Source organism: Pelophylax lessonae (assembly GCF_965119305.1).
Source record: "Pelophylax lessonae genome assembly, chromosome: 9".
Lineage (NCBI taxonomy): Eukaryota > Metazoa > Chordata > Amphibia > Anura > Ranidae > Pelophylax > Pelophylax lessonae.
In genome coordinates this window covers 1286816-1337839 of record NC_138776.1, presented here as the reverse complement: position 1 = coordinate 1337839, position 51024 = coordinate 1286816, and the positions used below count along the sequence as shown (strand labels likewise).

Below are 51024 nucleotides of genomic sequence, written 5' to 3'. Positions count from 1 at the left end.
TTGCAAGTCATGGGAGTTGCACGGGCGTCCCGCGATTTGCCGTGATTCGGGATCACCGCGATTCTGCCCGCGGTCTGGGACGCCAATATGTGAACGGAGCCTTATGTTTATAAAATCTTCCCCAGCGCAGAATTATTTTTATTTTTATATTTTGTAAACAGAAAAACCTTTTCTGAGTGTATAGAGAGGTATTGTATGATTACATGGCAGGAGGCGGGGGCAGGGGGAGGGGGAGGGGGGGGCGGGGGGGTAACTAAGTGACGGACTGTAAACACCAGAGAGGGACCAGTACTGGATTAACCAGTTTCGTTTCTTATTTCCTGCTTCCCCCACCAACCCCGTCAGACACAGAAGAGGAAAGAGACAGCAGGCCAGGCCAGGAGATCGGAGGGGATAAGAGAGAGCAAACCGACAGAAGAGAGTGCTGAGCGGAGGGGAGGAAAGAGATAAGAGAGAGCAAACCGACAGAAGAGAGAACTGAGCGGAGGGGAGGAAAGAGACAACCAGATACAGGACGGTGCCAGAGAGCAAACAGAAGAGAGGGCGGACAGAAAGGAAACCGCCAGCAGGTAGCAGAGAGGAACAAACAGAGGAGGAAAGAGACAGCCAGCCAACCGGGGAGAGAGAGAGACAAAAGACAGCAAACCCGGAGAGGTGACTGAGAGGGGGAAATAAAGAGAAGAGAGCGACAAACAAAGAGCGCACAAAAAAGTAAAAAGTAAAGAAAAGACAAAGAGACGCAGAGACGGCAACTGTGCAAGAGAGGAAGACCAATCAGAGACTACACCGCGCATGAGACAGACACCTTGTACAGGAAAAAGAGACAGCTGGGTGCCAAGAAATAGAGCAAACCGCCAGCAAGAGACATCTGGACTAAGACAGCAGAGGACAGACATACGGAACTGACAGCAGAGGACAGACAAGCAGAGCAGACAGCAGAGGACAGACATACAGAACTGACAGCAGAGGAGAGACAAGCAGAGCAGACAGACGACAAAAATTAAGAACAAGGGAGAAGGTGCAACTCCCCGACATTGACAACAAGATACAATGTAGATGTGTATGACAGACTGTAGGTGAGAGGAGGTAAGAAAAGTAAAAAGTCCTATAATAAAAACAATACTACATCTGCCACAAAAAGACTAACAAGGGATAAAGCACAGGACAGGACGAAACAGGCCAGGACAAGACAGGCCAGGACAGGACAGGACAGGACGAAACAGGCCAGGACAAGACAGGACAGGACAAGACAGGACAGGACGAAACAGGCCAGGACAAGACAGGACAGGACGAAACAGGCCAGGACAAGACAGGACAGGACGAAACAGGCCAGGACAAGACAGGACAGGACGAAACAGGCCAGGACAAGACAGGACAGGACGAAACAGGCCAGGACAAGACAGGACAGGCCAGGACAAGACAGGACAGGACAAAACAGGCCAGGACACGACAGGACAGGCCAGGACAGGACAGAATAGGTCAAGACTAAACGAGCTCCTGCTGGAAATCCCTGAGAGCCAACAGAGAGAAGAACACCAAGAGACTCATCATGTCTTCGGAAACCTCATCAGCTGCTGACAGCAAAGACCCCCAAATACCTCCACACCCCATGTACACCAAGGAGCCCCGAGCATCCTTTACTCCTCAAAGCATCGACCCTGAAACAAAGAAAAGCACCCCCACCGAGGAGTACTTCATATTCAGGGTAAGGGTGCTGAAAGATGCCCTCTTTAGGGCTGTTTTTGCCATAATGGCTCATTTCTGGGTCTGGGATTTGGGCGGAAAGGGGCGGAGGGGGCACCAAGCCCCAATATGTTGCAGTAATGTTTTTTTCTAATTTCATTTAACTCTTCCATCCATCTTTGAAGATTTGTGGCTAAATTCAGTAAGTAGATTATGGGGGAGCAGGAAATATTGGGAGTCCAGGAATCATGAGGTCATCTCTAGGGATGATTGAACTTTTCAAAAGTTCGGTTCGACCAGAACACCCGAACTTCCCGAAAGTTCGGCCTGGATTTCAGAACCCCATTGAAATCGATGGGACCTGAACTTCGGTAATCAAAAAACACAATTTTGAAGCCCTAAAACCCAATAAATGCCCCTAAAAAGTGCCTAGGGTTCTGGGTCATGCCCCAGGGACTATTAATCACACAAAAAAAAGTTCTTAAAAATTGTCATTTTTGATAGAGAGCCAATTATTGAAAAAATTATTGAAAAAAAAAATGAGATTTCTTTGGATTTAGTGTCTGGGGGGTCTAAAAAGTGTCCCTGTGAAGTTTCAGCTCTGTAGCATGTCCAGAACCAGAAAAAAAAAAAGTTAGTTTGCATTAGAATTAATATAGAACAGGGATATGGCTCCGCTATTTTCACACCTTGCCGGTTTAGTAGCAGGCATTTTTTTGGGGAATTTTTTGGGGTTCTTTGGAGACAGACATAACATCAGAACTTCTGTGTAGGGGTATATATACACACACACATGTATGTATATATACACATACACATATATAGGTGTGAAAGTAGCAGAACACTATGCTTGCGCTAATGAAATAATTAACACCCATATGGCTTCTCTGCTATAACACCTATATATGTGTATGTCTATAAATACATATAAGTGTGTGTGTATATATACCCCTATACAGAAGTTCAGATGTTATGCCTGCCTCCAAAGACCCCCAAAAAATGCCCAGAAAAACGCCTGCGCCAAAAAAAAATGCCCAGGTGTGTTGTTGCAGGCGGTTTTTTTTTGGGCATTTTTTGGGGGTCTTTGGAGGCAGGCATAACATCTGAACTTCTGTATAGGGGTATATATACACACACACTTATATGTATTTATACACATACACATATATAGGTGTTATAGCAGAGAAGCCATATGGGTGTTAATTATTTCATTAGCGCAAGCATAGTGTTCTGCTACTTTCACACCTATATATGTGTATGTGTATATATACCCCTACACAGAAGTTCTGATGTCATGCCTGTGTAACGCTCCTGCGTTTTCTGTATAATGTGGATTTGCAGCTGCAGAAATATTCCACTTCAGTAGTCATGTAGAGAAACGCTGAGATACCAATCCCAACTCCCAAGACTCATCATATGTGGATAGTCTCAATTCAGCATACAAATACACACACTCAATAAGATGTTCCTGGAGTGATCTATGTATATAGTAGTATAGTGGTGATAGGCTGAAGAGACAGGTTGAGTAGAGATGATAGGTGACAGACACTTGAGAGGAATGTTCTTGAGAATGAGATAGTAGCAGATGGGATGCAGATAGGTTAGCAATCATGTATGGTAGCAGATGATAGGATAGCAGATGAACATACAGGAGAGACTAACCCAGTGAAAGAGCAGATGATAGTAGGCTCAAGAGCTAGCAATCTAGATAGTGCAGATGTAGTAACAGTCCTTAGTATGCAGAGCTAGATAGTGTAAGCTTTAGTATGAAGGTTATGGAGGATTCCCCTGTGGGGTACTTATCACTAGTAGCAAGTAGCAGAGGAGAGGTTCGGTAAGAGCGGATGATCCGGTAGCAGGATACAGGGATCAGCAGCGTGGTTCCGATAGCGAGGTATGCTTGCAAGCATGCGAGCTTCAAGGCAGGTTATGCGGTGTTGAACGAACAATGTGAGTGAGACCGCCGGCGGTTGAAATAGCCGCTCCAGCGGCGCTCAGTGATGACAGCATCGGTCTTAAAGGTGTATGTGCACCTTACCAAAAGAGAATGGTGGGGCGCATACACTTAAGGAAAAGTGGAATTAGGGTACCAAAGGTACCAGAACATTACAGTACCCCCCCCCCTTAAGGCCGGCTCCTGAAGGCCTCTGGAGCTGGTTTTTCTGGGTATTTCGCGTGAAAATTGCGAATTAATCTAGGGGCATGTATGTCAGAGGTGTTTAGCCAGGTGTCGTCTTGGTGCCCATAGTTCTTCCATCGGACTAAATATTGAAGTCTTCTTCTGTGGATACGAGAATCCAGAATCTCTTTTATCTCATATTCTTCTCCACCTTCAACTTGTACAGGAGGAGGAGGTGGGATAGTAGGCCTTATGCCTTGCTCAGGAACATGGGGCTTCAGTAGCGACACATGGAAAATGGGATGTATTTTGAGGTCTATTGGCAATGTAAGCTGTACTGCAGCTTTTCCAATAAGTTTCCTGATTGGGAAAGGTCCCAAGAACAGAGGCCCAAGCTTTTTGCTAGGGATCTTCAATCTTAAGTTTTTTGTTGAGAGCCAAACGAGGTCCCCAATAGCATACTGAGGAGAAGGTCTTCTGCGAAGATCATAGTACTTCTTTTGTTGACTGTGAGCGTGTGCAATGGTAGTATTAAGTAAACCCAGAGAGTCCTTTATTTGGGTAAGATAGTCTGAAGCTACTGGGTTATTTGAAGGAAGGATGCGGGGTGGAAGAATAGAGGGATGAAACCCATAGTTCAAGTAGAACGGACTCTGCTTGGTCGTACTGTGGGTTGCGTTGTTGTAGGCAAATTCTGCCAGAGGGAGAAGATCCACCCAATCATCCTGTTGGTAAGAAGTGTAACAACGTAAATATTGCTCGATGCACTGGTTGACTCTTTCAGTCTGTCCGTTGGTCTGCGGATGGTAAGGAGAAGTGAGCTTCCGCTCAATCCGTAGTATGTGACATAGTTCTTGCCAGAACTTGGAGATAAATTGCGATCCACGGTCAGACAGAAGAGTTTTCGGGATACCATGTAACTTAAAGACATGTTTCATCAGGAGTTCTGCCGTTTGTTTGGACGAAGGTAGTCTGCGAATAGCAATGAAATGTGCCATCTTTGTCAGATGGTCCACTGACACTAAGATGGTATTAAATCCTTTGGAAGGAGGCAATTCCACTATAAAGTCCAAGGACACAACTTCCCATGGAGTTTGGGGTATTGGTAGACTGCATAGTAGACCGGATGGTCTCGTAGTGTCAATTTTGGACCTGGCACAGACATTGCATGAAGAGACGAATTTTTGTATAGATGTTTTCATGTCAGGCCACCAGAATTGCCGGGAAATCAAATTAAGAGTCTTTGTCATACCCATATGTCCTGCCATAGGCACATCATGAGATAATTCCAAGATCTTGGTACGTAGGGTAGGTGGTATGTAAAGTTTGTCGTTGTAGTAGAGGAAGCCTTCTGCATCAGTATTTAGTTGTGGTGGGGGTGAATCCAAACTTATACCATGCAAAACCTCTTCCTTCAAGGAACGGACAACTCCAATAATGCGTTTGTGAGGAATTATAGGAACGGAAGGGATTTCGAAGTAGTTTTCTTCAGTTAGTCGTGATAGTGCATCCGCCTTTTTGTTCTTATCTGCAGGTGTGTAGGTCACTAGGAAGTTAAACCTTAGAAAGAATAGTGACCATCGTACCTGCCGGTGAGAGAGAGTTTTGTTAGTCTGAAGATATTGAAGATTTTTATGGTCCGTGTATATAAGTATTGGTAGTTGGGTGCCTTCGAGTAAATGTCGCCAATTCTCCAGAGCCAATTTTATAGCAAGCAGTTCCTTTTCACCCACGGGGTAATTTATCTCTGGACTGCTCAGGGATTTAGAAAAAAAAGCGACTGGATGAAGTGGTGAAGTGTGAGTTGGTCGTTGGGAGAGTATTGCTCCTACTGCCATGTTTGACGCATCTACTTCCAGAATGTATTGGAGGGATGGGTCTGGATGGCGTAATATGGGAGCAGAAGTAAACCTTGTCTTTAACAGGTGAAAAGCTTTATTTGCTTCATCTGACCATTTGAATGGTTTTTTAATGCTAGTGAGCTGTGTGAGGGGTCTCACAATGGCAGAGAAGTTCTTGATGAACTTCCTATAGAAATTTGAAAATCCAAGGAATCGCTGTAGCGCTTTGCGTGTGGTTGGTGTAGGCCAATCCTGAATGCAGGATATTTTACTCATGTCCATCTCGATTCCTGTTTTGGATATGATGTATCCTAAAAATAGTACTTCTTCTTTATGAAACAAGCATTTTTTCAGTTTCACGTATAGGTTGTGTGCAAGCAATCTCGATAGTACAAGTCTTACATGTCTTATGTGTTCAGACAAGGATCGTGAATATATAAGTATATCGTCCAGATATACCACAACACAGACATCTAGTAAGTCTCTAAAGATATCGTTTATAAATCGTTGAAAGGCTGCAGGGGCGTTGCATAGCCCGAATGGCATTACAAGATATTCGAACAATCCGTATCTGGTTCTGAATGCAGTCTTCCACCCATCTCCATCACGGATTCAAATGAGATTGTATGCTCCTTTCAGGTCCAATTTTGAAAAATAGGTAGCTCCACGCACCTGCTCAATGAGCTCAGGGATAAGCGGTAGAGGATAGCGATCTTTTATTGTAATAGCATTCAATTGCCTATAGTCGATAATAGGCCTGAGACTTGAGTCCTTATTGCGGACAAAAAAGAGTCCTGCTGCTGTGGAAGAAGTGGAAGGTCTAATAAAACCTTTTTCCAAATTCTCATCCAAATATTCTTTGAGAAGGGAAAGTTCATCCTGTGAAAGAGGATAAACATGACCGAACGGCAATTTGCTATTTGGGAGTAGATCAATGCTACAATCATAGTCTCGATGGGGAGGTAGTGCTTGGGCATTTTTCTCAAGAAAAACCTCAGAGAGATCCTGATAACATAGTGGTGCAATCTCATCTGTCACCATAGACAGAATCTTCCCGAAAGACGGGAGGTTACACGTACCCTCGCAATAGCAAGAGAGGAAGGCCAGGGTCCGTTCCTTCCAATCTATGGTTGGTTGATGTGTGTGCAACCAGGGAAGTCCCAACACAATGGGAAAGTGGGGTGAAGGTATTAGATCGAAGGTAGTGGTCTCCATATGAGACCTGTTAGTAGTGACTAGGAGTGCCTGTGTCTGATCAGTGATCGGACCAGAAGATAAAGGAACACCGTTAATAAGACTCACTGAGACAGGTTTAAGTTTAGAAATAATAGGGACTTTATTTAAAGCAGCAAAACGTATGTCAATATAATTTCCACAAGATCCTGTGTCAATCATGGCCTTAGTAGTAATCCTGTTCTGGTCCCACTGTAATGTTAAGCAAACAGAAAGGTAAGGGTTAGTAATTGAAGTTGTCAATCCCCCTAGGAGGACATATGAACACTCACCCTTCTTTTTGTTGACTAGGGGACAGACGTTTATCTTGTGATCCGGGGATGCGCAGTACAAGCAGAGATTACCAGATCGTCTTCTGGCTCTTTCCACAGTTGATAGAGGTGGGCGTATGGTTTCTACCTCCATAGGAACGGGGTCAACGGCCGAAATCCGAGAAGAACTGGATAATGGCATTCCCATTTTTTCAGCCTTTCTTTCTCGTAGTCTTCTATCTATGGTAATACTGAGTTGTATCAATGCATCCAGGGTTTTTGGCAGATCCGCTCGGGCGAGCTCGTCTTTAACGGCCTCTGATAGGCCAAGCCTAAATTGGGTTTTCAGAGATGCATCATTCCACTCTGAATCAAGGGTCCATCTCTTGAATTCTGCGACAAAGTCTTCTACAGGTCTCCTTCCTTGTTTCAAGGATCTTAATTGAAGATCGGCAGTACTCTGCCTATTGGGATCATCATATAGGCTAGTAAGTTCTGCTAGAAATAAGGTGTAGGAGTTGAGAAGCTGGTCGTTTTTCTCAAAGAGAGAGTCTGCCCAGGCCCGAGGATCGCCTGTTAGGTAAGAAATAATAGTACAAACCTTAATGTGATCAGTAAGGTAGGTACGGGGTTTTAGCAAGAAAAGTAACTCACATGCGTTTTTGAATTCGCGAAATTTTTTGCGATCGCCTGTAAATACCAAAGGAGGATTTATTTTGGGTTCAGGGGACTGAGCAGTGGTAAGTTGTGTCAGTCTGGCCATCTGCTGCGTCAGAGCCTGATTGTCTTCTTTTAATTCAGTAAGTGCGTGTATTAACGCAGTTACTTGCTGTTTTAATTGTGTCACCTGAGTGGTTATTTCTGCTGAATCCATTTTGGGTTCGTTCAATCTGTAACGCTCCTGCGTTTTCTGTATAATGTGGATTTGCAGCTGCAGAAATATTCCACTTCAGTAGTCATGTAGAGAAACGCTGAGATACCAATCCCAACTCCCAAGACTCATCATATGTGGATAGTCTCAATTCAGCATACAAATACACACACTCAATAAGATGTTCCTGGAGTGATCTATGTATATAGTAGTATAGTGGTGATAGGCTGAAGAGACAGGTTGAGTAGAGATGATAGGTGACAGACACTTGAGAGGAATGTTCTTGAGAATGGGATAGTAGCAGATGGGATGCAGATAGGTTAGCAATCATGTATGGTAGCAGATGATAGGATAGCAGATGAACATACAGGAGAGACTAACCCAGTGCAAGAGCAGATGATAGTAGGCTCAAGAGCTAGCAATCTAGATAGTGCAGATGTAGTAACAGTCCTTAGTATGCAGAGCTAGATAGTGTAAGCTTTAGTATGAAGGTTATGGAGGATTCCCCTGTGGGGTACTTATCACTAGTAGCAAGTAGCAGAGGAGAGGTTCGGTAAGAGCGGATGATCCGGTAGCAGGATACAGGGATCAGCAGCGTGGTTCCGATAGCGAGGTATGCTTGCAAGCATGCGAGCTTCAAGGCAGGTTATGCGGTGTTGAACGAACAATGTGAGTGAGACCGCCGGCGGTTGAAATAGCCGCTCCAGCGGCGCTCAGTGATGACAGCATCGGTCTTAAAGGTGTATGCGCACCTTACCAAAAGAGAATGGTGGGGCGCATACACTTAAGGAAAAGTGGAATTAGGGTACCAAAGGTACCAGAACATTACAGCCTGACTCCAAACATGTCCTCAAAAACGCCCTATAAACGCCTGCAGCAAAAAGCAGGGTGACAGGCGAGAAGCCACTATCCGGTTCTATAAGTGTTCTAAGAGAAACGATCTTTTCTCTATAGCGGTCACCCTGACATGGAAGGGTTTTGTCACCCTGCCATAGCAGTCAGAGTCAGTTAACCCTACACTACACTACGGTCACCCTGGCACTTAACACTTTCCCTACAGAAACTAGATTATTAAATCTAACTATAGTGGAAAATAGTACCCTAACTACACTAGATATCCCTTTCCTCACACTAATAATTGCTAAATGACACTTTTGAAGCAGAAGTAACAGAACCGCTTCCACTCTCTTCCACAGCCTTGTATTAAAATGGTAGAGATTTGGCGGGGCTATCTTAAATACTGGGGGGCGTATTCACTAATGATTGGCCTAGGGACCCCTAGTCACTCCAATCACATTCCTAGCATTCTCCTGCCCCCTCAATTGGCTTTTACTGATGGTTCTGGTCCAATCACAGGCTTTTAAAGCCCAGTTCCTGTTCCATTGCATTTTGGTCGGTTCTGGTTGCCGAATTTCATACTTTTTCTGCAAAAAGTTCAGAATTCGGCCGAATTTCGAACAGTCAATGTTCGGGTCGAACCGATGGTCGACCCGAACCGTTCGATCATCCCTAGTCATCTCTTCTTGTTCTTGTTTGGTGGTCTGCATGGAAGGAAAGCAGCTGTGGGTATAATGTAGGCCAGGGGTCTCCAAACTTTCCAAACAAAGAGCAACTTCACTGTCACTTCAAATTTTAGGGGAGTCAGACTGTGGTCAACAGGAGTAGAAAATGTCCTGGTGTCAGTGGGAGGAATAGTGTCCCATCATTGGTGTCAGTGGGAGGAATAGTGTCCCATCATTGGTGTCAGTGGGAGGAATAGTGCCCCATCATTGGTGTCAGTGGGAGGAATAGTGTCCCATCATTGGTGTCAGTGGGAGGAATAGTGTCCCATCATTGGTGTCAGTGGGAGGAATAGTGTCCCATCATTGGTGTCAGTGGGAGGAATAGTGTCCCATCATTGGTGTCAGTGGGAGGAATAGTGTCCCATCATTGGTGTCAGTGAGAGGAATAGTGTCCCATCATTGGTGTCAGTGGGAGGAACAGTGCCCCATCATTGGTGTCAGTGGGAGGAACAGTGCCCCATCATTGGTGTCAGTGGGAGGAACAGTGTCCCATCATTGGTGTCAGTGGGAGGAATAGTGTCCCATCATTGGTATCAGTGGAGGAATAGTGCCCCATCATTGGTGTCAGTGGAAGGAATGGTGCCCCATCATTGGTGTCAGTGGGAGGAATAGTGTCCCTTCATTGGTGTCAGTGGGAGGAATAGTGCCCCATCATTGGTGTCAGTGGGAGGAATAGTGCCCCATCATTGGTGTCAGTGGGAGGAATAGTGCCCCATCATTGGTGTCAGTGGGAGGAATAGTGCCCCATCATTGGTGTCAGTGGAAGGAATAGTGTCCCATCATTGGTGTCAGTGGGAGGAATAGTGCCCCATCATTGGTGTCAGTGGGAGGAATAGTGCCCCATCATTGGTGTCCATAGGAGGAATAGTGCCCCATCATTGGTGTCCGTAGGAGGAATAGTGCCCCATCATTGGTGTCAGTGGAAGGAATAGTGCCCCATCATTAGTGTCAGTGGGAGGAATAGTGCCCCATCATTGGTGTCAGTGGAAGGAATGGTGCCCCATCATTAGTGTCAGTGGGAGGAATAGTGCCCCATCATTGGTGTCAGTGGAAGGAATGGTGCCCCATCATTGGTGTCAGTGGAAGTAATAGTGCCCCATCATTAGTGTCAGTGGGAGGAATAGTGCCCCATCATTGGTGTCAGTGGAAGGAATGGTGCCCCATCATTGGTGTCATCACCTGAGCTGACAGCATCTATCTTGAGGGATGAAATGCGGTCTGGCCAATCCCAGCCCAAGTGGGGAGGTTTCCAAGAAGAGTAGCAGATCCCTACTTGTCTGGAATCTCTCCCTGCTGCAAATACTGTCCCTGACAGATAGGTGACCTGTCCCTAAACAATCCACATGCTAAAAGCGTGCCAAACCCAGGAGCCAGGATCTCAAGTAGACTCTGCATGACCCAAGATGGCTGCCAGAGTCACATGGGCTGTCAGCATCCAACTGAATTGCTGCCCCAGTGACCCAGTGAGCCATAGAGGAGCCATGTTCCTCCTGAGCTCCTCTCCCTCTGCACTGCTGCTGCGGTTGAGCGCCACCTGCAGTGGAGAAAATAGACTGCACCCGCCTGCAGGTGGGTATCGGTATCAGTCAGAACCATCCACGCACCCCCATGTGACAACACTGGGTGCCATTCCCCAAGCAGTAACTCTCTCTAGGAGGAAGGTAGGTGCTTCCCTATATATAGAAGTATTGGGTATTTTCCTTGCTTCTACAGGTGTGTAGCAAACACCTGAATGAGCTACTGGTTTTGAACGGTCCCATTTCCCCATCTATTGCACACACAGCCAGGCACACGGAATTTTCTTTTCTCTCTCTCTGGCTCAATAAACAGTCTAGGGGTATCTTTTGTACTTTTTCTGCTGAGTAGAACTTGGATCGGTATGGGGAAGGCATGGGATACCCCAAAGCAGCTGAAGTCACTGAGGAATCTTCTGGCTATACTGGTGGAGAACTTCCACAAAGCCACTACTTGCTAGGAGAAAGTCTGTAGATTAGTCTTTGTGTAGAACTGGTAGTCACATGCAGTCTCTAGGACAGAGGTCAGTACTCACAGGCCTCAGGATCATCAGCTGCCACCTTCTGATATCCACCTTCTTAGTGAAGGAGACACCCATCCAGTCCATACTGGGCATCCTCCAGAATGCTTCTCAAGACCATAATCAAGTAAAACCATATTTTAGGGAATAGCCCTCCCAGCCTAAGCTATAGCTGGGACCTCATTGATCTCCACACAGCATCTCAGTAGATTGCCCAGAGGGGCAGCGCCCCTAAGACAGGAGATTCCTCTGGGAAGGCTCACCCAGGATCCAAGAACCCTCTGCTCTGGTGCTATTTATGGGCTCTCCAACCACCTTCTGGACACACCTCCCAAGAAATGGATGGGTTCCTATAAATATTCAAGCTGCTTTGACATTCTTCCTCCCACTGTATCTCCAGAAACTTCCAGAATGCAGGGGAAAGCAATCAGACCAGCAGCCTGTGTAACATTGAGCAGGCTAGAACAATCAACCCTTCTCCTCTGATTACAGAGGAGCTAAAAGAAATTAACAAAACCACATTAATTAGTGTTGTTTTTATATCTTCCTGGAGTGCAGATTTAGGTGACTTCCATGTCTTGCAGTTTGCACCCTGATTTTCATTCTATGCACAATCCAGCTGATGGAACACCAAATCTCCGATTTCCTGACGTCTCTCCTTCTCTCTTCCAATAGCCTTCAGTTGTCCAGCAAGCAGTGCAGAACCTTAGAGGGTCTCTCTCCGAAGATGAGGATGGGCAACTCCAAAGCTCCTGGATCCTGGCACAGTGAGTATTGAGTCTGGTCTTCTACGAAGAAGTGTCTTTATTACCCAAAATTACATTTGTCCCAAAAATTGATGAAAGGGAACAGCAGGGACATAATGTGCCGCATCGTATGAAAGGTGATCATTCTTTTTGGAGAATATTTTCTTCTATCCTCATTGCCATCTGGATGAAGGAAACAAATGTAGCGCTAATTCTGTAGGAGCTGCTGGAATTTTGCCCAGGTCTTTCCCACTTTTGCCCCAAAGCCAGGCACAAGTACAAAGCCAGGTAGTCTTGGTAGTCTCTATGTCTTCAATGATCAGTCCAGGAGTTGTTGATTTTGTTTTTTTAATTTTGGAGAAGGGGGTATAGTGGGATACTCCAGGAAATAGAACTGCTCACAATTGAGGACATCTAACTGATCTCTTAGTAAAGCTCTGGTGAAGTCCTTGCTGAAAGCAGATAAAAGACTTCGCCTTGGCAACAAAGTATCTTCAGGACTGAGCAAGGACCCTTAGTAGCAGCAATAACTGGGCAAAACTCTCCACAACACCAGCCAGTGTTCCTCAGTCTGGAGCTTGAGCTGCCTATACCACACCAGAAGGTGTTAGGAGCACAAGTCTATAGATCCTTTATGTTGTCGGTACTCACAAATGTCCAGGGACAGCGGGGTTGCCTCCTTCCAACTTCCAAGCGACACTCTCTACCAGAGATACCAGACCAATTCTTCAGTAGACAGTCCCCACAGCCAACTCTATGTAGAACCAGGGTCACTCTCACTGACTTCAGGTCTCCCACCTGAGGCCGCATGGCAGCAGGTCCTGGGAGAGGCAACGTGACCCCTCCCAGACTGTAACTCTCCTCTCCAGGAAAGACCTTCTGCTAAGTGTATCCAAAGAATAAATACCCTCTCCCAGCATCCTTCAGGGCCACCCTCCCTGGGATTGGCTGGAGTGGCATTAATATTCAGGCTGTGTATCACATAGCGTCCACCTATTCATCCAGAACCTTCCTAGGTTACCTGGATACAGAGGAGGCCAGAGGCTGAGCACACTGAGCAGACTACACTAATCAATTACAGCTCCTCTGTTACAGTAAGTACATTTCCCTAATTATTCTCCTGTTAAACAGTGGAACAAAAGGTAATACACAAATCCTACCAATCCTTGCACCTACCTAGGAGGGTGCTACACTAAAGAGTAGAATATAATTCAGGCTTTCACAGTAAAATCTTCATTTCAACCAGCTGGAACTCCTCTTTTCAGTTTGCGGTTGGTTTTGGTAATGGAACACTGGCACCAAACATTTGGTACATTACTTTTTAGGACCAGCAAGGAAAGTTTGGCCGCTGATATTTAGGGCTGTGTTGGTACTTATGGGCCAGTCCTTACAGCAGCTGTTTTAAAGGGGGATTTAAAAATCCCCAGAGCCAGATGCAAAGTTGTTGGCAAAACAGGGACTGCATCCTATCAGGAAGAAAGGAAGGTTAGTTAGTGAATATCACTAATGTTTCTGTGATCTTTCTTTCATTTGATTAGTCTCCTATCTCTCCTCTACAGGATTAGCCACTGGGGCACAGAGCGTGAAGTCCTTGTCTTCCTGTGTGAGCGATCGCTTCTCATCTGTTACTATAACTTCCTAGAGATGGGCAGCTGCCGTTTATTCCGCATCCCCCTGAATTTCATTGACACGGTGATATGGGGACCTCTGGCCTACCCCAAGATGGCGCTTAACAAGTAAGTCTTCTGCAAAACCCAACAATGTAGCTTAAAGTGTAAATCCAAATCCTAATTTTTAGTTTTGGATAGAATAGGGAGGGTTAGACCCCCCGCTACTTTATTTTTTTTCTTTCAGTTCAGTATTGGGGAACTTTCCCTTCCTTCCTACCCCAGAGAAGTTAGTGGAGGCCGGCAGTAGTTAGCTGCATTCAATTGGACTTCTTCAGTTCCAATGGGTGTCAGGAAGAGTGGTTACAAAACTTTCACACCTCCTGTCCTGTTCTTGGACGATGTCAGTATGATTTCCTCAAAAGTTTTATCAACACTTTAAGAAACTTTAATTCAAATCACCATAGAATGTGTTGATGTTTATTGCCCAAGAATAGGAAGGGAGGTGTGAAAACTGAAGTGAATTGAAGCTGAGTTACTTTCAGATAAGTCACGGTGGTCAGTGCTGGGACAAGGTCACCCAGTGCCCAGAGTAAAGGTGCCAAAATGCCCCCCATTATGTGCAAGCTTAGAGGATCCCCCCCCCCCCAGCAGTCATTCCCTTTGCAAAATCACTGCGCAGCTCCAGATCTGTCTGTAGGCATCTACTTTCTCCATGGCAGGTGGTGCTCGACCATTGGAGTCAGAGGGGAAGTCAAGAAGAAAATGGTTTCTCTATGGTTTCCTGGGTCACTGGGGAAGCTATTCGATTGGATGCTGCCACCCCATGTGACTCAGAGCTATCTTGGGTCAGACAGAGACTATTTCAGGCCTTGGTTCCAAGGCTTGATGTGCTTTCTGCACGTCGGTTGTGTAGGGACAGGTCATCCATATGTCAGGGACAGGTCATCCATATGTCAGGGACAGGTCATCCATATGTCAGGGACAGGTCATCCATATGTCAGGGACAGGTCACCCATATGTCAGGGACAGGTCATCCATATGTCAGGGACAGGTCATCCATATGTCAGGGACAGGTCATCCATATGTCAGGGACAGGTCATCCATATGTCAGGGACAGGTCATCCATATGTCAGGGACAGGTCATCCATATGTCAGGGACAGGTCATCCATATGTCAGGGACAGGTCATCCATATGTCAGGGACAGGTCATCCATATGTCAGGGACAGTGATTAGTGGCAGGGAGAGGTTCCAGATGAGTACGGAAAGGATAGGGACACACCATCCTTCCAGGAAGCCTCCCCATTTGGGTACAGGCTGGCCAGGCTTCATTTCACCCCTCAAGGCAGACACTGTTGTCATGCCTGAGTCCTGCTCACTGTTGCATTCAGTCAGTGTTCCTGGGGGGTGATCTCCCACTGGGCTTGTTGTGAATTGCTGAACTTTTACATTGATACACGTTCTGCTCTCTGCAACCAGACTCTGAGTATTCACTGCTGCTGCACCACGCTGCACCTCAGGTTTTGTGTGGACCTGGAAGTGTGCAGTGACACTGTGGGACCTTCCTGCCATGTTCTCTGTAGGGGGGGGGGGGGATTAGCAGGTAAGCAAAGCCAGTACTGTCCCAGCAGGGCTCCTATTTTCAGAAGCAGGCAGCTGTGTGTACAGGAAGGGGGCGCTGGAGGGGGAGAGAACTCCATCCCTGACTCTCTCCTCACCTCTTCTAGCACTCGGCTATGCGGGTGATTTCTCTCCCCCTCCTTTTTCCCACCAGAGCAGCCCCCCCCCCCATATGTCTGTGAACACCGCTGCCATCTTCTGAATACAGGAAAGCTACACTCACAGGACGGAGGACGGAGGACGGAGGAGGGAGGAGAGAGCACAGCCTGCACCACCTCCCGACTCTCTCCTCCTCACTTCGCTTCTTCCGGGGCTGGGCTGACAGGAGTAGTGATGTGGATGTCAGGTAGCTGTTTTGTAGGCAGAATGTAAGCAGAATGAGCTCCCCACATTACACCCCCATCCCTACAGTACCCTTCAGTACAGGAATAGTAGTGAGAGACTCTCTGGGATCACTGGGGGGGGGGGGGGGCTGAGATTGCAGGAATAGTAGTGAGACTCTCTGGGAGCACTGGGGGGGGGGGCTGAGATTACAGGAATAGTAGTGAGACTCTCTGGGAGCACTGGGGGGGGGGGCTGGTATTACAGGAATAGTAGTGAGACTCTCTGGGAGCACTGGGGGGGGGGGGGCTGGTATTACAGGAATAGTAGTGAGACTCTCTGGGAGCACTGGGGGGGGGGGGGGCTGAGATTACAGGAATAGTAGTGAGACTCTCTGGAAGCACTGGGGGGGGGGGGCTGGGATTACAGGAATAGTAGTGAGACTCTCTGGAAGCACTGGGGGGGGGGGGCTGGGATTACAGGAATAGTAGTGAGACTCTCTGGGAGCACTGGGGGGGGGGGCTGGGATTACAGGAATAGTAGTGAGACTCTCTGGGAGCACTGGGGGGGGGGCTGAGATTACAGGAATAGTAGTGAGACTCTCTGGGAGCACTGGGGGGGGGGGGGCTGAGATTACAGGAATAGTAGTGAGACTTTCTGGGAGCACTGGGGGGGGTCTGAGATTACAGGAATAGTAGTGAGACTCTCTGGGAGCACTGGGGGGGGGGGGGCTGAGATTACAGGAATAGTAGTGAGACTCTCTGGGAGCACTGGGGGGGGGGGCTGAGATTACAGGAATAGTAGTGAGACTCTCTGGGAGCACTGGGGGGGGGGGGCTGAGATTACAGGAATAGTAGTGAGACTCTCTGGGAGCACTGGGGGGGGGGGGCTGAGATTACAGGAATAGTAGTGAGACTCTCTGGGAGCACTGGGGGGGGGGGGCTGGGATTACAGGAATAGTAGTGAGACTTTCTGGGAGCACTGGGGGGGGGCTGAGATTACAGGAATAGTAGTGAGACTCTCTGGGAGCACTGGGGGGGGGGGCTGAGATTACAGGAATAGTAGTGAGACTCTCTGGGAGCACTGGGGGGGGGGGGGGCTGATATTGCAGGAACACCGGAGTGGGAGTCTCTTGCAGCACTGGGATGCTGGTATTATGGGAACACACATGAGAGTGATTAGGAGCACCAGGGCACTGGGATCACTGGGAGCACTGGTTGTAGTCACTGGAATCTGGAGGCATTTGGGGGTGCTCAGGGGTCACAGAAGAAGCTGCTGAGGGTCACGGGGGGGGGGGGGGGGGCGCACAGTCTCAGAAGACGCTGGATAGCGCAGATTGCTCAGCACTTTGTGTGTTGTCTGTAACACTGAGCTGCACACGCCTTGGCAGCCAAGCTCTGATTGGTGTTGCACCAGAAGATCCCAGAAGCCGGTGGCCTTTCCCTGGAACAGAGAGGAAGTGAGAGTGACAATAACTCAGCAGGAGGACAACCCCAAGTCTCCATCACCACCACTCCAATATTCCCGAGGTATTGGAACCTTGATGGCCAATCACTGTCTGCAGGATCACTTCACCATATGGCCTATGGACACCTCACCATCACACTGATACAGTACCTTGAAAAAGTATTCACACCCCCTGGAATTTCCCACATTTTCTCATGTTACAACCAAAACCAGAAATGTAAATGTATTTTATTGGGATTTTCTGTGATAGACCGACACAAAGTGGCCATAATTGTGAAGTGGAAGGAAAATGATAAATGATACAAATAAATCTGTGAAAAGTGTGGCTGCATTTGTATTCACCCCCCTTTACTCTGATACCCCTAACTAAAATCTAGAGGAACCAATTGCCTTCAGAAGTCACCCAATTAGTAAATAGAGTCCACCTGTGTGTCATGTAATCTCAGTATAAATACAGCTGTTCTGTGAAGCCCTCAAAGGTTTGTTAAAGAACAAACAGCATCATGAAGGCCAAGGAACCCCCCAGACAGGTCAGGGATAAAGTTGTGGAGAAGTGTAAAGCAGGGTTAGGTTATAAAAAAATCTCCCAAGCTTTGACCGTCTCACGGAGCGCTGATCAATCCATCATGGGAAAATGGAAAGAGTATGACACAACTGCAACCCTACCAAGACATGGCCGTCCACCTAAACTGACCGGCCGGGCCCCTACCAAGACATGGCCGTCCACCTAAACTGACCAGCCGGGCCCCTACCAAGACATGGCCGTCCACCTAAACTGACCGGCCGGGCCCCTACCAAGACATGGCCGTCCACCTAAACTGACTGGCCGGGCCCCTACCAAGACATGGCCGTCCACCTAAACTGACCGGCCGGGCCCTTACCAAGACATGGCCATCCACCTAAACTGACCGGCCGGGCCCCTACCAAGACATGGCCGTCCACCTAAACTGACCGACCGGGCCCCTACCAAGACATGGCCGTCCACCTAAACTGACCGGCTGGGCCCCTACCAAGACATGGCCATCCACCTAAACTGACCAGCCGGGCCCCTACCAACATGGCTGTCCACCTAAACTGACCAGCCGGGCCGCTACCAAGACATGGCCGTCCACCTAAATTGACCAGCCGGGCCCCTACCAAGACATGGCCATCCACCTAAACTGACCAGCCGGGCCCCTACCAACATGGCTGTCCACCTAAACTGACCAGCCGGGCCCCTACCAAGACATGGCCGTCCACCTAAATTGACCAGCCGGGCCCCTACCAAGACATGGCCGTCCACCTAAACTGACCAGCCGGGCCCCTACCAAGACATGGCCGTCCACCTAAATTGACCAGCCGGGCCCCTACCAAGACATGGCCGTCCATCTAAACTGACCAGCCGGGCCCCTATCAAGACATGGCCGTCCACCTAAACTGACCGGCCGGGCAAGGAGAGCATTCATCAGAGAAGCAGCCAAGAGGCTCATGGGAACTCTGGAGGAGCTGCAGAGATCCACAGCTCAGGTGGGAGAATCTGTCCACAGGACAACTATTAGTCGTGCGCTCCACAAATCTCCCTTTATGGAAGAGTGAGAAGAAGAAAGCCATTGGTGGAAGAAAGACATAAGAAGTCCTGATTGCAGTTTGGGAGAAGCCATGTGGGGGAGGAGCAAACATGTGGGGGAGGAGCTCTGCTCAGAGGAGACCAAAATTCAACCAAAACACTGTGTGTGGGGGAAAACTAACACTGCCCATCCCCCTGAACACACCATCCCCACTGTGAAACATGGTGGTGGCAGCATCATGGTGTGGGGATGGTTTTCTTCAGCAGGGACAGGGAAGCTGGTCAGAGTTGATGGGAAGATGGATGGAGACAAATACAGGACAATCTTAGAAGAAAAGACTTGAAAATTGCTATTCTGCAGAGAAGAATGGGCAGAAATGTCCTCTCTAGATGTGCAAAGCTGGTAGAGACATCCCCAAAAAGACTCCCAGCTGTAATTGCAGGGAAAGGCGGAGCTACAAAGTATTGACTCCGGGGGGTGAATACAAATGCAGCCACACTTTTCACAGATTTATTTGTATCATTTATCATTTTCCTTCCACTTCACAATTATGGCCACTTTGTGTCGGTCTATCACATAAAATCCCAATAAAATACATTTACGTTATTGGGTGTAATTTGAGAAAATGTGGGAAATGTTAAGGGGTGTGAATACTTTTTCAAGGCCCTGTATTTGCGCCATATTCATGCCGTACATCCAGCTACCCTCCAATACTCACAGGTTACAGGGGCTATGTATGTAGAGTTGGTGGCTCTGGTAGGAAAGGTTTTGTTGAGATTCCAACAACAAAAACAACATTTCTCTTATTTTTCCAATGATTATTTCCTATGGTAATTGGTTTTCTCCGCTCTCTCCAGGAGGGAGGGCTTCGCTCTCCAGGTGAAATGGGACAAACTCCGAGCTCCTCCATCTTTCCTCTCATGGTGGAATCCCTGGACAGAAGATTTGTCCTACGTTAATCTGATCCAACACCCCGGAGTGGCCACCCAGGAAGACCTGAGAGACATGTGCCAGGTAAAGTGACCGAAGCAAAGCAATAATGTATTACAATTGGAAATAAAGAAAAATAATTTGGGCTTGGAACACGCTACAAATAAATTGGTTAAAATAGAAGGCAGCCGACCATGAAGGTAAGATTACACACCAATAAGATATAAAACAAGGTGGCGCCAATATGATTAAATCAACAACAATGAAAGTCCATAATACGGTTGAAAGGAAGAAACGTCCAGCAACAATGAATAGAGATGGAGAATAATTCATAAATCAACAATAATAAAAGTCCAGGTGGAGGGAAGGTCCAGCATCAGTGAATAGACGAGGTAGAATATAATGCATAGATCACCCCGTGGGTATTCCAAACTGCTTACCGGATAAACATGACCCTCAAATTACAGAGTGGTCATATAAGGCAGTGTTCCCCAACCCCCGGGCCACGGACCGGTCCGTGGATCAAACGGTACCGGGCCGCCCGAGGAACTTTAAATAATTTCACTGTGGCGGCCTGAGGCGCAGAGCATTGCGCTCCCCCAAGCCCACTGTGTGACAATAGCGGATAAAAATTCTCTATTGTCACACTGATCCTCCTCCTGGCCAATCAGGGAGCGGGTCCTCCCGCTTCCTGATTGGCCCGAAAGGCAAACCCACGCCATTGGCCAAGGAGGAGGAAGCCGGGGACAGAACTGAAGAGAAGTGAGGTAAGTGCACGGACAGGTCTCACGGGGGGCACGCTGGCGCTCTACATTGAAAGGGGGCAATGCTGTGGCACTCTGCATTTATTGGGGGCAATGCTGTGGCACTCTGCATTGATTGGGGGCATTGCTGTGGCACTCTGCATTGATTGGGGGCAATGCTGTGGCACTCTGCATTTATTGGGGGCAATGCTGTGGCACTCTGCATTGATTGGGGGCATTGCTGTGGCACTCTGCATTGATTGAGGGCAATGCTGTGGCACTCTGCATTTATTGGGGACAATGCTGTGGCACTCTGCATTTATTGGGGGCATTGCTGTGGCACTCTGCATTTATTGGGGGCAATGCTGTGGCACTCTGCATTTATTGGGGCAATGCTGTGGCACTCTGCATTTATTGGGGGCAATGCTGTGGCACTCTGCATTGATTGGGGGCAATGCTGTGGCACTCTGCATTTATTGGGGGCATTGCTGTGACACTCTGCATTTATTGGGGACAATGCTGTGGCACTCTGCATTTATTGGGGGCATTGCTGTGACACTCTGCATTTATTGGGGGCAATGCTGTGGACACTCTGCATTGATTGGGAGCAATGCTGTGGGCACTCTGCAATGATTGGGGGCAATGCTGTGGCACTCTGCATTGATTGGGGGCAATGCTGTGGGCACTCTGCATTTATTGGGGGCAATGCTGTGGCACTCTGCATTGATTGGGGGCAATGCTGTGGCACTCTGCATTTATTGGGGACAATGCTGTGGCACTCTGCATTTATTGGGGGCAATGCTGTGGCACTCTGCATTTATTGGGGGCAATGCTGTGGCACACTGCATTGATTGGGGGCATTGCTGTGGCACTCTGCATTGATTGGGGGCAATGCTGTGGCACTCTGCATTTATTGGGGACAATGCTGTGGCACTCTGCATTTATTGGGGGCATTGCTGTGGCACTCTGCATTTATTGGGGGCAATGCTGTGGCACTCTGCATTTATTGGGGCAATGCTGTGGCACTCTGCATTTATTGGGGGCAATGCTGTGGCACTCTGCATTGATTGGGGGCAATGCTGTGGCACTCTGCATTTATTGGGGGCATTGCTGTGACACTCTGCATTTATTGGGGACAATGCTGTGGCACTCTGCATTTATTGGGGGCATTGCTGTGACACTCTGCATTTATTGGGGGCAATGCTGTGGACACTCTGCATTGATTGGGAGCAATGCTGTGGGCACTCTGCAATGATTGGGGGCAATGCTGTGGCACTCTGCATTGATTGGGGGCAATGCTGTGGGCACTCTGCATTTATTGGGGGCAATGCTGTGGCACTCTGCATTGATTAGGGGCAATGCTGTGGCACTCTGCATTTATTGGGGACAATGCTGTGGCACTCTGCATTTATTGGGGGCATTGCTGTGACACTCTGCATTTATTGGGGGCAATGCTGTGGACACTCTGCATTGATTGGGAGCAATGCTGTGGGCACTCTGCAATGATTGGGGGCAATGCTGTGGCACTCTGCATTGATTGGGGGCAATGCTGTGGGCACTCTGCATTTATTGGGGGCAATGCTGTGGCACTCTGTAATTTATTGGGGGCAATGCTGTGGCACTCTGCATTTATTGGGGGCAATGCTGTGGCACTCTGCATTTATTGGGGGCAATGCTGTGGCACTCTGCATTTATTGGGGGCATTGCTGTTACACTCTGCATTTATTGGGGGCAATGCTGTGGACACTCTGCATTGATTGGGGGCAATGCTGTGGCACTCTGCATTTATTGGGGGCAATGCTGTTGCACTCTGCATTTATTGGGGACAATGCTGTGGCACTCTGCATTTATTGGGGCATTGCTGTGGCACTCTGCATTTATTGGGGGCAATGCTGTGGACACTCTGCATTGATTGGGGGCAATGATTGGGGGCATTGCTGTGGGCACTCTGCATTGATTGGGGGCAATGCTGTGGGCACTCTGCATTGATTGGGGGCAATGCTGTGGGCACTCTGCATTGATTGGGGGCACGCTGGTCACTCTGCATTGACGTCCCCCTCCCCCCCCCCCTCCCCAGTGGGCGACAGAAAAATTATCAAACGTTGACCGGTCCGCGGTGATGAAAAGGTTGGGGAGCACTGATATAAGGCAATTGTGGCAGATATTCAGCTGTAGTGGCACCAGATTGATGATGAATGGGCGACTTTCAGCATTCGGTGAAGAGTGAATACCTCAGAACAAAAGGAGACTGGAATCAATTTGACGCCTCTGATGACGTCAAATTGATGACGAAACACGTAAGGCGGAACCTTACGTCGGACAGCAGCATGCTTTGTACCGCGGTCTCTTTAAATTTGTTTATATGCCGGCTTTCTATTGATTTTATGTAAGTGTATTTCTCAATAAATGTTATTTGATTTTGGGACGTATTACACCATCCCAGTCTCCCTTTGTTCTGAGATATTCACTCTTCACCAAATGCTGAAAGTCTCCCATTCATCATCAATCTCCAATCATCAATAAGTATTTGATCCCCAAGCAGAACATGACTTAGTAGTTGGTGGAGGAACCCTTGTTGGAAGCACAGAGGTCAGACGTTTCTTGTAGATGGGAGCACAGAGGTCAGACGTTTCTTGTAGATGGAAGCACAGAGGTCAGACGTTTCTTGTAGTTGGAAGCACAGAGGTCAGACGTTTCTTGTAGATGGGAGCACAGAGGTCAGACGTTTCTTGTAGATGGAAGCACAGAGGTCAGACGTTTCTTGTAGTTGGAAGCACAGAGGTCAGACATTTCTTGTAGATGGGAGCACAGAGGTCAGACGTTTCTTGTAGATGGAAGCACAGAGGTCAGACGTTTCTTGTAGTTGGAAGCACAGAGGTCAGACGTTTCTTGTAGATGGAAGCACAGAGGTCAGACGTTTCTTGTAGATGGAAGCACAGAGGTCAGACGTTTCTTGTAGATGGAAGCACAGAGGTCAGACGTTTCTTGTAGTTGGGAAGCACAGAGGTCAGACATTTCTTGTAGATGGGAGCACAGAGGTCAGACGTTTCTTGTAGATGGAAGCACAGAGGTCAGACGTTTCTTGTAGTTGGGAGCACAGAGGTCAGACGTTTCTTGTAGATGGAAGCACAGAGGTCAGACGTTTCTTGTAGTTGGAAGCACAGAGGTCAGACGTTTCTTGTAGATGGAAGCACAGAGGTCAGACGTTTCTTGTAGTTGGGAAGCACAGAGGTCAGACGTTTCCTGTAGTTGGAAGCACAGAGGTCAGACGTTTCTTGTAGATGGAAGCACAGAGGTCAGACGTTTCTTGTAGTTGGGAAGCACAGAGGTCAGACGTTTCTTGTAGATGGAAGCACAGAGGTCAGACGTTTCTTGTAGTTGGAAGCACAGAGGTCAGACGTTTCTTGTAGTTGGGAAGCACAGAGGTCAGACGTTTCTTGTAGTTGGAAGTACAGAGGTCAGACATTTCTTGTAGTTGGAAGCACAGAGGTCAGACGTTTCTTGTAGTTGGAAGCACAGAGGTCAGACGTTTCTTGTAGATGGAAGCACAGAGGTCAGACGTTTCTTGTAGATGGAAGCACAGAGGTCAGACGTTTCTTGTAGTTGGAAGCACAGAGGTCAGACGTTTCTTGTAGTTGGAAGCACAGAGGTCAGACGTTTCTTGTAGTTGGAAGCACAGAGGTCAGACGTTTCTTGTAGTTGGGAAGCACAGAGGTCAGACGTTTCTTGTAGTTGGAAGTACAGAGGTCAGACGTTTCTTGTAGTTGGAAGCACAGAGGTCAGACGTTTCTTGTAGTTGGAAGCACAGAGGTCAGACGTTTCTTGTAGTTGGGAAGCACAGAGGTCAGACGTTTCTTGTAGTTGGAAGTACAGAGGTCAGACGTTTCTTGTAGTTGGAAGCACAGAGGTCAGACGTTTCTTGTAGTTGGAAGCACAGAGGTCAGACGTTTCTTGTAGTTGGAAGCACAGAGGTCAGACGTTTCTTGTAGATGGAAGCACAGAGGTCAGACGTTTCTTGTAGATGGAAGCACAGAGGTCAGACGTTTCTTGTAGTTGGAAGCACAGAGGTCAGACGTTTCTTGTAGTTGGGAAGCACAGAGGTCAGACGTTTCTTGTAGTTGGGAAGCACAGAGGTCAGACGTTTCTTGTAGATGGGAATCACAGAGGTCAGACGTTTCTTGTAGTTGGGAAGCACAGAGGTCAGACGTTTCTTGTAGTTGGAAGCACAGAGGTCAGACGTTTCTTGTAGTTGTGAAGCACAGAGGTCAGACGTTTCTTGTAGATGGAAGCACAGAGGTCAGACGTTTCTTGTAGATGGAAGCACAGAGGTCAGACATTTCTTGTAGATGGGAATCACAGAGGTCAGACGTTTCTTGTAGTTGTGAAGCACAGAGGTCAGACGTTTCTTGTAGATGGAAGCACAGAGGTCAGACGTTTCTTGTAGTTGGAAGCACAGAGGTCAGACGTTTCTTGTAGTTGGGGGTCACAGAGGTCAGACGTTTCTTGTAGTTGGGAAGCACAGAGGTCAGACGTTTCTTGTAGTTGGGAAGCACAGAGGTCAGACGTTTCTTGTAGATGGAAGCACAGAGGTCAGACATTTCTTGTAGATGGAAGCACAGAGGTCAGACGTTTCTTGTAGATGGAAGCACAGAGGTCAGACGTTTCTTGTAGGTGGAAGCACAGAGGTCAGACGTTTCTTGTAGTTGGAAGCACAGAGGTCAGACGTTTCTTGTAGTTGGGAAGCACAGAGGTCAGACGTTTCTTGTAGATGGAAGCACAGAGGTCAGACGTTTCTTGTAGATGGAAGCACAGAGGTCAGACGTTTCTTGTAGTTGGGAAGCACAGAGGTCAGACGTTTCTTGTAGATGGAAGCACAGAGGTCAGACGTTTCTTGTAGATGGAAGCACAGAGATCAGACGTTTCTTGTAGTTGGGAAGCACAGAGGTCAGACGTTTCTTGTAGATGGAAGCACAGAGGTCAGACGTTTCTTGTAGATGGAAGCACAGAGGTCAGACGTTTCTTGTAGATGGAAGCACAGAGGTCAGACATTACTTGTAGATGGAAGCACAGAGGTCAGACGTTTCTTGTAGTTGGAAGCACAGAGGTCAGACGTTTCTTGTATTTGGGAATCACAGAGGTCAGACGTTTCTTGTAGTTGGGAAGCACAGAGGTCAGACGTTTCTTGTAGTTGGGAATCACAGAGGTCAGACGTTTCTTGTAGTTGGGAATCACAGAGGTCAGACGTTTCTTGTAGTTGGGAATCACAGAGGTCAGACGTTTCTTGTAGTTGGGAAGCACAGAGGTCAGACGTTTCTTGTAGTTGGAAGCACAGAGGTCAGACGTTTCTTGTAGTTGTGAAGCACAGAGGTCAGACGTTTCCTGTAGATGGAAGCACAGAGGTCAGACGTTTCTTGTAGTTGGAAACACAGAGGTCAGACGTTTCTTGTAGGTGGAAGCACAGAGGTCAGACATTTCTTGTAGATGGAAGCACAGAGGTCAGACGTTTCTTGTAGATGGAAGCACAGAGGTCAGACGTTTCTTGTAGATGGAAGCACAGAGGTCAGACGTTTCTTGTAGTTGGGAATCACAGAGGTCAGACGTTTCTTGTAGTTGGAAGCACAGAGGTCAGACGTTTCTTGTAGTTGGGAATCACAGAGGTCAGACGTTTCTTGTAGTTGGGAATCACAGAGGTCAGACGTTTCTTGTAGTTGGGAATCACAGAGGTCAGACGTTTCTTGTAGTTGGGAAGCACAGAGGTCAGACGTTTCTTGTAGATGGAAGCACAGAGGTCAGACGTTTCTTGTAGATAGAAGCACAGAGGTCAGACGTTTCTTGTAGTTGGAAGCACAGAGGTCAGACGTTTCTTGTAGATGGAAGCACAGAGGTCAGACGTTTCTTGTAGATGGAAGCACAGAGGTCAGACGTTTCTTGTAGATGGAAGCACAGAGGTCAGACGTTTCTTGTAGGTGGAAGCACAGAGGTCAGACGTTTCTTGTAGTTGGAAGCACAGAGGTCAGACGTTTCTTGTAGTTGGGAAGCACAGAGGTCAGACGTTTCTTGTAGATGGAAGCACAGAGGTCAGACGTTTCTTGTAGATGGAAGCACAGAGGTCAGACATTTCTTGTAGATGGAAGCACAGAGGTCAGACGTTTCTTGTAGATGGAAGCACAGAGGTCAGACGTTTCTTGTAGATGGAAGCACAGAGGTCAGACGTTTCTTGTAGGTGGAAGCACAGAGGTCAGACGTTTCTTGTAGTTGGAAGCACAGAGGTCAGACGTTTCTTGTAGTTGGGAAGCACAGAGGTCAGACGTTTCTTGTAGATGGAAGCACAGAGGTCAGACGTTTCTTGTAGATGGAAGCACAGAGGTCAGACGTTTCTTGTAGTTGGAAGTACAGAGGTCAGACATTTCTTGTAGATGGAAGCACAGAGGTCAGACGTTTCTTGTAGTTGGAAGTACAGAGGTCAGACATTTCTTGTAGATGGAAGCACAGAGGTCAGACGTTTCTTGTAGATGGAAGCACAGAGGTCAGACGTTTCTTGTAGATGGAAGCACAGAGGTCAGACGTTTCTCGTAGTTGGGGGTCACAGAGGTCAGACGTTTCTTGTAGATGGAAGCACAGAGGTCAGACGTTTCTTGTAGTTGGGAAGCACAGAGGTCAGACGTTTCTTGTAGATGGAAGCACAGAGGTCAGACGTTTCTTGTAGATGGAAGCACAGAGGTCAGACGTTTCTTGTAGGTGGAAGCACAGAGGTCAGACATTTCTTGTAGATGGAAGCACAGAGGTCAGACGTTTCTTGTAGATGGAAGCACAGAGGTCAGACGTTTCTTGTAGATGGAAGCACAGAGGTCAGACATTTCTTGTAGATGGAAGCACAGAGGTCAGACGTTTCTTGTAGATGGAAGCACAGAGGTCAGACGTTTCTTGTAGATGGAAGCACAGAGGTCAGACGTTTCTTGTAGATGGAAGCACAGAGGTCAGACGTTTCTTGTAGGTGGAAGCACAGAGGTCAGACGTTTCTTGTAGTTGGGAAGCACAGAGGTCAGACGTTTCTTGTAGGTGGAAGCACAGAGGTCAGACGTTTCTTGTAGTTGGGAAGCACAGAGGTCAGACGTTTCTTGTAGATGGAAGCACAGAGGTCAGACGTTTCTTGTAGATGGAAGCACAGAGGTCAGACGTTTCTTGTAGTTGGAAGCACAGAGGTCAGACGTTTCTTGTAGTTGGAAGCACAGAGGTCAGACATTTCTTGTAGTTGGGAAGCACAGAGGTCAGACGTTTCTTGTAGATGGAAGCACAGAGGTCAGACGTTTCTTGTAGATGGAAGCACAGAGGTCAGACGTTTCTTGTAGATGGAAGCACAGAGGTCAGACGTTTCTTGTAGATGGAAGCACAGAGGTCAGACGTTTCTTGTAGATGGAAGCACAGAGGTCAGACGTTTCTTGTAGATGGAAGCACAGAGGTCAGACGTTTCTTGTAGTTGGAAGCACAGAGGTCAGACGTTTCTTGTAGATGGAAGCACAGAGGTCAGACATTTCTTGTAGATGGGAGCACAGAGGTCAGACGTTTCTTGTAGATGGGAGCACAGAGGTCAGACGTTTCTTGTAGATGGAAGCACAGAGGTCAGACGTTTCTTGTAGATGGAAGCACAGAGGTCAGACGTTTCTTGTAGTTGGAAGCACAGAGGTCAGACGTTTCTTGTAGTTGGAAGCACAGATGTCAGACGTTTCTTGTAGTTGGCCCCCAGGTTTGCACACATCTCAGGAGGGATTTTGGTCCTCTCTTCTTTACAGATCTTCTCTCAATCCTCAGGCTCCATTCACATATCGGTGTATCGGATCGCGGGCAGAATCACCGCCATTCTGCCTGCAATCACGTATCAATGCAAATGGCGGGACGCCCGTGCGATTCCCGTTACTTTTCAATGGCACCCCAAACGCGGAATGATTGTCACCCGACAGTAAAATCGTGCAAACAGAATCGCGGGACGCCTGTCGCCCAAAAAAAGTACAAGAATGCCTTCTGGGTGTCAGATGTCCCGCAAATCTGTTTGCGTGATCTTACCGAGATTCGTCGGGCGACAATTGTGGCAAAATCGCGCCGCATGTGGGGTGCCATTGCAAGTCGCGGGAATCGCAGGGGCATGCCGAGATCTGCAATGATTCAGGATCAGAGGCAGAATCGTGGCGAGTCTGCCTGCAATCCGATACGCCAGTATGTGAACGGAGCCTAAAGGTTTCTTGGCTGTCGCTTGGCAACTCGAAGTTTCAGTTCCCTCCATACATTTTCTATAGGATTAGGATCTGGAGACTGGCTGGGCCACTCCATGACTTTATTGTGCTTCTTCTTGAGCCTCTCCTTTGTTGCCTTGGCGATATGTTTTGGGTCATTGTCATGCTGGAAGACCCATCCATGACCCATCTTCAGTGTTCTGGCTGAGGGAAGAAGGTTCTCATCTAAGATTTTACAATACATGGCCCCGCCCATTGGCCCCTCAATGTGGCAAAGTCAGCCGATACCTTTATCAGAGGAACAGCCCCAAACCATCATGTTTCCTTCTCACCAAGCTTCTTACTGATGGTTTTGTAGCCATTCCAGCCTTGTGCCGGTCTCCAATCTTCTCCCTGACCTCCTCTGACAGCTCTTTGGTCTTCCCATGATTGTGAGCTGTGATTGGAGGAAGGAGATTCTGTGGACAGTATGTGAATGGGGCTTAAAGGTTTTTTTTTTTACATTTCTTCTGTTGCTTCCTGGATTCTGGCCTAGGCCAAATGATGTCATACATCCCAGGAGCCTTCAGGAGGGGAGGAGGGGCTTTCTCAGCTAAGCACATTCTTCTACTTGCATGCCTGAGCTAAGGGCAGATGAATTTCTGGAAGTAATTGTTACATAAATCATCCATCTGCCCCTACTCAAAATTGCCTTGCTAGAAATGTTAGGGGGGAGGGGGTTCAAAGTGGCTTCTCAAGAAATTAAAGAATGGAGCCATGGATTGATGGATTGATGGAGACATGGATGGATGGATAAATGGATGGAGACATGGATGGATGGATGAATGGATGGAGACATGGATGGATGGATGAATGGATGGAGACATGGATGGATGGATGAATGGATGGAGACATGGATGGATGGATGAATGGATGGAGACATGGATGGATGGATGAATGGATGGAGACATGGATGGATGGATGGATAGATGGAGACTTGGATGGATGGATGGATGAATGGATGGAGACATTGATGGATGGATGGAGACTTGGGTGGATGGATAAATGGATGGATACATTGATGGATGGAGACTTGGATGGATGGGTGGATGAATGGATGGAGACATGGATAGATGGATGGATGGATATTTGGGTGGATGGATGAATGGATGGAAACATGGATGGATGGATGGAGACTTGGGTGGATGGAGGATTAGAAGGATGGATGCATGGATGGATGAGTGTATGGAGACTTGGGTGGATGGAAAATTAGAAGGATGCATGGATGAATGAACGGAGACATGGATGGATGGATGAAGACATGCATGGATGGATGGAGGATTACAAGGATGGATAGATGGAGACATGGATGGATGAGTGGATGGAGACTTGGGTGGATGGAGGAGTAGTAGGATGGATGGAGACATGGATGGATGGATGAATGGATGGAGACATGGATGGATGGAGGGTTAGAAGGATGGATGGATGGAGACATGGATGGATGGAGCCTTGGGTGGATGGAGGAGTAGATGGATGGATGGAGACATGGATGGATGGAGCCTTAGGTGGATGGAGGAGTAGAAGGATGGATGGATGGATGGATACATGGATGGATGGAGGATTAGAAGGATGAATGGATGGAGACTTGGGTGGATGGATGAGTGGATGGAGGAGTAGAAGGATGGATGGATGGAGGAGTAGAAGGATGGATGGATGGAGGAGTGGAAGGATGGATGGATGGAGGAGTAGATGGATGGATGGAGGAGTAGAAGGATGGATGGATGGAGGAGTGGAAGGATGGATGGATGGAGGAGTAGAAGGATGGATGGATGGAGGAGTAGATGGATGGATGGATGGATGGAGGAGTAGAAGGATGGATGGATGGAGGAGTAGATGGATGGATGGATGGAGGAGTGGAAGGATGGATGGATGGAGGAGTAGAAGGATGGATGGATGGATGGATGGATGGGGGAGTTTGCTTTGAATATTAATAATGAAATAAATGGTGTTTTCAGGTTGTGGGGCTCAGATAGAGTTGAGATATAAAATGAAGATTTCATTGTTAGATTTGCAGTAACTTCCACAATGTATCTTTCTTATCACCGACTCTTTCCTTGTGTTCTGTTGGCGGTTGTAGATGTATGGCTTCCATCCAGCCGCGGCCATCACTAATCTATATTGATCGGTGGTGTCTGATAAATAATCTGCATTCCTTGTCAGGCATTTGTTACACAATCCCCTTTGTGGTGTTGCACCGCCATCATTCACAGTTGGATATCGATCAGTTTACTGAGTCCGCTCCGCGTAACAAATTAGCTTCATGTCATCCCGGCAATTTGTCCAGCAAAGCTGCGGAATTATTATCTCCCAGCCGTCTCCGAGTCAATTACCGGAGCGCCGGGCCAGGAGGGGAATTACATATCAGGCGATATCATTGTTCAAAAAGAAAGATGGCGTCTCTCCGCCATGACTGCAGCTGCAGGAAAGAAGAAATCAGTGCAAATAAAAAAAGATTTTTAAAGACATTTAAAGCTTCCGTTCACCCAAAACTAAAACTAAGATGCCGGTTACTATGGAGATAAGCGCCACTGCGATGGCGTAGACAAAGAAGGGGTGTTACTAAGTGGGGAAAAGAGCAGAACTTCCGCCCAAAGGTAAATCTTATCCCATGATGTCTGTAGGGGGCATGAAGATCAGCGCCGGGGGGTCTGAACCCCTTTACATTACACAGCCCCTTTACCTCTGCACCCCTCTACATTACACAGTCCCTGTACCTCTGCACCCCTTTACATTACACAGCCCCTTTACCTCTGCACCCCTTTACATTACACAGCCCCTGTACATCTGTACCCCTCTACATTACACAGCCCCTGTACATCTGCACCCCTCTACATTACACAGCCCTGTACCTCTGCACCCCTCTACATTACACAGATCCTGTACCTCTGCACCCCTCTACATTACACAGCCCTTTACCTCTGCACCCCTCTACATTACACAGCCCCTGTACCTCTGCACCCCTTTACATTACACAGCCCCTGTACATCTGTACCCCTCTACATTACACAGCCCCTGTACCTCTGCACCCCTCTACATTACACAGACCCTGTACCTCTGTACCCCTTTACATTACACAGCCCTGTACCTCTGCACCCCTCTACATTACACAGCTCCTGTACATCTGTACCCCTCTACATTACACAGCTCCTGTACCTCTGCACCCCTCTACATTACACAGACCCTGTACCTCTGTACCCCTTTACATTACACAGACCCTGTACCTCTGTACCCCTTTACATTACACAGCCCTGTACCTCTGCACCCCTCTACATTACACAGCTCCTGTACATCTGCACCCCTCTACATTACACAGCCCTGTACTTCTGCACCCCTCTACATTACACAGCCCTGTACCTCTGCACCCCTCTACATTACACAGCCCTGTACTTCTGCACCCCTCTACATTACACATCCCCTGTACCTCTGCACCCCTCTACATTACACAGCCCTGTACTTCTGCACCCCTCTACATTACACAGCCCTGTACCTCTGCACCCCTCTACATTACACAGCCCTGTACCTCTGCACCCCTCTACATTACACAGCCCCTGTACCTCTGCACCCCTTTACATTACACAGCCCCTGTACCTCTGCACCCCTCTACATTACACAGCCCTGTACCTCTACACCCCTCTACATTACACAGTCCCTGTACCTCTGCACCCCTTTATATTACACAGCCCCTATACCTCTGCACCCCTCTACATTACACAGCCTCTGTACCTCTGCACCCCTCTACATTACACAGCCCCTGTACCTCTGCACCCCTCTACATTACACAGCCCCTGTACCTCTGCACCCCTTTACATTACACAGTCCCTGTACCTCTGCACCCCTCTACATTACACAGCCCTGTACCTCTGTACCCCTCTACATTACACAGATCCTGTACCTCTGCACCCCTCTACATTACACAGTCCCTGTACCTCTGCACCCCTCTACATTACACAGCCTCTGTACCTCTGCACCCCTTTACATTACACAGTCCCTGTACCTCTGCACCCCTCTACATTACACAGCCCTGTACCTCTGTACCCCTCTACATTACACAGACCCTGTACCTCTGTACCCCTTTACATTACACAGCCCTGTACCTCTGCACCCCTCTACATTACACAGATCCTGTACCTCTGCACCCCCCTACATTACACAGATCCTGTACCTCTGCACCCCTCTACATTACACAGATCCTGTACCTCTGCACCCCTCTACATTACACAGTCCCTGTACCTCTGCACCCCTCTACATTACACAGCCCTGTACCTCTGTACCCCTCTACATTACACAGCCCCTGTACCTCTGCACCCCTCTACATTACACAGATCCTGTACCTCTGCACCCCTCTACATTACACAGCCCCTGTACCTCAGCACCCCTCTACATTACACAGCTCCTGTACCTCTGCATCCCTCTACATTACACAGCCCCTGTACCTCTGCACCCCTCTACATTACACAGATCCTGTACCTCTGCACCCCTCTACATTACACAGCCCCTGTACCTCAGCACCCCTCTACATTACACAGCTCCTGTACCTCTGCATCCCTCTACATTACACAGCCCCTGTACCTCTGCACCCCTCTACATTACACAGCCCTGTACCTCTGCACCCCTCTACATTACACAGCCCCTGTACATCTGCACCCCTCTACATTACACAGATCCTGTACCTCTGCACCCCTTTACATTACACAGATCCTGTACCTCTGCACCCCTTTACATTACACAGCCCCTGTACCTCTGCACCCCTCTACATTACACAGATCCTGTACCTCTGCACCCCTTTACATTACACAGCCCCTGTACCTCTGCACCCCTCTACATTACACAGCCCCTGTACCTCTGCACCCCTTTACATTACACAGCCCCTGTACCTCTGCACCCCTCTACATTACACAGATCCTGTACCTCTGCACCCCTCTACATTACACAGCCCCTGTACATCTGCACCCCTCTACATTACACAGATCCTGTACCTCTGCACCCCTCTACATTACACAGCCCTGTACCTCTGTACCCCTCTACATTACACAGCCCCTGTACCTCTGCACCCCTCTACATTACACAGATCCTGTACCTCTGCACCCCTCTACATTACACAGCCCTGTACTTCTGCACCCCTCTACATTACACAGCCCTGTACCTCTGCACCCCTCTACATTACACAGCCCTGTACTTCTGCACCCCTCTACATTACACATCCCCTGTACCTCTGCACCCCTCTACATTACACAGCCCTGTACTTCTGCACCCCTCTACATTACACAGCCCTGTACCTCTGCACCCCTCTACATTACACAGCCCTGTACCTCTGCACCCCTCTACATTACACAGCCCCTGTACCTCTGCACCCCTCTACATTACACAGCCCCTGTACCTCTGCACCCCTCTACATTACACAGCCCCTGTACCTCTGCACCCCTTTACATTACACAGTCCCTGTACCTCTGCACCCCTCTACATTACACAGCCTCTGTACCTCTGCACCCCTTTACATTACACAGTCCCTGTACCTCTGCACCCCTCTACATTACACAGCCCTGTACCTCTGTACCCCTCTACATTACACAGACCCTGTACCTCTGTACCCCTTTACATTACACAGCCCTGTACCTCTGCACCCCTCTACATTACACAGATCCTGTACCTCTGCACCCCTCTACATTACACAGATCCTGTACCTCTGCACCCCTCTACATTACACAGATCCTGTACCTCTGCACCCCTCTACATTACACAGTCCCTGTACCTCTGCACCCCTCTACATTACACAGCCCTGTACCTCTGTACCCCTCTACATTACACAGCCCCTGTACCTCTGCACCCCTCTACATTACACAGATCCTGTACCTCTGCACCCCTCTACATTACACAGCCCCTGTACCTCTGCACCCCTCTACATTACACAGCTCCTGTACCTCTGCATCCCTCTACATTACACAGCCCTGTACCTCTGCACCCCTCTACATTACACAGCCCCTGTACATCTGCACCCCTCTACATTACACAGATCCTGTACCTCTGCACCCCTCTACATTACACAGCCCCTGTACATCTGCACCCCTCTACATTACACAGTCCCTGTACCTCTGCACCCCTCTACATTACACAGCCCCTGTACCTCTGCACCCCTCTACATTACACAGCCCCTGTACCTCTGTACCCCTCTACATTACACAGATCCTGTACCTCTGCACCCCTCTACATTACACAGATCCTGTACCTCTGCACCCCTCTACATTACACAGTCCCTGTACCTCTGCACCCCTCTACATTACACAGCCCCTGTACCTCTGCACCCCTCTACATTACACAGCCCTGTACCTCTGTACCCCTCTACATTACACAGACCCTGTACCTCTGCACCCCTCTACATTACACAGCCCTGTACCTCTGCACCCCTCTACATTACACAGCCCTGTACCTCTGTACCCCTCTACATTACACAGACCCTGTACCTCTGCACCCCTCTACATTACACAGCCCCTGTACCTCTGTACCCCTCTACATTACACAGCTCCTGTACCTCTGCACCCCTCTACATTACACAGACCCTGTACCTCTGTACCCCTTTACATTACACAGCCCTGTACCTCTGCACCCCTCTACATTACACAGCTCCTGTACCTCTGTTCCCCTCTACATTACGCAGCCCCTGTACCTCTGCACCCCTTTACATTACACAGCCCCTGTACCTCTGCACCCCTCTACATTACACAGCCCCTGTACCTCTGCACCCCTTTACATTACACAGCTCCTGTACCTCTGTACCCCTCTACATTACACAGCTCCTGTACATCTGTACCCCTCTACATTACACTGCTCCTGTACCTCTGCACCCCTCTACATTACACAGCTCCTGTACATCTGTACCCCTCTACATTACACAGCTCCTGTACATCTGCACCCCTTTACATTACACAGCCCCTGTACCTCTGTACCCCTCTACATTAAACAGCCCCTGTATCTCTGCACCCCTCTACATTACACAGCTCCTGTACCTCTGTACCCCTTTACATTACACAGCTCCTGTACCTCTGCACCCCTCTACATTACACAGCTCCTGTACCTCTGCACCCCTCTACATTACACAGCCCCTGTACCTCTGCACCCCTCTACATTACACAGATCCTGTACCTCTGCACCCCTCTACATTACACAGATCCTGTACCTCTGCACCCCTCTACATTACACAGCCCCTGTACCTCTGCACCCCTCTACATTACACAGATCCTGTACCTCTGCACCCCTCTACATTACACAGATCCTGTACCTCTGCACCCCTCTACATTACACAGCCCCTGTACCTCTGTACCCCTCTACATTACACAGCCCCTGTACCTCTGCACCCCTCTACATTACACAGTCCCTGTACCTCTGCACCCCTCTACATTACACAGATCCTGTACCTCTGCACCCCTCTACATTACACAGATCCTGTACCTCTGCACCCCTCTACATTACACAGCCCCTGTACCTCTGCACCCCTCTACATTACACAGATCCTGTACCTCTGCACCCCTCTACATTACACAGCCCCTGTACCTCTGCACCCCTCTACATTACACAGCCCCTGTACCTCTGCACCCCTCTACATTACACAGATCCTGTACCTCTGCACCCCTCTACATTACACAGCCCCTGTACCTCTGCACCCCTCTACATTACACAGCCCCTGTACCTCTGCACCCCTCTACATTACACAGCTCCTGTACATCTGTACCCCTCTACATTACACAGCTCCTGTACCTCTGTACCCCTCTACATTATACAGCCCCTGTACCTCTGCACCCCTCTACATTACACAGATCCTGTACCTCTGCACCCCTCTACATTACACAGCCCCTGTACCTCTGCACCCCTCTACATTACACAGTCCCTGTACCTCTGCACCCCTCTACATTACACAGATCCTGTACCTCTGCAACCCTCTGCATTACACAGCTCCTGTACCTCTGCACCCCTTTACATTACACAGCCCCTGTACCTCTGCACCCCTCTACATTACACAGCCCCTGTACCTCTGCACCCCTTTACATTACACAGCTCCTGTACCTCTGTACCCCTCTACATTACACAGCTCCTGTACCTCTGCACCCCTCTACATTACACTGCTCCTGTACCTCTGCACCCCTCTACATTACACAGCTCCTGTACATCTGTACCCCTCTACATTACACAGCTCCTGTACCTCTGTTCCCCTCTACATTACGCAGCCCCTGTACCTCTGCACCCCTTTACATTACACAGCCCCTGTACCTCTGCACCCCTCTACATTACACAGCCCCTGTACCTCTGCACCCCTTTACATTACACAGCTCCTGTACCTCTGTACCCCTCTACATTACACAGCTCCTGTACCTCTGCACCCCTCTACATTACACAGATCCTCTACCTCTGCACCCCTCTACATTACACAGTTCCTGTACCTCTGCACCCCTCTACATTACACAGCTCCTGTACCTCTGTACCCCTCTACATTACACAGCTCCTGTACATCTGCACCCCTTTACATTACACAGCCCCTGTACCTCTGTACCCCTCTACATTACACAGCCCCTGTACCTCTGCACCCCTTTACATTACACAGCCCCTGTACCTCTGCACCCCTCTACATTATACAGCCCCTGTACATCTGTACCCCTCTACATTACACAGCTCCTGTACATCTGCACCCCTTTACATTACACAGCCCCTGTACCTCTGCACTCCTTTACATTACACAGCCCCTGTACCTCTGCACCCCTCTACATTACACAGCTCCTGTACATCTGCACCCCTCTACATTACACAGCCCCTGTACCTCTGTACCCCTTTACATTACACAGCCCCTGTACCTCTGCACCCCTTTACATTACACAGCCCCTGTACCTCTGCACCCCTCTACATTACACAGCTCCTGTACCTCTGTACCCCTCTACATTACACAGCTCCTGTACCTCTGCACCCCTCTACATTACACAGCCCCTGTACCTAGTCTGCACCCCTCTACATTACACAGCCCCTGTACCTCTGCACCCCTCTACATTACACAGATCCTGTACCTCTGCACCCCTCTACATTACACAGCCCCTGTACCTCTGCACCCCTTTACATTACACAGCCCCTGTACCTCTGCACCCCTCTACATTACACAGCCCCTGTACCTCTGCACCCCTCTACATTACACAGCTCCTGTACCTCTGTACCCCTCTACATTACACAGCCTCTGTACCTCTGCACCCCTCTACATTACACAGCCCCTGTACCTCTGCACCCCTCTACATTACACAGCCCCTGTACCTCTGCACCCCTCTACATTACACAGATCCTGTACCTCTGCACCCCTTTACATTACACAGCCCCTGTACCTCTGCACCCCTCTACATTACACAGCCCCTGTACCTCTGCACCCCTCTACATTACACAGATCCTGTACCTCTGCACCCCTCTACATTACACAGATCCTGTACCTCTGCACCCCTCTACATTACACAGCCCCTGTACCTCTGCACCCCTCTACATTACACAGCCCCTGTACATCTGCACCCCTCTACATTACACAGCTCCTGTACCTCTGCACCCCTTTACATTACACAGCCCCTGTACCTCTGTACCCCTTTACATTACACAGCCCCTGTACCTCTGCACCCCTTTACATTACACAGTCCCTGTACCTCTGCACCCCTCTACATTACACAGTCCCTGTACCTCTGCACCCCTCTACATTACACAGCCCCTGTACCTCTGCACTCCTCTACATTACACAGCCCCTGTACCTCTGCACCCCTTTACATTACACAGCCCCTGTACCTCTGCACCCCTCTACATTACACAGTCCCTGTACCTCTGCACCCCTTTACATTACACAGCTCCTGTACCTCTGCACTCCTCTACATTACACAGCTCCTGTACCTCTGTACCCCTCTACATTACACAGCTCCTGTACATCTGCACCCCTCTACATTACACAGCCCCTGTACCTCTGCACCCCTCTACATTACACAGCCCCTGTACCTCTGCACCCCTCTACATTACACAGATCCTGTACCTCTGCACCCCTCTACATTACACAGTCCCTGTACCTCTGCACCCCTCTACATTACACTGCTCTTGTACCTCTGCACCCCTCTACATTACACAGCCCCTGTACCTCTGCACTCCTCTACATTACACAGCTCCTGTACCTCTGTACCCCTTTACATTACACAGCCCCTGTACCTCTGCACCCCTCTACATTACACAGCCCCTGTACCTCTGTACCCCTTTACATTACACAGCCCCTGTACCTCTGCACCCCTCTACATTACACAGCCCCTGTACCTCTGCACCCCTCTACATTACACAGTCCCTGTACCTCTGCACCCCTCTACATTACACAGCCCCTGTACCTCTGCACCCCTCTACATTACACAGTCCCTGTACCTCTGCACCCCTTTACATTACACAGCCCCTGTACCTCTGCACCCCTCTACATTACACAGTCCCTGTACCTCTGCACCCCTTTACATTACACAGATCCTGTACCTCTGCACCCCTCTACATTACACAGCCCCTGTACCTCTGCACCCCTCTACATTACACAGATCCTGTACCTCTGCACCCCTTTACATTACACAGCCCCTGTACCTCTGCACCCCTCTACATTACACAGTCCCTGTACCTCTGCACCCCTTTACATTACACAGATCCTGTACCTCTGCACCCCTCTACATTACACAGCCCCTGTACCTCTGTACCCCTCTACATTACACAGCTCCTGTACCTCTGCACCCCTCTACATTACACAGCCCCTGTACCTCTGCACCCCTCTACATTACACAGCCCCTGTACCTCTGCACCCCTTTACATTACACAGTCCCTGTACCTCTGCACCCCTTTACATTACACAGATCCTGTACCTCTGTACCCCTTTACATTACACAGCCCCTGTACCTCTGCACCCCTCTACATTACACAGCCCCTGTACATCTGCACCCCTCTACATTACACAGCTCCTGTACCTCTGCACCCCTTTACATTACACAGCCCCTGTACCTCTGTACCCCTTTACATTACACAGCCCCTGTACCTCTGCACCCCTTTACATTACACAGTCCCTGTACCTCTGCACCCCTCTACATTACACAGTCCCTGTACCTCTGCACCCCTCTACATTACACAGCCCCTGTACCTCTGCACTCCTCTACATTACACAGCCCCTGTACCTCTGCACCCCTTTACATTACACAGCCCCTGTACCTCTGCACCCCTCTACATTACACAGTCCCTGTACCTCTGCACCCCTTTACATTACACAGCTCCTGTACCTCTGCACTCCTCTACATTACACAGCTCCTGTACCTCTGTACCCCTCTACATTACACAGCTCCTGTACATCTGCACCCCTCTACATTACACAGCCCCTGTACCTCTGCACCCCTCTACATTACACAGCCCCTGTACCTCTGCACCCCTCTACATTACACAGATCCTGTACCTCTGCACCCCTCTACATTACACAGTCCCTGTACCTCTGCACCCCTCTACATTACACTGCTCTTGTACCTCTGCACCCCTCTACATTACACAGCCCCTGTACCTCTGCACTCCTCTACATTACACAGCTCCTGTACCTCTGTACCCCTTTACATTACACAGCCCCTGTACCTCTGCACCCCTCTACATTACACAGCCCCTGTACCTCTGTACCCCTTTACATTACACAGCCCCTGTACCTCTGCACCCCTCTACATTACACAGCCCCTGTACCTCTGCACCCCTCTACATTACACAGTCCCTGTACCTCTGCACCCCTCTACATTACACAGCCCCTGTACCTCTGCACCCCTCTACATTACACAGTCCCTGTACCTCTGCACCCCTTTACATTACACAGATCCTGTACCTCTGCACCCCTCTACATTACACAGCCCCTGTACCTCTGCACCCCTCTACATTACACAGATCCTGTACCTCTGCACCCCTTTACATTACACAGCCCCTGTACCTCTGCACCCCTCTACATTACACAGTCCCTGTACCTCTGCACCCCTTTACATTACACAGATCCTGTACCTCTGCACCCCTCTACATTACACAGCCCCTGTACCTCTGTACCCCTCTACATTACACAGCTCCTGTACCTCTGCACCCCTCTACATTACACAGCCCCTGTACCTCTGCACCCCTCTACATTACACAGCCCCTGTACCTCTGCACCCCTTTACATTACACAGTCCCTGTACCTCTGCACCCCTTTACATTACACAGATCCTGTACCTCTGCACCCCTCTACATTACACAGCCCCTGTACCTCTGCACCCCTCTACATTACACAGATCCTGTACCTCTGTACCCCTCTACATTACACAGCTCCTGTACATCTGCACCCCTCTACATTACACAGCCCCTGTACCTCTGCACCCCTCTACATTACACAGCCCCTGTACCTCTGCACCCCTCTACATTACACAGCCCCTGTACCTCTGCACCCCTCTACATTACACAGCCCCTGTACCTCTGTACCCCTCTACATTACACAGCTCCTGTACATCTGCACCCCTCTACATTACACAGTCCCTGTACCTCTGCACCCCTCTACATTACACAGCCCCTGTACCTCTGCACCCCTCTACATTACACAGCCCCTGTACCTCTGTACCCCTCTACATTACACAGCTCCTGTACATCTGCACCCCTCTACATTACACAGCCCCTGTACCTCTGCACCCCTTTACATTACACAGCCCCTGTACCTCTGCACCCCTCTACATTACACAGCCCCTTTAAGTCTGAACCCCATTTGCTTTACACAGGCCACTCCCACACATCTGGACCCTTTTTGCATTACACAGCCCCCCACACCTCACCCCCCCTAGCCTGGGTCTCTTCCCACTGATCCTGGGGCCCTTTTCTCTCTTTGGGGGGCCCTTTATTACAGTCCGGCAGCGGGACCCTTTCACAAGTTCTGCAGTGGCCCCCTTCCTGCCATCTTGGGGCCTCCCCACGGTGGTGGAATTTCAGGGCCCGGTCACAAGTGTGACCTTTGCGATCCTGGAAGTTCACCCCCTGATGTCAGTAGTTTTTATTTTTTTTACAATGTGACTGACTATGACTCTGTCCATTCAGAAAAGGGAGGAGCTGGTAAATTACATATTTACCGACCCCTTCCTGGTTCTCTATTGTGACACATCCCCTGCAGCAGCCGGCAGGAGAGGAGAGGGAGCACAGTGGGAGGGGGGGACCAAGGGAGCACAGTGAGGGGGGGGGCAGCACAGTGGGGTGGGGAACCAGGGGAGCTCACAGGGACCCAGAGACAGTAGAACACAAGTGAAGTGGATAGGAGGAGTGGCGGGGGCAGCATACAGAGGAACCAATCTCCTCCATTTTCCTCCTGCAGCTACAGGAAGAAAAAGGAGGACAGTGATTTCTCTACATGCTGCCCCCCCCCCCCCTCCTATCCAGGTGTACAGGGGAGCCGCACAGGCCCTGGAGCATGGGGCACGGTTGCAATTGCAACCCCTGTAGTTACGCCCCTGATTCTGCCCCCTGCCCTCCACTCCCCCACCCCCCACCATTAGGTGGTATATTATCACATAGGTTGGGCTCACACTACTCTATGACTGAGCCATGTTCACAGTACCGCTCTGTCCTTGAAAAGTGCTCCCCTCCCCACCCCGCAGCCGTGATGAAGCCATGTCATTGCAAGGGTTGGGCTTGTAGTACTCCATGACTAAGGCTGGCCATACATTATGCTATTTCCTTTCCATTACCATGGGTTGTAGGAAACAAAGTTGCTTATTTCCTGCCACCAACACAGTCAGTGGTGATAAGGGAATCCCTCCCGCAGCGTTATTGTGTTTAGCCGGGGGGGGGGGGAGAAGGGGGAACCTTCCCCATTGGCAGAATATAATGATCACTGCTGGCAGCTACAGCCACTGGTAGTGATCAGGTGAAAATAACCCAACAGACTGGTTGTATGGAAGTCATACAATGGATGGACTTCAATACAACCATCCTGCCCATAGATGGTTAGAAATTCGTCTAATTCCTGCTGAAAGAGAGAAATGGATCTACATTGACAGATATAACGCCATCCATTAAAGTGCAGAATTGTGAATTATTAATATAAAATTGTTATTGTCCGTTTGGCCGATGAATACTGACCCCGCTAAATCTGGTCCGGGCACCCATGTATTGATGACCTCTGGTCTAGAAATGGTTAAACCCTCAATGACCCCCAAGCCCCTCATTTTATTCCTCACCGTGGATTTTTTGTTTTTTTCACAGCTGGTGAAATTTAAGGAGAAGTTGTTGGAAATGGTGAACGCGGCGCACCAGAGCACCCCCCTCCCTGGAAGAGCCAATGGTCCCCTCCTCCTCAACAGGGCCGTACAGATAGATACTTCCATAGGACTCGTCTCTTTACTCAACAGCAAAGTCCAGCTGGGTTACGCCAAGCCAAGGTGGGGGTTTGGATTTTGAATGATCACCTTAAATATTCCAACCTATAACAATGTAAATACTCCGAATGATGGACCCCAGAAGACATCGTAGGGGAGGACTTCTACCTGGAAGTACAAAAGTCCTCGGATCTACAACACCCAATGGGCTTTCTTTTATGGAGAGGGAATTTTAAGTTTAAGAAGAAAATTCTAAGGACTGAAATTCTTCATTCAGATCTTCAAGTGAAGGAAAATTCATCCAACCCAGCGGAAGTCAGACTTTATACAGGGGAAAGTAAGTGGGCGGAGCTCTTCCTTATACTATAAAAATATATTTATTTACAGAAAATGAAGTTTTGTGACAACAATTTGTTTGAGCAATAAAGGAAAGAACAACGAATGTCTCCTCTCATTCCTAGGTGAATGTTCTTATTAATGTGGATTGTGAATCATTCATTACTGTCTCTGAGGGAAGGATAATCAGTCATTGTAAAACTCCAAGCTATGTACTGACATGGAGGGGAGGGAAGGAAGGAAGGAAGGAAAAAAGGTAGGAAGGAAGGAAGGAAGATAGGTAGGAAGGAAGGAAGGAAGGAAGCAAGGAGGGAAGGAAGGAAGGAAGGAGGGAAGGAAGGAAGGTAGGTAGGAAGGAGGGAAGGAAGGAAGGAAGGAAAGAAGGAAGGAAGGAAGGAAAGAAGGAAGGAAGGAAGGAGGGAAGGAAGGAAGGAAGGAAGGAAGGAGGGAAGGAAGGAAGGAAGGAGGGAAGGAAGGAGGGAAGGAGGGAAGGAAGGAATGAACTGAGCTGGTGGAATAATAAAGGGAAGGGAAGGGAAGGAATGAACTGAGCGGGTTGAGTAATAAAGGGAAGGGAGTGAATTAACTGAGCTTGTGGGATAATAAAGGGAAGGAAGGGAAGGAATGAACTGAGCTGATGGAATAATGAAGGGAAGGGAAGGAATGAACTGAGCCTGTGGGATAATAAAGGGAAGAGAAAGGAAGGAATGAACTGAGCTGTTGGAATAATAAAGGGAAGAGAAAGGAAGGAATGAACAGAGCTGGTGGGATAATAAAGGGAAGGGAATGAATAAGCTGAGATGGTGGGATAAAAAATGGAAGGAAAGGGAAGGGAAGGAATGAACTGAGATGGTGGGATAATAAAGTGAAAGGAATGGAAGGAATAAAGTGAGCTGGTGGAATAATAAAAGGAAAGGAAGGAATGAACTGAGCTGGTGGAATAATAAAGGGAAGGGAAGGAATGAACTGAGCTGGTGGGATAATAAAGTGAAAGGAATGGAAGGAATGAACTGAGCTGGTGGAATAATAAAAGGAAAAGAAGGAATGAACTGAGCTGGTGGGATAATAAAGGGAAGGGAAGGAATGAACTGAGCTGGTGGGATACTAAAGGGAAGGGAAGGAATGAACTGAGCTGGTGGGATAATAAAGTGAAAGGAATGGAAGGAATGAACTGAGCTGGTGGAATAATAAAAGGAAAGGAAGGAATGAACTGAGCTGGTGGGATAATAAAGGGAAGGGAAGGAATGAACTGAGCTGGTGGGATACTAAAGGGAAGGGAAGGAATGAACTGAGCTGGTGGGATAATAAAGGGAAGGGAAAGGAAGGGAAGAGAAGGAATGAACTGAGCTGGTGGGATATTAAAGGGAAGGGAAAAGAAGGGAAGAGAAGGAATGAACTGAGCTGGTGGGATATTAAAGGGAAGGAAAGGACTGAACTGAGCTAGTGGGATAAAATGGGGGAGGGAGGGAGGGAGGGGAAGGGATGGCAAGAGAAGGAATGAAATGAGCTGGTGGAATAATAAAGGGAAGGGAAGGAATGAACTGAGCTGGTGGGATAAAAAAGGAAGGGAAAGGAAGAGAAGGGAAGGGAATGGATGAACTGAGCTGGTGGGATAATAAAGGGAAGGGGAAGGAAGAGAAGGAATGAACTCAGCTGGTGGGATAATAAAGGGAAAGGAAGGGAAGGAATGAAATGAGCTTTTGGAATAATAAAAGGAAGGGAAGGAATGAACTGAGCTGGTGGGAAAATAAAGGGAAGGGAACAAATTAACCGAGCTGATGGAATAATAGAGGGAAGGGAAAGGAAGGAATGAACTGAGCTGGTGGGATAATAAAGGGAAGGGAAAGGAAGGGAAGAGAATGAATGAACTGAGCTGGTGGAATAAGAAAGGGAAGGGAAGGAATGAACTGAGCTGGTGGAATAAGAAAGGGAAGGGAACAAATGAACTGAGCTGGTGGGATAATAAAGGGAAAGGAAGGGAAGGAATGAACTGAGCTGGTGGGATAATAAAGGGAAAGGAAGGGAAGGAATGAACTGAACTGGTGGGAAAATAAAGGTAAGGGAATGAATTAACTGAGCTGATGAGATAATAGAGAGAAGGGAAAGGAAGGAATGAACTGAGCTTGTGGGATAATAAATGAAAAGGGAATGGAAGGAATGAACTGAGCTGGTGGGATAATAAAGGGAAGAGAAGGAAGGGAAAGGAATGAAGGGAAGGAATGGACTGAGCTGGTGGAATAATAAAGGGAAGGGAAGGAATTAAATGAGCTGGTGGGATAATAAAGGAAAGGAATGAACTGAGCTGTTGGAATAATAAAGGGAAGAGAAAGGAAGGAATGAACTGAGCTGGTGGGATAATAAAGGGAAGGGATGAACTGAGCCAGTGGGATAATAAAGGGAAGGGAATGAATAAGCTGAGATGGTGGGATAAAAAATGGAAGGAAAGGGAAGGGAAGGAATGAACTGAGATGGTGGGATAATAAAGGGAAGGGAAGGAATGAACTGAGCTGGTGGGATAATAAAGTGAAAGGAATGGAAGGAATAAAGTGAGCTGGTGGAATAATAAAAGGAAAGGAAGGAATGAACTGAGCTGGTGGGATAAAAAAGGAAGGGAAAGGAAGAGAAGGGAAGGGAATGGATGAACTGAGCTGGTGGGATAATAAAGGGAAGGGGAAGGAAGAGAAGGAATGAACTCAGCTGGTGGGATAATAAAGGGAAAGGAAGGGAAGGAATGAAATGAGCTTTTGGAATAATAAAAGGAAGGGAAGGAATGAACTGAGCTGGTGGGAAAATAAAGGGAAGGGAACAAATTAACCGAGCTGATGGAATAATAGAGGGAAGGGAAAGGAAGGAATGAACTGAGCTGGTGGGATAATAAAGGGAAGGGAAAGGAAGGGAAGAGAATGAATGAACTGAGCTGGTGGAATAAGAAAGGGAAGGGAAGGAATGAACTGAGCTGGTGGGATAATAAAGGGAAAGGAAGGGAAGGAATGAACTGAGCTGGTGGGATAATAAAGGGAAGGGAAGGAATGAACTGAGCTGGTGGGAAAATAAAGGTAAGGGAATGAATTAACTGAGCTGATGAGATAATAGAGAGAAGGGAAAGGAAGGAATGAACTGAGCTTGTGGGATAATAAATGAAAAGGGAATGGAAGGAATGAACTGAGCTGGTGGGATAATAAAGGGAAGAGAAGGAAGGGAAAGGAATGAAGGGAAGGAATGAACTGAGCTGGTGGAATAATAAAGGGAAGGGAAGGAATGAAATGAGCTGGTGGGATAATAAAGGAAAGGAATGAACTGAGCTGGTGGAATAATAAAGGGAAGGGAAAAGAAGGAATAAACTGAGTTGGTGGGGCCACCATTGAAGTAAATCTGTTGCTTTGCAATGCATGGGCTTTCTTCAATTTCATAAATGTTGAAGCTGCACTCCGCCTTTTACACCAATTGTATGCACAAAATATAGGACTGAGAAGTGACGGTAATAAATGACTGTGGATTGTGACACGCCTCCTTTAGGAGACGGGAAGGGAGGACAGCTACAGCAGGAACTATGAGAGAAGTCCTGGATATGAAGAAGGAGGAGGTAAGGAGGGAGGGTGACATGCAAAGAGTATAACTAAGGATGAAGGATAAGATGGAGTAAATGAAGCATTTTCAGGAGATTCCAGGTAAAAATAGTTTAAATTTATCTCTAGAAGCAGAGACTGGCACAGAGCAGAGACTGGCACAGAGCAGAGACCTAAGCGGAGCTGCTAAGAAAGATAAGCCTGGCAATTAAATTTCTGATTGACTGAAGTGCTCACAACTTTAAGAGGAACTTCAAATGTAAGATCTCTAACATTATTCCTGGTATAACAATAAATAAAAAACCTATTTGCTAGTCCATGGTGTCCAGCGTTTTCTTCCTTCCAGGCAAAGTTCTCCTGGCATTGCTCTCCTTCACCTCCGCCATCTTGAAAGAAGTTCTGGTACATGTGAGGAAACGTTGCGGGTCTCAGCCAGGAATCTGAGTTTCTCCATGCATGCGCAGGCGTGCCGCAGAGACCCCCAGCATGTCTCCATATACGTGAGAACCCACAAGCTGCATCCTGGGATGTGTGATGTAGACATATCAGGAAGCAATGGAAGCTTCGCTTTAATGGGACCCCGATCACCAACTTTAAAAATTGTCAGTCAACCAATAAATATCAAGTATCCCCGATCAATCAGCAGATTTCTGTCTCCCAGGTGTCTTCTATACAGGTAATGAGCTGAGATTAGGAGGATTCTCTTATAGGGAGTGCTCCTAACCTCAGCTTGTTACCTGTAAAGAAGACTCCTGTCCACAGAATCAACCAATCAGATTCCAATCTCTCCACCATGGCCAAGACCAAAGAGCTGTCCAAGGATGTCAGGGAGAAGATTGGAGACCTACACAAGGCTGGAATGGCTACAAGACCATCGCCAAGCAGCTTGGTGAGAGGTGACAACAGTTGGATGGAAGAAACAGAAAATAACTGTCAGTCTCCTCAGTCTGGGGCTCCATGGAAGATCTCACCTCATGGAGGTTCAATGATGATGGAGAACGGTGAGGAATCAGCCCAGAACTACACGGGAGAATCTCCTCAATGATCTCAGCTGGGACCATCGTCACCAAGAAAACAATTGGTAACACACTACACCATGGAGGACTGAAATCCTGCAGCACCCGCTAGGTCCCCCTGCTCAGGAAATCACATAGTACAGCCCGTCTGATGTCTGCTAATGAACATCTGAATGATTCAGAGGAGAACTGGGTGAAAGTGTTGTGGTCAGATGAGACCAAAATCGAGCTCTTTGGCATCAACTCAACTCAAGAAATGCTGCCTATGATCCCAAGAACACCCCCCCCCTCCACATCCAACTCCCCCCCCCACCCCCGTCCCCCCGTCATGGCTCTATTTAGGAAATATGTGATTCCCAAATTATTAAACTTATCCGTCCACCCTGCTGCAGTTTGGTGGTGGATTATCTCGCCATAAATTGTGTTCAACACAGGTGCGTTTCTCGGGGAAACAGCCCGCTTCTTCAGGAAATTATTTGATGGCGAGTTTTTCCAGCAATAAACATCTAGTAAATAATTGTCTTCAAACAACAGCTGGCATTTTCTGCCCATTGAATCTGAGAAGGTCACAAAAATTATTTTTTTTTTTGTTATCGGAGATCATCATAAGGTTTGAATATATCATATATCACTAAATACGTGGTCTCTGTAAAGAATGTCCTATTAGATCGGCATGAGGGAAAAACCAGGGAGAGTTTTTTCCCTCAGGCCTCATGCCTGGTTTTATTATTATTAACTATATTATATAGGATTCACTCTAACAGGTTATGACGGGAGTGCATGCGCTTGTATTAGCAGCAGGGCAGCGTTCATGAGATACACGCTAGTTCCATTGTATAGCGTTTGGCAGGCATTTTACTCCACGTGCGTCTCATTGTTAGCAATAGTGCACGGTTCCTCGCGCACCCAACGGCGCGGACTCGTGCACGCTGCTCAGCTCGTTTATAAACATACACTCCCCCTTATATTGAACTTTTGGATGTATACATGTGTGTGATTGGTTGTTACTTTGTATAGAGCTATTGTACACCAGAGGTTGATTGGTTATGTTGTATAGTCGTCTCCTCCCACTTTAAACCCCTGTTTACACTACATCTCCTCCCACTGTAAACCCCTGTTTTACGTCTCCTCTTTACGTCCCCTGTTTTACGTCTGTTTACGTCTCCTCCCACTGTAAACCCCTGTTTTACGTCTCCTCTTTACGCCCCCTGTTTTACCTCTGTTTACGTCTCCTCCTACTGTAAACCCCTGTTTTATGTCTCCTGCTTAAGTTCCCTGTTTTACCTCTGTTTATGTCTCCTCCCACTGTAAACCCCTGTTTTACCTCCCTGATTTACATCCCCTGTTTTACGTCTGTTTACATCTCCTCCCACTGTAATCCCCTGTTTTACGTCTCCTCTTTACGCCCCCTGTTTTACCTCTGTTTACGTCTCCTCCTACTGTAAACCCCTGTTTTACGTCTCCTGCTTAAGTTCCCTGTTTTACCTCTGTTTATGTCTCCTCCCACTGTAAACCCCTTACATAGTTACATAGTTACATAGTTACATAGTTAGTGAGGCTGAAAAAAGACACAAGTCCATCCAGTTCAACCTATGATGTGTGTGTGTGTTTGCTTTTAACCGTACATTGTATACCCCTGTATGTTGTACATTGTATACCCCCTGTATGTTGTACATTGTATACCCCTGTATGTTGTGGTCTTTAAGGTGTCCATCCAATAGTTTTTTGAAACTATCAAGGCTCCCCGCTGATACGACTGCTTGCGGAAGAGAATTCCACATCCTTACCGCTCTTACAGTGAAGAACCCCTTACGCACTTTAAGGTTAAACCGCCTTTCCTCAAGTTTTAGTGAGTGGCCACGTGTCTTATTGTATTCCCTTTCTCTGAATAGTTTGTTCCTTATGCTAGGGTCACCAGTACAGTATTTGTACATTGATATCATATCCCCCCTCAATCGTCTCTTCTCCAGAGAGAATAAGTTCAGTGCTTGTAGTCTTTCCTCATAGCTGATGTCCTCCATTCCCCTAATTATTTTTGTTGCCCTTCTCTGGACTTTCTCCAGTTCCATCACATCCTTCCTGAGGACCGGTGCCCAGAACTGGACAGCATACTCCAGATGTGGCCGGACCAGAGTCTTGTAGAGCGGGAGAATAATCTCTTTATTTCTGGAGTGAATTCCCTTTTTTATACATCCCAGTATTCTGTTGGCTTTGCTTGCGGCGGCTTGGCATTGCATGCCACTGCCAAGCCTGTTGTCTACCAGTACCCCCAAGTCCTTTTCCATCCTAGACTCACCCAGAGGTTCCCCCCCTAGTGAGTAGCTTTCTTTCTGGTTTCTGGCACCCAAGTGCATTACTTTACATTTTTCAACATTAAATCTCATCTGCCATGCAGTTGCCCACCCCGTTATTTTGTTCAGGTCCGCTTGTAAGGTTTCCACATCCTGCATAGAAGATATTGGCATGCTTAGTTTAGTATTATCCGCAAATACTGAGATTGTACTAGATATCCCCTCCTCTAGATCATTTATGAATAAATTAAACAGGATTGGTCCCAGGACAGAACCCTGGGGGACCCCACTTTCCACACCCGCCCAATCAGAGTACTCCCCATTAATCACCACCCTCTGGACTCTCCCCTGGAGCCAGTTCTCTATCCAGGTACTCACCTTATGGTCCATACCTATCTTCCTTAGTTTGTACAGTAAGCGTTTGTGGGGAACGGTGTCAAAGGCCTTTGCAAAGTCCAGATACACCACATCCACAGGCTTACCTTTATCTAAGTGGCAGCTCACTTCATCGTAGAAGGTTAATAGATTGGTTTGGCATGAACGATTTTTCATGAATCCATGCTGATTACTACTTATAATACCGTTTTCATTACTAAAGTCTTGTATGT

The 51024-nt window shown here is 48.1% G+C and overlaps 1 protein-coding gene across 1 annotated transcript; it reads left to right on the top strand.

Moving 5' to 3' along the window:
• Window positions 1-1426: 1426 nt before the first annotated feature.
• On the top strand, window positions 1427-43307 carry LOC309562459 (tumor protein p63-regulated gene 1-like protein). Its single transcript, XM_082266689.1, has 5 exons — window positions 1427-1705; window positions 12271-12362; window positions 13901-14077; window positions 19762-19918; window positions 43095-43307. The coding sequence occupies exons 1-5, from the start codon at window positions 1550-1552 to the stop codon at window positions 43287-43289; spliced, it is 777 nt and encodes a 258-aa protein (XP_082122815.1). The 5' UTR covers window positions 1427-1549; the 3' UTR covers window positions 43290-43307.
• The last annotated feature ends 7717 nt before the right edge of the window (window positions 43308-51024 follow it).

Bases quoted from the DNA above. Each gene is read 5' to 3' on its own strand.
- LOC309562459 (XM_082266689.1), top strand. From the start codon at position 1,550: ATGTCTTCGGAAACCTCATCAGCTGCTGACAGCAAAGACCCCCAAATA. The intron at 1,706-12,270 runs GTAAGGGTGCTG...CTCTTCCAATAG, and splicing joins AGGAGTACTTCATATTCAGG to CCTTCAGTTGTCCAGCAAGC. The intron at 12,363-13,900 runs GTGAGTATTGAG...TCTCCTCTACAG, and splicing joins AGCTCCTGGATCCTGGCACA to GATTAGCCACTGGGGCACAG.